This window comes from Amblyomma americanum, chromosome 5 (genome assembly GCF_052857255.1).
Source record: "Amblyomma americanum isolate KBUSLIRL-KWMA chromosome 5, ASM5285725v1, whole genome shotgun sequence".
Classification (NCBI taxonomy): Eukaryota; Metazoa; Arthropoda; class Arachnida; order Ixodida; family Ixodidae; genus Amblyomma; species Amblyomma americanum.
This window is the reverse complement of record NC_135501.1, coordinates 180,230,389-180,291,336: the sequence shown is the minus strand read 5'-3', so window position 1 is coordinate 180,291,336 and position 60,948 is coordinate 180,230,389. Positions and strand designations below refer to the sequence as shown.

General features: G+C 46.4%; 2 protein-coding genes and 3 pseudogenes across 4 annotated transcripts; all 5 read left to right on the top strand.

Annotated features, from left to right (window-relative positions):
• The first annotated feature begins 667 nt into the window (after nucleotides 1–667).
• Nucleotides 668–39,382, top strand: LOC144133107 (iris-like). 3 transcript variants are annotated; one of them, XM_077665963.1, is made up of 2 exons: nucleotides 668–1,069; nucleotides 28,733–30,054. In XM_077665963.1, the coding sequence occupies exon 2, from the start codon at nucleotides 28,745–28,747 to the stop codon at nucleotides 29,870–29,872; it is 1,128 nt and encodes a 375-aa protein (XP_077522089.1). In that variant the 5' UTR covers nucleotides 668–1,069; nucleotides 28,733–28,744; the 3' UTR covers nucleotides 29,873–30,054. The 3 variants fall into 3 exon arrangements, with proteins under 3 accessions (XP_077522089.1, XP_077522091.1, XP_077522088.1); XM_077665965.1 differs by lacking the exon at nucleotides 28,733–30,054 and adding an exon at nucleotides 22,708–23,936; XM_077665962.1 differs by lacking the exon at nucleotides 28,733–30,054 and adding an exon at nucleotides 37,759–39,382 and having other exon boundaries at nucleotides 675–1,069.
• On the top strand, nucleotides 8,130–13,271 carry LOC144133106 (iris-like). The gene is made up of 2 exons (XM_077665961.1): nucleotides 8,130–8,250; nucleotides 11,936–13,271. The coding sequence occupies exons 1-2, from the start codon at nucleotides 8,205–8,207 to the stop codon at nucleotides 13,123–13,125; spliced, it is 1,236 nt and encodes a 411-aa protein (XP_077522087.1). The 5' UTR covers nucleotides 8,130–8,204; the 3' UTR covers nucleotides 13,126–13,271.
• On the top strand, nucleotides 14,049–19,896 carry LOC144134418 (iris pseudogene; annotated as a pseudogene).
• LOC144133108 (iris pseudogene) lies at nucleotides 32,301–35,066 on the top strand (annotated as a pseudogene).
• A 7,263-nt stretch (nucleotides 39,383–46,645) lies between the features above and the next one.
• On the top strand, nucleotides 46,646–47,476 carry LOC144134417 (ipis-1 pseudogene; annotated as a pseudogene).
• Nucleotides 47,477–60,948: the final 13,472 nt, after the last annotated feature.

The window sequence follows — 60,948 nt, the reverse complement described above, 5'->3', positions numbered from 1 at the left end:
CCCGCGCTCAGGTCTTAGCACCCGTTTTGTCGCACTCCAAGCATTGCGCTCTCGGGAGCCTATACTGCATGCCTGGGACACAACACCGCGGCACCGCTCCTTGTTGTGCCACTTTGAAAGCGCTGGTTTGGTCCGGAATAAACCGGTGTCGTTTATGCCGAGTGGGGGTGCGTCAATCGTCGGGCGAGAAAATGGCTCGCGGACACCGTTCTCTTGAAGGCGAGACCTTCAATATGTTCTATAGTGTTTTACATGCTGGCACGAAAAAGAGGGCCCATTCACTCGGTGATCACATGTCGTAAAATATCAGATACAGACGGAAATAACGGAGGCCTCGTGATACAAAAGAGTGAGTCATGCTCACAATGCGCTTCCATGTCACATCCGGCGTATTTATGAAACTGCATAGCATATTTCGTGATGAAAGCACTCTTACCACCACCGATACATGTTCGAAAGACTTGATCCCACAGCGAATTACCCGACTCAACCTCGATCACAAGTATGTTACAGACACTCTTCAAAACTAGCGCCCCCGAAGAAGTCGCTAGGGAAATCCCGGACAACTGACGACATGCGAGCAATCAATACTCTCGCTAGGGAACTCCGGCGTCGGGGAGTCTCGGGGAGCGGACGTGGGTGCCTCCGCTCCCTAGGGGGCGTCACCCCGGCTCCAGCGGCTGTCTGCTGCTGGCGTGTCGCAAGCCCGAGCAACGTTCTGACCGCCGCGCCTCGCCGTCATTGTTGCGCGGTGCTTCCCAGTGTCCGTCCAGTCTTTCGACACAATCGTGAAGTGGTCGACGCCAATTTGTATCAGCGATTACTCACGCAGCCCTCGTTTTCACTCCACCGGTGCAACCTAAGTGGGAACTGGGCGGTTCCGTTCCCTGATCGGGCAAAGTGTGCAGTACGTTTAGAAGAGCGCCTGCTCCCTTCGCAGACGCACCGTAAACAGTGCAGCCGGCGCTTGTGACGACCTCGCAAAGAGCTACAACTCGCCCGGTTTCAAGTGCGTGCCGATCGTGGACGTAAAGAACTGACACCGCCGCTGGATACCTGTATTTGTCAGGTGCGTATTCGGCGTAAGCTCTCTTTAATTCTAGGCGTTCACCGCCCTTCGTTTCTCCGTGGAAGCGGAAGTGGTGAACGTCACGTAGGCATAACGGGTCTTGTTCGCCTTCGTCACTGAGCAGGCGTGCGGCAGCAGTTCCCTCATGTATTTGGGAAATGCACGTTGAAGAAGTATGAAAGGGGCAAAAGATTATTAGCATACAGCCATCGATTAATCCCCGAACATGAGTGCGAAGCGTAGTTTTTTTCGTAGTGTTTTTGCTAGACGTTTGTGTCCTTGATGCTTCCCGTGTTCGATACAGAAGTAAAATGAAAAAATGAACTTGGTAATTGGACGTGGCATGAATGTAGCATTTCGTATAATTAGAATTGTACACGCTACCAACAGAAAAACTGTCTTCAGGTTGCTTTTCTTCTAGGGTAAAGTAGTTTATTCTCTATATTCTTTCGAATAGAATTTACTTTCTGCATACTGTTGTTTTTTTTCGCCTGTCGATTGCGACGTAATCGCGTCTGAGCAGCTTAAACTTAAATGCCGTAACTTAGTCTTAATTGAACTAAATTACGAATATGGAATTTTTTTTATTTTGTATGCCCACCTGCTAAGGTGGGCATACAAGCATCACATTGAGCAAAAGGTAATCTTATTATAATAGCTTTGTAAAAGACAGCAATAACCTATAAAATTCGTACTGCAGAGAAAACTGAAAAAAGGAGTTACCAAATTTGCACCAGCAACTTTAAAAAAGACGCACACAAGTTCAAAAACGAAAACATGGGCGCAGCAGAACGCCTACGCGCCGTGAAATAGAAAAAAAGATGAAGAAAATTGTTTGTAACCACATCACTCGTAAACAAAACGCGGCGTCTGGAGTAAAATGTTTGAAAGACTGTGATGTGGATATTCGGTTAGGAGATATGCGTGCTGGTTCCTTAATGCTCGTTGCAATGGCAGTGAAACTTACTTAGGTGATTCGACCTTAAACCTGTTATTAAGGTGCTGATAGAGGAATTTTAGTCGCGAGAGCTTTGCCTTTGTTGGAAGTGTTTCGAGCCCGGAGATTACAGCTAGTTTTGCTGCTGAGTCCGTATCTGTTGTGAATGAGTTTCAGTTCTTTACGTTGTATTCTTTCATGTCGTGAAATATTAGTTACAAACTGAGGAAGCCAAACTTTCGTAGCATTTTCTAGTACAGGTCCAATAAACTTTTTTTACAAGCTAAAGGTTGAGATTCTGCTGGGGCAAGGCGAAAACACCTTTTAAGAAAAATGATTCCTTAATGGAGGCGAAAAGATGTCGATGTGTTTGCCCGATTAAGGTCTTTACTTAATGTAACATCAAAGAAGCTGAATTTTTTTTTTGGTTACTGCAACCGCTGCAGATTTCTTCTTGCTAATTTTCATCTGCCAGTCATTACATCAGTCAGCAGGTTTTTGTAGTTGTTAATTATGGCTTGACCTTCATGGATCCTGATTACTCTGAAAATTATAATATCGTCAGCATGAGCTTGATGTTACAGTGAACATCGCTGGTTATCTCATTAATAAAGATAAGAAACAACAAGGGCCCAAGGGCAGAGCCCTGAGAAACTCCGGATGTGACTGGTACCGTTTTTGATTGGATCTGATGACGCAAACCGAATAGTGAACTTTGCCGTAAGAAATCTTCTGCCCAAACCAAAAGTTCCCCGTCACCGATGAAACCCTGTTTTTTTTTTTATTTCCTTAGCCCACTTTTTAATTCTCAATTATAAGGAACCACTTATTCAAATGCTCAGTTAGACGAATTCTCGTGTGGGTTGCTCAGAAAACTGCAATAGTGCTTCCCACAAAATCATAATAAATGCACGCCTCACTGCGAAACAAGCAGTGAGTCATTTTTACTATTGTTCTCTCACGCCTATTGGTCAAATAAAGAAAAAGTACGCCAGGAACACCTGCTAAGTTCTTTTTAGACAAGGACAAAACGTTGAGTTGGAGGTGAAAAGACGTTAGTGACAGAAAGGAAAAAGAAAAAAATGCTTATCAGAAAACCCAAATGAAATAAATGCCAGCCCTGCTCTTCTTCTTGCTCATGAGAAGAACGTAAATGTCTACATAAAGTTTCTCGCCGTATTTATGCTTTGAAAGGTTATGCTTTGAAAGGCATCAAAAAGGGTGCCGGAAGGCATCAATTCAAATGCATGGTCTTAATTCCTTGCTTAAAATCTTGTTTGTTCTCCGTAGCTGAGTTTGTGTCATCAGGGGATTAAACAACCTTTGTCCGTAAAGTTCCGAGACTGAGCCCATTTAAAAAGATGCGTTTAACATTGGAATCATTTGTGCAGCACCCCTTCGAAATAGTCTCCCTTGCAGTCTATACAGAGCTTCCAACGCTTCTTGAGGTCTTGGAAACAGTTGGAAAACACTTATTTTGACAGGACTGTCAGCTCCCTTGTCGTGCCGCATTGAATGGCCTCCACGCTCCCCATCCAGCGACCTTTTAGGGCTCTCTTCACACGAGGAAAGAGGAAAAAATTGAGTGGGGAGAGGTCAGGCGAGTATGGCGGATGGGGAAGTACAGTAATGCTGTGCTTGGCGAGAATTTGTGTCATGCTAAGAAGAGTGTGCGGACTTGCGTTATCGTGGAGAAGGCTCCATTGTCTAGATGCCCACAAGTCAGGGCGACGGCGTCGCAGTGCATCACGCATGTGTTCGAGCACGCGGATATAAAACTCCTGATTCACCATCTGCCCTTGTGGGACGAACTCGTGGTGTGTGACACCTCTGGCATCGAAAAAAACTATCAGCATCGTCTTTGTTTCGGTCTTCTGCCGCCGCACCTTTCTAGACGCCGGAGAGCTTGTGTACCGCAATTTGGCGCTCTCCATTTTCGTTTGAGGATCATATTGAAAACACCATGTTTCGTCTTCAGCAATGATGCTCTCGATGAATGCAGCATCCTTCTTTGCCTCGGAGAGCAAATCAGCACAACTGATGTCCGCGTGTCTTTCTGGTCCTGTGTGAGGGAGTGCGGCACAAGTCTGGCATTCAGCTTTCGTTTCCCCAAGTTCTCACGCAAAACTTGGTGGCATGTTGTCTTACTAAGGTCGAGAGCATCTGATAGCATGCGGGCTGTAATTGTCCGTTCTCGCTATACGATTTCGCTGATCCGAGCCACGTTGTTTTCATTCCGTGACGTTTAAGGGCGCCCCGGCCTTGTGTCGTCTTCCACCGACGGTCTCCCCGAAACGATCCTCTTGTGCCACTCGAAAACTCGCGCCCGCGATAATAGACGTTTTTAGCATACCGGAGACATACTAGCGGAGACGTGTACCGGTTTACCGGACACCTCTTGCGCACGCGCAGTGGCTCCCCTTCACCTCAACGATGCCAGTGCGCATGCGCAAGAGGTGTCCGGTAAACCAGTACACGTCTCCGCTAGTACGTCTCCGGTATGCTAAAAACGTCTAATGTCCCGTTGCCGTAAGCGTTACGAAGGAACTCATACGTCTGTGTGGGTGCCTTGCCAAGCTTCTCACAGAATTTTATGTTTACACGCTCTTCGAGGTAAACGTCCATCTCTACACATACGCTCACAGTAGAATGCGCAGACGACTAGTGACAACGTACTTTTCTACATGTAGTGCCATCTAGCGGCTGCCACAGAAATTAACATAAATAGCTCAGGTTAGCCCGAAAAGATGGCCTTACACATACACACCATTATTTGTTTTGGGGAATCATTTCTAGAGAAGAAAATTAATCGGTCTCGAAACTTTACGGACAAAGGTTGTATCTACTTAACAAGAACTCCCGGTGACTCAGCGTTAAACGCTCCGACCAATATAATATGATTCTTTTCCTGCTATTTTTCATTCGTACCCCAAGTGGACTGGCCGATACTGGTTTTGATAGCGAAGCCATGGTGGGCGAAAAGAATAAAATTGGAATAGAATCCTTCGCAGGGCTCTTTCTAATCCTTCATACGACCGGTTATTGAATGGCCAGCCAGTGCTTTAGTTCGCGTATCATCGGCATGGGCACCTGCAAGTGCCAGTGACTATCCATGTTCATAGCTATCACCGAATTGGCTTTGGTGATAACACTTGTCTGCTTACGTCTCTTTCACGAGGGGAAGTTTTAAGACTAAAGATAGTCTCGGACACCATTGGCTGTGTTTCGCGTAGAATAGACAAATTGCAAGAAAAGAATTGCAGGATTAGGGTCAGCTTCCAACTAATTCGATTATTAGCGTAAAACGAAGGGAGTGGCGGGAAAATGCAGTCTAACTGAAGCTCGGGTGGTGTACGTTTATTCTGCTCCCGACTGTACGCACACAAACGCGCAGGACAACAAACCAGACGGCTTACATAAAAAAGACAATAAATTTACCAAACCTTTGCCAACAACCTTACTTCCGGCTCGTGCAACTACACAGTAGGATGACTCACAGCGTCATTTTTACTTCTTTTTTTTTAACGTGGAGTGCCTCAACCATCTGTAGAGCTGTCTGGCAGAGATTAGAGAAAACAATCACGGTTCGCTCAAACAATGGTTTCCAGTGACATGTGTCATAATAAATGGCTAGTTGTGATTGCGCTCTGCCCTTTAGTGATGAATGATGTTCTCTCAGATGAGTGTTAATGCATCTGCCCGTTTGACCAAAATATACACTTCCATAGTAAAGGCGAATACATAAACGATCTCTTCCTGGCACTGCTGGGCTGCTGTATATCTGTCGCTTTTGCGGTCATTTAACTTAAGAAACCACACAACCACTCCACTGCATTTGTCTTGGTTTTTTCGTTCGACTGAAGAAAATGGCTTAGCATTCATCAATGTCTCCACCGTGAGTTCGTCCGCAGCCTTGGCATACTACCTTGTATTTTTTATCTTCCAGTTTCGTCCTCCTTAACTGCCATATCTTACCGTGTATTTTCGTTCCATTTCTCAATTCGTTTTTTTCTTTTGTTTCATATTGTTTTCGTATGTTCACTCTTAATTTTATAGCCACGTACTTATGTATTGCCTACATAGTGCTAATTCTTGTACGTGAACCCGGCAAATGCGGACCGGAGTATTTCATTAAACGAACTGCTTTGGCGGGACAGCACACTGCGAGCAGCGTGGGTCTGTAATATAACGTCGAAGCCAAAATGTAGAAGCCTTATGTATAAACCCATTCTCTAAGGGCGCCACGTTCCGCAGATATATGCAAGATTTGCTATCCTGATTAGTCAACCCTGGCCAATCATAAGCGGACGTTGGGTGCGAAGACGCGTGCGAAGAACAAGTACTCCAGTACTCGCTTTTCTCCTCATCCTGTTGCGTCTACTAATGCTGTCTTTCTCTCTCGTTCATTCTCTCATCGTTTCATCCAACGAACGCGACGAGGCATTGCTGCTGTCGCGACGCTGTTGTTTTGCCCACGCCTCAGAGCACGCGCGCCACTACACGTCGAGACGAGAGTGTTCCTCTGATTCATCGCAATGTCGCGCGAGACGCCGTACAAGGCCGCGCGCTAGCCTTGGCACGCGATTTTAATCACGAGCCTCTGTCTTACACTTCCGCTCCCTCCTCTGGCAGCAGCAACGCTGTCACGAGTGCGCGTGCATGTACACACGATATATTAGCAGTGCGGAAAAAGCTACACCCGCCGCTGTGGCTCAGTGGTTAGGGCGCTCGACTACTGATCCGGAGTTCCCGAGTTCGAACCCGACCGCGGCGGCTGCGTTTTTATGGAGGAAAAACGCTAAGGCGCCCGTGTGCTCTGCGATGTCAGTGCACGTTAAAGATCCCCAGGTGGTCGAAATTATTTCGGAGCCCTCCACTACGGCACCTCTCTCTTCCTTTCTTCTTTCACTCCCTCTTTTATCCCTTCCCTTACGGCGCGGTTCAGGTGTCCAACGATATATGAGACAGATACTGCGTCATTTCCTTTCCCCCAAAACCAATTATTATTATTATTATTATTATTATTATTATTATTATTATTATTATTATTATTATTAAGAAGCTACTCTCTCTCTCTCTCTCTCTCTGATTAGCCTCACCAGCTTTCTCTTATTGTGTGTGGGAGAAACGCGGTAAGAAATCTTCAAAAACTAATTGGCACCTCCCAACTGACTAACTGTTGTACGAGGCCATATAGTCGCTGCTCTACAAGCATACTTTCCCGCAGGCCCGGAAGGGAAAGCGGCAAACGCGACATTCTTTAAAATGTGAGCGATTGCCTCCGGCGCATTTTCAGGCACGTGTGACCTACCACCAAAGCAAGTGGCCCTAATCCTGCTCTCCTCGTTTTATTAATGCATTACCGGTAGAAGGGTCTCTGCAAGCGGAAATGGCGACACCCGTCCATGACGCGTGAAGTGTGGCCAGCTCTGATATAACGAACTTTAGTGTTTTACATTGGGTATGACGAACCTAGGTATGCCACGTGCATCATATCACTGATATAACGAACTATCGTGCGTTACATCGGATGTAATGAACTAAACTATGCCACCTCGCATATAACGAACCTTCGTGTCTTCACCTCGCAGGTTACGAACTTAGTTGACCTCGCTTATAAAGAACCTAAGTGCACAACCTCAAATATAACCAACTTTAATGAGTCAGCCTCGGATATAAAGCACGCTTGGCTGCTAACGCTTTCAAACGATCTACAGAGGATCGCCTTTTTATTTACTTTTATCGTCCATCCTAACAAATGTTGTCGACTTCACATCCGTCTAAGCGTGGTATTGGTCCTCCCCTTCAGTCCACGCTAGAACAACAGGAGAACACAGGAGAACAACAGGAGAGAAGGCAAGGCATGCGCTAAGTTTCATCTGAAGGTTTACTCAAACAGTAAGGGAACAAGCACACGTTGAAATGAAGATGATAACGGGGCATGCTGGGAAAATTCCGTCTAATAGCGGGAACTCACGCTCCTGTAGTGAGATAGAAGGCGTACTTTTTTTTTCGAGAGTGCGAAGCCAGGAAAGGGCGAGGGACGGAGCGGGTAAGAGAGTGAGCGGAACGTGAGAGAAAGGGACTGCGCCGAGTGGAAGAGGGCGTTCCGAGTGAGCGGGTTTGTAGGGGGCGCCGCAGCAGGGAACGCTGACGTGTTCAGAGTCGGCGGACAGTACCAGTCTCGGCGAGGAGCTCATGGATGACCAACGCCGGGCCGAAGCTGGGGTCAAGGATGCTGCGTGTAAGCGAGGTGCCCGAGCTATTAAGCGTTAGGAGTCCGCAGCAGTTGTTTCTCTCGTCGCGTAATTGTTTAAGCATTTATCACATTAGGATTTTGGAAGAATCATTTCATCGCAGTTTCATTTCGTTGCTGCAGCATCTTTTTGTTCGGCCGCCGAAATTGCCTAATGGCTATGGTGCTCGGGTGCTGACCCATAGACGTGGTTTGATCCTGGCAGCGGCGGTCGAATTTCTATGGAGGCGAAATGCTAGAGGCCCGCTACTGTGCGATCTCGATGCGCGTTGAGAAGCCCAAGTGGTCGAAATAGTCCAGAGCCCCCCACAATGGCCTCCCTCATAGCCTGAGTAGCTTTGGAACGTTAAACTCCATAAGCCACCCAACTAACCATCTTTCTGTTCGCAACCGTTATCGCATGCCGGCTAGCGCTGATTTTTCCGCGCTACGAGTTGTGTAATTGTTACAGAATTGTTAGCGACGCTAAAACCTTCGATTTGTTCAGCGCCACCTGTATCTGTACATACGTGTTTGTGAAAGAGAGTGATGTTGAAAAGGGAAGCCGGGGCAACACGTTATTGGTACGAAGGCTTCACGGATCAAGTCCTTATGGACCTCCACACTTGTGAATATTGTTAAAAACCTAAAGGCTGCTGTTTTCTGTGCTATCGCGGACAAAAATCCACGGATCCCATGAGAGGCAACCTGAGTCAATGTGAGTGTTGTCGGTTGGTGGCTTGAGACCAAATTTGTGTGGTTTAAAGTTGTACTTACGTGCTCTAACCAGACTATATTTGTGGTAGTGAAAGGAAGAAAGAATGTTCTTGTGCGCCCAGATTGCTTTTTGCGTACCTCTTGAGACTTTCGAACTCGACTGAACAGGCTTGTCAAAAATATGCTTGGGAGGATTAAGGACTCAAGTTCCTCCCGCCTTCGTGAGATTAGGGTTCCTAAATATGCATGCAGAGCCTCTATTCAGGACTCATATGCAGACCTCTTGGGCTGTATACTTTTGACAAAGACTGTACATACCTGAGTGCGCGCGTGGAGGGAAGAACAGTGAAACCGACATTCTGTAAACTGTGAGCCATTTTCGTCCTAAGAGAAACCGACCTTCTCTCCGCTCTAGTTCAAGTGTCACCTGTACTGCTAAGCAGTTGCGGTGGGGTGGGGTGCAGCGAACTCTTTATAACAGCCGTATATAATTTTACAGGACATGCAAGTTTGTATGGTTGTAATAATTAACGAGTATTCATTCCGTGAAACGTAGCTGTTCAATTACGCCGTAATTTTCTAGCGATGCATCTGACACCTGGGCCTATTGGCTTAATTTTCGCTTTGGTTTTTGAGGGAGGGAAAGACGCAGTAACTGTTTTGACTTCTCGGTGGACACCTAAACCGCGACTTGAGGGAACGAATGAAGTGAAAGAAAGGAGAGAGAAATAAATGCTGTTGTGGAGGACTGAATAAATTTGGATCCCTTAAAGGGGCACTGATGAGAAATTGAAGTTGGCTTGTATCGATAGAATAGCAGCTCCTGATCACAAAAACGCCACTATTCCCAAGCAGCACAAGTAATTGGCCCAACATTGGAACTGTATTGGCAAAGCTGGCCCTACAAAGGACCAGGATGGACCCATCCTGTAGCAAAATTGGGCCGATGACCTGTGCTGCTTGGGTTACTGAAAACAAAGCTCTTTTAATGTAGAAAATAGCAAGAACCAACATACGGGTATCGCCGCCACAGGCCAATCTTGCAAGTACAAGCGTGATGACTTCCTAGGACAAGAGGCGCCACCTTGGAGGATTTTTCCTTACTTCATGGAAGCCACGAATCTCTGAGGCTGGCAAAAAAAGGTTGCATCGCACCGCTAGCCGTCAGAAATCACGGAGTCTGCGTTTACGACACGTTTCACGTCACTCTGTTCTGTGACGTCATAAGAGTTGCCGCGACGTCATAAGAGTTCCCTGAGTTTGAATCAGAGTGGCGGGAAAAACTTTTCCTACTTCGAATACAAATTTCTTTGAAATGAATGCATCTTTCGTGCCAGGACGAGCGGCAACAAAGGCATGAAATTCCGAACTATCAGATTTTGCTAACAAAAAAATATGATAGAGTTCTCCTCAGTGTCCCTTTAAGGCTCTTTAATCCGTTCGTCACCGCGGAAGCGAGGGTAGGAGAAAAAAAAAACAGGAAATAGAGAGGAAAGGATAAGGTATAGTATATCGCACAATATTCATATATATGTGAGGCTTCACTTCACAAATCTCTCAACAGCCAGGAATTATAGACCCTAAGCCACCGCCGAGGGTGACGGGGAACGAGATGAAATCCGTAGACTGACTTTGGTTTACCACCAATGTCCCTGCCGACGGGAACTGCCTACGAGATGTACTCTAGAGCCACGCACTAATTATTGGGGCAAGAGTGTGTCTGACACTCATGTGTTTGAGACTTTAATGTTGTAAACGCTTAACCCGTGGCGCTGTGGATGCCCCCGCATAAAGAAAGAAGTGGGATCGCTGTATACCACGCCTATACAGCCAAAATCTCTGTCTTCACATCATTTCACAGTGGTAGTTGTCAATTGCGTCAACGTGTCTGTCGTTGGTGATATTAGCCCTTTCAGGAGCTACTGGTACTTGGTCTTCAGAAAAATTTTCCACCTGAAAATTATGATTTCTTTTTCTTTGTCGTCTGGCTTCAACAGTGTAGAAAACCGTAGCAAACTAAAAATACACTAAGCACATTTTGGGCCATGACTTTTCACTCACAGGGAAATATCCTTTGCAAGGCCGAGGAAAGCCAATTAAGTATTCAACAAAAAGATCAACGGTTATTTGAAACCCATGTACCCAACTTTGTACAATGTGTCACAACTGCTGATAACTGGGGCACCGAAGCACGAGGATTTCTCACTTGAGTACTTGAGGAAACTCGGCACCATTCCTTATTTTCTAAGGTTCACATGACGCCAGAAACGTTGAAAAATTTATATTACGGGAAACAAAATCTTTCTACATGTGTATGTTGAAGAGCGGGATAGCAAGCTCATATATCGAGCGATCTTATTTACTGCTTTCGCTAGCGAACATGAACAACCACCCTGGTGGTGATGTGAAGAGTCCGAAACTCATCTGACCGCCAAAAAAAATCACTGCTAGGTCTGGTACTTCAGCAACCACCTAAATTCATAGTGTACACACTTGTATCTACACCGCCAGAAAGTGTTCAACGTCATAGCTTCGCGCCGCTACCATCGTACTGGTGAGTGTGTTATAGATTATGCGCTTGTCGATCAGCGCTTCTGCATTGTGTGCCAAAGACGACACTGCGATCACTACAGACCTCACACTTGTCGCCGGCCCATAGCATACCATATATCGTCTCTACATCACCGCTGGAAACCAATTTCTTGCGCGCCTCAAAGCCACCCATCAATTTGCGTTCCTCAGTACTGCCTAACAATGGCAAAACAAGGAACAACAGAAGGCTGCCTTAAGATAACGTCTGTTCTTCTCCACGTACCAGGACGCAAGCCATATTCGCGAATTATATTTCATTCCTTTAAGAATCCTTTCATGACGCAATTATTTCCGTTCGTTAGTATACGAGTGGCCATTGCGCCCAGCTGCTGCATGCGTCATGCGAAGAGAACGAAGATTCTGAAGATGTTTCCCTCCGCTGCAGGTGGCCACTACACGCCTGGGAAACATCAGCAACAGCACTTGACTACAACCATGGCATCCAACCCGCTCGGAGACTCTGTCCTGGATTTCTCCTTAGGCCTGTACAAGCAGCTTGCCTCGGAAAAAGGCCGCAAAGGAAATGTCTTCTATTCCCCGTTCAGCATATCCGCTGCACTTTCAATGGCACTCGCTGGTGCACGTGCCAATACTGCTAAGGAGCTGTCTACAGTTTTACGGGCAGACGCTGCCAAAATACATAGTCAATACAACGACTTTTTCTCCAAGCTTGCCTCCTACGCGGACGACGTCAAGCTCCACGTCGCCAACCGGATGTACTCAGAACAGACATTTCCTGTCCTGGAGAGCTACCTGTCCCTTCTTCGAGACAGTTACGGAGCCACGATCGAGTCCGTTGACTTCAAGAACGACTACGAGAGCGTTAGGCAGCAAATCAACGCCTGGGTCGAGAAAGTCACCGAATCAAAGATCAAGGACCTCTTGCCCATAGGGGGCGTTAATGACTGTACGTCTCTCATCCTGGTAAATGCAATCTACTTCAAAGGCTTCTGGAAATCACCCTTCGATGCATACGCGACACATCGCTCCGATTTCCATCTCGACTCGAAGAACAAGAAAGAAATCGACATGATGTACAAGAAAAAAGCTTACAAGATGTGCACCAACGACGAACTGGCTGTCGCTGCCGTCGAGATCCCTTACCAGGGTGACAAGAGTTCCATGGTAGTGCTGCTTCCCAACGACATAGAAGGGCTGTCCAAACTTGAGGACAATTTGACAGCCCCTAAACTGGTAGACTTGATGAAAAACCTTCGCAGCGGCGTCGACGTGGAGCTTTATCTCCCCAAGTTCAAGCTGGAACAGGCGATTGGCCTCAAGGCGACCTTGCAAGCTTTGGGGATCAAGGACTTCTTCACTTCAGAAGCTGACCTCTCTGCCATTACCGGGAAGAAAAATCTGGTGGCTTCCGATGTGATCCACAAGGCCTTTGTAGAAGTCGACGAGAAGGGTACAGAAGCCGCCGCCGCGACCGCTGTAATGATGGTGGCCTGCTGCATGTCGGCTTCTGTGCCCGTGACTTACAAATTTGTTGTGGATCGGCCCTTTTTGTTCCTAATTCGTAGTCACGACCCGGAAGTCGTGCTTTTCATGGGCTCCGTTCGCGAACTGTGAACTTCTCCAATGGTCTAGTTGTGCCATAATGATGTTGGCTTTCGCAGTGTGTGTGTGCTTTCTTTATCAATGTCCTCTGGTGCGCCTTTTCATTGTACTGTAACAGTATTTGTTGCGCTAGAATAAAGCTTGAACCAAAGTATTACGCATTTCGCAGTTGTCTGGGAAAAGCATCGCCACGAAAGGCCTTTGTTAGAAGGCCGCGTGAAGCTGCCACTTATCATGCTCTCGGTGGTCATCAAGCCTTGATTCTTCAATCCCCGCGTGCTTTCGGACTTTATGGTTGAACAATTGCATTTGTGTGTTCTTATGACTGCTCCTACTTCCTCAATAATCACTTTAGTCACATTTAATTTTTTCTGAGTTTTGCACAGTGGCCTCAAATGCCGTGACCATCCCTTGTGGTTGAGTCTGTAGTGAAATTGAGTGCATTTTCGATCACTTTAGTCGCTCCCAAGGTCGAAGTCGGGAATGAACTGTGAGTTAATTGCTTCCAGGGGTTAGTTCATAGCGATTGCGACGGAAGGCTTCGCTTGCATGTATGTATATGCATATATGGAAATATATATGCAGTATGGTGCATATATTTACAAATCAGATATGTCATGCGCCGGCTGAACTTATACACTGGGACCGCTCAGGTCATCCACGTCGTAATAGGCCGTTGCTTCAGCCAAAATTCGGATTTAACGGCGCCTTGGTGCGTTAAACCCCACAAACGACAGACCACAACCTCGGACTGCTGGGGCTGGTGACCGTGAGAACTCTGAATTTCCAAGACTATGGCCGCTACCCAGATGTCACCGCAACCACCCCTACACAGGGTATCTTTGAATGACTATTAAGTAATTCTGATTAAGTTTCACGTTACACAATTTATGGCGGCGTCATCTATAACCTTTACCCCCTTTTCTTACACAGTCATGGCTGCGGGCGACATTTTCCCCGGCATAAATGGCGCCTCTATGACCGTCGGCAGCACAGTGTGTAACAGCTGGAAACCATTGGCCAACCTTTGGCTAAGGCGAATATTATTCTGGTTGGCAGGATGACTGATGAACCTTGCAATGGTCATTTCGATTAAGTGACGAACAGTAACTGCAGGACTGCGAAGAGGGCTGGCAGTGAAGCTATAGAAGAGGAAGGAAAGAGGAGGGAAGAGGGTATATAGTCTGGAGAATTCTCTTTCCTTCCCTTTTCCTTCCCACAAAATCTGAATTAGCAAGCCTAACGTACAGTCGAGGACAAGTCCCTGACCATGTGCTTCGAATGCGAAGTCCATAACTCCATTTTTAGCCGCCGGCTGGAGACCACACTTGTGGCGATGAAATAACAGGAGTCTGACTTTCACCTCCACAAGTGTGGTCTCCGGCCGGTGGCTGATAATAAAGCAGTCGGCTTCGTTTACAGAGCACGCAGTCCGGAGACTTTTGTCCCCGACTGTAAATTGTTCCACCTGGCCTCCCCGACTTTCTTTCCTCGCAGCTCTCTCTTAAATTGTAGCTGCCCAGATGGCGCTACCTTTGCCTTACTATCGCTTCTTCCTACCTGCCATTTTCCCTGCTTCGTATTATTTCGTATTTTTCCTCTGCCTTTTTTATAGCGTCAACCATTTCACATCCGTTGAAGCTTCACGGTTTAGGTTCAGCGCCTATGCCCGCCTCCTTTAAGCATCACCCATAGCTTCTTCTTCGTCATCATCATTACGTTCACTGGAAGCTTCCACCTCTCCTCCTTGGACTTCAGTACAAGTGAAATGACATTGAAAAAGTCGAGATACGCGCTGCCGGGAACAGTTCATCTTTCCTTGTGGCTTAAGCGTGTCCTCGTTCCGAAGTGGACACGCTGCCTACGACACCGGAAGAACCTGTCTCCATGGCTCGACGTGCGTCATAGCAATTATCGCTGGAAAACACTTGTTTGCTCTGTTGAAAGCTGCTTCTCCGTCTGCCAGGTATCGCGTCGTGGGCGGCCTGTACAATTTATTGAAATCTTCGGTGTAAGCTGCTCATAAAGACTGAAGGCCACGACTAGAGGACCATGCTCCCTCTCTGCTGTGTCCACAGAGCCATATTCCATAGGCGTAGCGTGAGCTCGGCAGTTTGCGTCTGTATTTTCCGAAACCCAAGTACCGAATTCTCCTTATGCGGAAATTGCATGTGGACCGATATATAATTGTGCCGAATGGTCTTTGTAATGAGAAGCATCTACCAAGAATCACTATAGTGAGAATTGTTTCCTCGGCCAGGGTGTCACTATAGTGATTCTTGGTAGATGCTTCTCATTACAAAGAATTTTTTCCTCGGCAAGGGTGTCCGATATGTAAACACAAGGACATTGAAGCCGACATTCATCACTTACTGTGGGACTGCCCAGTTCTCAAGCCTACAAGGATCCGGCACCTGATGGTAGCAGGTCTTTCACCAAGCAACCCTGCTTCATACATTGCCTGGACGCAGGGACCGTACCATCGTTCTCCACTGGACTTCATCAAATCAGCTAACCTTTTTCCATTCATTTAATGTTTACTACATCATTCATCACACCTTCACCTATCATTGATGCCCAGGGGCAATAAATTTCGCTTAAAAAAAGAATCACTATAGCATGTAATCCTCTATCTAAAGGATCAAGGCCGCACCAGTGCTTACATATATAGCCATATATATGAACCCTCTCCACCCGTTGCCGCTATTTATTATGCCGTTTGACGTCTTACTTTATTTTGACCGCACATCATAGTTATCCTAAACTCAAGGCAGCTTTAACAATGTTGGCTCACTTTCTCGACTTACCAGCAGAGAAACTGATGGTGTAACCGATGACTGACCGTGCTGATTTATCCTTCATCACTGAGTGATCTACTAGTATTTCCTTGGTCCAGGAGGGAAAGCTGCATAGTCAGGTTCATAGAAGCAACGTGAAGGGAAGGCAAGTATTCTGATTTTTTTCCCCATCATTACCGACTTGGAGACTTTGTCCTCAGCTTCTCTTAAGACCTGTAGAAGCAACTCGTTGCACGAAATGGTCACAGTGAAAACGCCTTCTACTCGCCGCTTATCATTACCGCTGATCTTTCCGAGGCTCATGGGAACACTGCCATTGAATTGTCTGCTGTTCTGCACGTCAACAGTAACGAGATGCATAGCCAATTTTGAGCCGCCGCGGTGGCTCAGTAGTTATGGCGCTCGGCTGCTGACCCGAAAGAGACGGGTTCGATCCCGGCCGCGGTGGTCGAAATTCGATGGAGACGGAGTTCTAGAGGCCCGTGTACTGTGCGATGTCAGTGCACGTTAAAGAACCCCAGGTGGTAGAAATTTACGGGGCCCTTCACTACAGCGTCCCTCATAGCCTGAGCCGCTTTGGGAGGTTAAATCCCCATAAACAATAAGCCAAACTTAGCCAATATTGCGTGTTCATTTCAAATATTAGTTCTTCTACCGATAACTATAAACTTCACATCGCTAACCACATCTATGCCGAAGAGATGATTCCAGTCCTGAACAGCTGCCTGTCCCTACTTCAAGGCAGCTACGGAAATACGATCGAATCTGTCGACTTCAGGAAGGACTTCAAGAATGTTCCGCAGCGAATCAACGCCTGTATAGAACAAGTTACATGATCAAAGATAACTAGCCTTCTTTCAGGGGAAGCGAAAGCAACTTCACCGTCATAGTACTTGTAAATGATAACTGAAATACACCTGATTAATGGTACCTGAATGAAATATAAAGTCCGCATCACCACTTTTGCTTCTAGCTGTTTTTACTGTGGTAGCTGTGTAGGACGCTTTCTTTGCAGTGAACTGCTTTGTAGTGTTCTCTTATCCGAGAATTCCATTGCTAATCTTGTAGCAAAAGATAATGTGCCCCACATGATTTTGAGCTATGAGGTAATTCATGTGAAGCTCGTATTGGTTGACGTCTAAGAGTGCAATCAGTGGGCACGTAGTAATACATGTGGCTCCACCAGGGGACACACATGGTTTCACTATCCCTTCTTTGCATCGGTGGAAGACGCGAAGGTTGAGAGTTTTTCCATATTAGCCGATCATACTTTGATCGTGTTTTTGAGCAAAGTAATTCACCACCGTATGTTGTGCTGATCGCAGATCATGAGTTGTTATTTGCATTACTTCAGAGCATATGTATGCATCAATATTTTTTTCCCATATGCGGACTGCAGTCGACAAGATTTGTCCGCATTTTCCAAGGCCCGTGCACAACACAAAGACCTTGTTCTTACAGCTCCGTCGACCGCAAAGGGCCAACTTGGAATATTTTATTTAAACAAATTTAAACAACAGTTACCCAAAATCCCTGCGCCTGAAAAGTCACCGATCGGAAAGGCTAGCCCAGCACCTTCGCATGTATGGGCAGCAGATGTGGCCTGTCTCTGCCCTTTGCCCCTTTTCTACATGCTGCCACAGTGAGTTTCAGCTTACAAGCCTCCGGCCCCAGAATGTTTTGGTGAAAACCCTTGTCGTACTAACCCTGTAATACGCGTACGCTTATTATGTGACATGTCTGCTGAGCCTAATGATCCCCAGGATGTCGCTATTTTTGTCTTCCTTTTGTGCATTCAAATCTTTCCTCGCATGTCTGATTCGTCGGTGTGTGTGTGTGTGTGTGTGTGTGTGTGTGTGTGTGTGTGTGTGTGTGTGTGTGTGTGTGTGTGTGTGTGTGTGTGTGTGTGTGTGTGTGTGTGTGTGTGTGTGTGTGTGTGTGTGTGTGTGTGTGTGTGTGTGTGTGTGTGTGTGTGTGTGTGTGTGTGTGTGTGTGTGTGTGTGTGTGTGTGTGTGTGTGTGTGTGTGTGTGTGTGTGTGTGTGTGTGTGTGTGTGTGTGTGTGTGTGTGTGTGTGTGTGTGTGTGTGTGTGTGTGTGTGTGTGTGTGTGTGTGTGTGTGTGTGTGTGTGTGTGTGTGTGTGTGTGCGTGCGTGCGTGCGTGCGTGCGTGCGTGCGTGCGTGCGTGCGTGTCATAACGAAGGCAGTTCCCCTCATTGACACAATAAAGACTAATTATATGCCACTTCCAGAAGAAAACCGCAAGGCAATTGTCTTTGATGTGGTTTTATATCATAGGCATGCCAGCGAGCAACTAAACGTGTTTTATGGTTGCATGTAGTGAATACTTTCCTTAATTCAACAGTGAAATCCTCGGAGCCGAGTTTACACAAGAAGGTGAAACGAAGACAAAGATTTTTGACGAGTTTCCTTCGTTACAGGTACCGAATGAAACAATGGCCACCAACCCACTCGGAGACATGGTCCTTAGCTTCTGCCTAGACCTGTACAAGCAGCTGGTCTCGCAAAATGACCACAGTGGGAACATCTTTTACTCGCCGTTCAGCATTTCCGCAGCCCTTTCAATGACCCTGGCTGGAGCCCGAAACAACACCGCCAAGGAATTGTCCGCTGTTCTGCACGTCAACAGTGACGAAATACACAACCAGTTTTTGAAGGTTCTTGCAAATCTTCGTGCTTCGAGTGATAACGTGAAACTTCACATTGCTAACAGGATCTACGCTGAAGCAACGATCCCAGTCCTAGACAGTTACCAGTCTCTTATTCAAGGCAGCTACGGAACTACAATTGAGTCCATCGACTTTAGAAACGACTACGAGAATACTCGGCACAAAATCAACGCCTGGGTTGAGGAGGTCACGGAATCAAAGATAACGGGTCTTCTGCCCAGGGGAAGCTTAAGCGACTTCACTACAATGGTCCTTGTGAATGCCATATACATGAAAGGCTACTGGAAGTCGCCGTTTGACCCCAGCGAGACACATCTTTCACATTTCTACTTAAACTCGAAGAACAAGAAAGAAGTAGACATGATGTACAGGAGGCAAGCTTACAAGATGTGCGACGACGAAGAACTTGGAATCGCGGCTGTCGAGGTCCCTTACCGAGGCGACATTGCATCCATGGTCGTGCTTCTGCCCAACGACGTCGAGGGACTATCTAGGCTTGAGGAGCTTTTGACAGCTCCAAAGCTTGCGAACCTATTGAAAACTCTTCGAAGCAACATTGACGTTGAGCTGTATCTGCCTAAGTTTAAGCTGGAGCAGACAGTTGGACTCAATGGAACTTTACAAGCAATGGGGATTAAGGATCTGTTCACTTCGAAAGCTGACTTGTCTGCCGTCACAGACAGGAAGAGCTTGGCTGCTTCTGAGGTGATCCACAAGGCTCTTGTTGAAGTCGATGAAGAAGGCACAGAAGCTGCCGCTGCGACAGCTGTGACAGTGGTGGACGGCTGCATGCCACGTGCACCGCAAGTCACCTACAAATTTGTTGCGGATCGACCATTTATGTTTCTCATTCGCAGTCACGACCCGGAAGTCGTACTTTTTATGGGCTCTGTTCGCGAACTGTAAAAGAACCGAGAATGATTCTACTCTGTGCAGAGCTTATGTGTTTATTTTTTTCCGTGGGATATCTCCGGCGACGTCGGTACAGTATTTTGGTGCAAAACCACTACTTCACGAGGTCGAACCGGCTCGTGTGATGCTTGACCTTGAGGGTGACCTTGGGCAGACCATAAACAAATAAATAAATAAATCTACAGATGAATGTTTTTGACTACGTTCGAGTCAGTGCAAAAGAACGAATTTGTGCTACGTAGAAAACGACGATGAACCGGCAGTAGTGCGGCAGTGGGAGCGCTAGGCCAGCCTCTCGGACATATACGAGACGATTTTGCTAGGCTCAGAACATCTGGATTAGTGCTTTCACACTAATTAATATAGTCTATACTATCCTGTCTTTCTATCCCCTCTTACAACTCTCCTTCTATCTGCACGTGGTAGCGAGTGTGGCTCGGCTTGAGCCAGTGAGCAGGCCTGTGCACTTTCCTTTCTTTCTTCCTGGCAGCAACAGACAGACAGACAGACGTGCTTAGCAAAATGCTAATCCACCAACCATTTTCTTTTTCTAATACAATAGTAGTGTTTGTGGAAACAGAATAAAAAGCTCGAAGCAATAAAAATTAGCATTTACTGGCATGTTGAACTGCTGTGTGCAGCATAATCTGCAGAAACCGATCTCCAAGTCAGCGACTGTATTTGGACCTCCGGTACGGGTGCAGGCAACAAAACACGCGGAATGCTATCCATTCGACAGTCGGTTGGCACTCATTACGATACTGGTGTTTAGACTGGGCAGGGTTTGAATACATGCCGTCGTCTTCTTTACATCAGTACCGAAACACTCCAACGAATCTTTTAGATGTGGGGCGATCGGCAGAAAAAAGTCTTTCGATGTTTACTTTATTTCACCGCCCAGTCTTATAGTCCCTGCTGGAATGAGTGTAAAACAGGACGCTTGGCACAGTTCAGTTGGCATCGTAACACAGCTCCTTGTTGAGATGAGTGCCGTTACGAGTGGTATACCTGTGCGCTACTCGCCGTTGGGGAAGTCACACGTATTGAGTCGAAATATAGGAACTACTATGTTGCACTGAGCACGATGCTGAATCCACCGTTGACAGATGCCTTCGTAAACGGTGACAACAGGAGCAGTCTGCTTGGCTCGTTTGTTCACATGAATGAGCTTGCACAACCGGCAACATTGACGGAAACATCGAGAGGCCATGTACAATGTACAGGCAGCGCGACAAGTATTGTAACACAGAGGGACCTCGCGTATAGAACTGGAAAATTTCAAAGAAACTTTGTTCTATTCTGCATTAAGCTTTCTTAAATTATGCTCTGTTCTCGTGTTCTAGTCAGTTCTGTCTTCATCCTTTTGGTAAGAAAGTCGCTCACTAGAATGAAAACCACACTATAAAATTTATTACCGATTTGACTTCGTTACACGATATCTGCATCAAGGAATTCTCTGGTACGGTCGGGACACTTGACTGTCCAGGTGGTTCACTCGAGTCGACAGGAATTGCAGCAGTTGTCAGCCATCTGTCTGCCGCTAATCAAGTTTCTTTAAAATAATGTGTAACGGAACTAAACCAAACGTTTTGAAGGCTTCGTATAAGAGCGCCCCGGATAGTTTGCTGGAATTGTAATTAGCGCGCACCATGTCTGTAGCCTTTCCAGTTCATTGTTACTGCCACGTGTATTAAAATCTTGAAGGCACCTCTCTACCAATTTACTTTTTCGAGCCGCTGTTGCACGAATGACACTCATCGACAGCAACCCTGTTTCTTTGTGTGCATTTTCATCACCTTGAATGTGATCTGCACCAGCACAGGAGCTTCATTACTACAATTGTGCAGTGTTGAGGATGGAACACTGCTATAGCAAAGGGTGCACCGCGACACATTGTTAAAATAATTCAAACGTGCCTAATGCCTGCGGTTGGCAAAAACGGTATGCTCCTATGGCATGGACACAAAATGCGGGTCAGTCAACCACTACTCGCGCTTCTCCACAAGGCCTACAAAAACAAAGGCATTCAAAAATGAGTACACTGTAGTCGGATACGACACAAGAACAAAGCGGATTTTCTCTGTCAACCCCGCTTCCAGCCAATGCCGTCGGCTATTTTATCATGAGCCTACTAGCATGACAATGCAAGGAGCACCGTGACAATACAGAGAGGGGGCTATCTCCTACCATAGAAGGGGGAGGTTGTTCCCTTTCATCGGTCACTCCCTGCATTACCATGCTAGCTGGCTCATGATAATCGGCCGACGGCATTGGCTGGAATGGGGCCGCTTGACGAGGAAAAACCGCGTCGTTTTTTAGGTGGATCTGATTATAATAGTTTCCTCTTTGCATCCTCTTTAGGCTTGCAAACTTTTTTGTTTATAATGTCTCAACGGTAAAACCAGCATATAAACTTTCCCGAGGGAGTATGACGTCACCGTTCTCGTATGCTGTGACAAAGAGCTCCAGGCGGCCCTTTTAATATACCAAAGTAATCTTTGTTAACGCGGTAGACCATACGCCCAACTGCATAACAAGGCCTTAGTTTATAAAGGGACACGCAAATGAAGCTTGGCTTGAATCGATACATTACTGCATTAAAATAGCAATAAGACCACTCTCATCGAGAATGGTTTCTTATATGCTAAGGAAGGCCAGAAAACGAAACATAGGTGTCAGTATCACCGGCCTATTTCGCAAGTATTCTGCGTGCGTGGACAATGATTCCACTGCTTGGATTCCAGAGGGTATACAACACCACCACTCATTTCAAAACGGCGGCAACCAATCCTCCGTGCGGACCTCACGAGTTTGAGTCGAGGAGCGGAAAAAAATTTAATTTTCGCAGCCTTAAGCGTTTTTTTTTTGCATCCGCGCCATCGTTACATACCCGGAAAGCGCTAGGTAATCAATTTTTACTTACAACAACAATTGTATGTGATTGACCTCAATGTTCCTTTATATACATGTGAACGGGAGAATGGAAGCTCTTCAAGAAGCCCGTCCGTGCTTATTGAATTCAGGTGGGCTAGGGGAAGGCGCGAAACAGAATCGCTGCCACTTACCCACACTGTTATACGTGGATAAGTTTGAAGTGTTTCTATCTTCAAGAAAAATCTTCAAAATGTATCTCGTTAAACGTTCATACCATATTGTACCCTGTCCTCTTTCATGAGGTCATGCACCTTTTCTCGCAGATAACGGAAACCATGGCCGCCAACCCTCTCGGGGAATCGCTCCTCAGTTTCTCCATCGACCTCTACAAACAGCTCATCTCAGAGAGCAGCCGCAGTGGGAATGTCTTCTACTCCCCTTTCAGCATTTCTGCCGCGCTCTCCATGGCTCTAGCAGGTGCACGGAACACCACTGCCAAGCAACTCACCGAAGTCCTGCACGTCAACAGCGATGACATCCACAAGCACTTCTCTAGCTTCTTCTCCCAGCTGTCCGGGTTCTCCCCTGATGTCAAGCTCCACGTGGCCAATCGGATGTACGCTGACCGGGCATTCCCCGTCCTGGACACCTACCTCTCCCTTCTGCGGGACTCCTATGGCGCCACGATGGAGTCTGTTGACTTCCAGAGTAACTACGAGAAAGTCCGACAGGAGGTCAATGCCTGGGTAGAGAAGGTCACCGAATCAAAGATTAAAAATCTTCTTCCCGAAGGAACCTTAGACGCCTCAACCGTCCTAATCCTTGTGAATGCCATCTACTTCAAGGGCCTCTGGAGCTCTCAGTTCGATCCAGAGTCGACCCATCGTTCTCATTTTCATCTGGATTCGAAGAACAAGAAAGAAGTCGAGATGATGTACCAACAGAGTGACTACAAGATGAGTCGCAGTGATGATCTCGAGGTCACAGCTTTGGAGATACCGTACCGAGGGGGAAAAACCTCCATGGTTGTCATTCTGCCTGACAGCGTCGAGGGACTGTCCAAACTCGAGGATAGTTTGACCGCTTCTAACCTTTCCAACCTTCTGAAGAACTTCCGGAACGGCTCTGACATCGAACTGTACCTTCCAAAGTTCAAGCTTGAGCAGGCAATTTACCTGAAGGAAACATTGAAGGCCATGGGAATTAAGGACTTCTTCACAGCGGCGGCGGAGCTCAGGGGAATCAGCGACAGGAGAAATCTGGTGGTTTCCGAAGTTATCCACAAGGCCTTCGTGGAAGTCAACGAAGAAGGCACCGAAGCTGCGGCAGCCACTGCCGTTGTGATGTTTGATACACTTCTGATGACCACTCGATTTGTTGTCGATCGCCCATTCATGTTCCTCATTCGCAGTCTCGATCCTGAGCTCGTGCTTTTCATGGGGTCCGTTCGTCAGCTTTGAGCAGCGGAATGAAATAAAGTAGCAACATAGTGTCACATCGCTGCTTGCTTCAGTCTTTGTAGTAGTTTAGTAAAATGGCTTGACAAAGTGAATACGTGTACGTGTATTTATGCCTGAAAACAGGTTTTCGACTTCCACAGTTTAAACAAAAAAATGCGACATATTTTGGGTAGTTCTCTGGCTTCATGTCACCGAGTCATCTTGACCTAAATGTAGGCGTTTATTTCTGGTGCATTGAACGGTCTGTAAACAGAGGCGCTTATAATTATGCCTTGTTATCATATTATATAGTTATTTACTGGCAATGGATACGGTGGGATTTCTTTCTGCCTGACAGCATATTTCACCGCAGAGAATTCAATCTACGGACATCACTAAATATTGGTCACTGGAAGCATAAATCAACCTTATCACGAGAACTCTATCAATGCCATTTTATTCATAAAAGCATCTTTGCAAAGCCCCCGTGCGGACACAACATCTGAAAATTACAATCACACCTCAGAATCTTCTCTCAGTCCTCGGGACATGCGCTATTCTGCTCATGGAGGTCCATCCCAAAAGACTACCTCCTTTGCCTCAAGCAAAAACGCAGGAGTGTCAGAGTAGCTGCTTGGACGAGTTAGTTGGTCATGACGAAACTGATAGCGCCTGAAGAACTAGGACGCAGCAGTGTGGACAACACATGCACTGGCTTTTAGATTAGTTAGCGCTTATTTTGTCCAATTCGTTCCTCCCTTGTGTGACGACGCTACAAGTTGCATTTCGGCAAAGGGGTGCTCCATTCCACACATATCCTAAGCCTACCTACCTCCTATGAAAAGCCCACTTCTCTTCACTTAGCTGCAATATGAGTTTGCATTCATAGACGACCTTTTCACAAAGTGGAGCTGCTACAAACAATATGAATCCCTCTAATCTTTCCAAAACCTACTTTCTACACGTGATAGCGACTGTGGCTCAGCTTGAGCCAGCGGGCAGGCCTGTGCACTTTCCGTTCCATTTTTCGTGGCAACAACAGAAGAAGAAGAAAACCTCAACAGCTGCTTTGAAAAGCTTGCAGATCGGACTGGCCCACTGCCACACACACCTTAGGGAACTTCCCCGCCGACGTGACGCACGCCTTGGACAAAGACCGCCAGACGTACACTGTCTTCGGATTATTGGACTCATCTCAAAAAGGCACGCTAAGGAACGCCTGCTGTCGCCCTTGGCGTACGTGAGAGAAGAGAAGGTTCTTTGTGTTATCTCAAACGTTATGTTATCTGAAACCACACCCCGTCATATTAACAAACCAAAGTCATTCCAAATAAAATTTGATTTATCAGTCAGTGTTTCATAGCATTTTTAAGCAGCGTCTTTGCGACTTCGAGGCAAACGACGTACTTGAAACTATTGAGCTACAGATCCGGGAGTATTTTTCTGCTATCTTGCCCTCATAAGCACAAGCCGTTCTCGGCTGTATCTCGCGAATCACGGTGCGAATCAACGCGGTTCGTTACAAGTGACACCTGACGCCTTCTCTTGGTCTCAAACTGAACTTCCTACACCTATAGTTGTGCCCTATGGCCTGGTATGTCGTCAAAACGCTTACTAATTTTTCGACACATGTGGACGCTTCAAAATCTACGACTGCGTACATTGAGACCTCATCATAGCATTTGAGGTCTGGCACTTTCAAGCTTGGTGTATTCATTGCAACGTCTCTCTCTCCTTTTGTGTATTTCTTGTTTGGAATACGCATCGAAGAGGCCCGATTGCTTGCGAATTTGAGGTCATTGAGCTCACTTCGCAAATGTTCTAGCCTTCTCTGGTAAATTTACTGTCCTGTACGTGGCGTTGCGTATTTCTGTCCTGCATTTTTGGTGCCATTTCGCTTTGTTGTCATTTTTTTGAGCTGCACACAATTCGCGCCCTCGACAGAGATGAAAGGGTGTTAAAATGGCCACTTAATTGGCTGGGTCCTGTTCTCGCTTGGTGCAGAAAGAGTGACAATACTGCAATGAATAGATTACTGTAGAGAACAGACCTTAACACTAAAATCAATGATACAAAAGTATTCAGACTTTTGCATTAGGCACAAGAGCTGTTTTAAAAACGTAAGTTCGGGTATCATAGTCTGAAATTTCTATTTCCGCGAGATTAGAGCAACAGTGACGCGTGAGGAAAAGAGGGTGTAAAAAAAAACGCGTATAATAACATAACGGCTTTGTTCGTAAGACAGCAGAAATGAAAGACAAGATTGTAAGAGATGATAATAAAATCCCACATGTAGAGTAAAAATTAGCAGTGCGCTTAAGCTTCGCCTTAAGAGAAGACGCGACAGCACTTTCTACTTTTTGCTCTTTCCATTATTTTCTTCTCATTTCACGGCGATTACCAATCCACAATCAAATTCCCGATCGCGGGCATTGATTACAATCACCAATCACTATCTAGGTTGCACTGCACGACATACTACGCCACTATATACTCATAGGCATACACTACTTTTGCTTCAGTACAATGGAGCACCAAAACACCGTCTTTTCATTCTGCGCAATTTCTGACACCTAATTAGCAAATTTATATTTGCTTTTTAATTAATATAACATCAGTACACATCCCAAACACACATTACTAAGTCATACACAGCACAACGCGTTCAGCGGATGCCCTCTACTACGCTTGAACCAACGACCCTTTGTGGCCTACGCTTTGCGTACCCGCCTGGCATGCAAGGGCGAAAGTTCGAACCTCCATCCGGCTATTTTATTTTTGTATATTCCAATTTCAGGAATTCTAGCATCATTTTTGACTGACGACGGGCGACGCCGAGTTTTCAGCTGAACGTGCTCCTCAAGCTATCGCGTAATATAAATATAGAGTAGTCGTGCTTAAAATTGTGAGACGCTTTAGTTTAACTTAATTATTTCAGGATTTGCAACATAGATCAGCAGTATTTGACATTCAGTAGTTCACTTGCCATATTATAAAGACTATTATGAGGTTTGACACAAAAATATTTTAGTATATTCCCTCCTTCTTTGTTCTATCACACGCAAATAAATGTCATTTCACACCGGAACCTTTGCCCAACTCGTGCGTTCACTGTTCATGCCAAAACTCAGGAACGGTATCGGGTACCACAATCGAAACGTTGCACCGCATAAATAAGAATGGCCAATACTTAGGTGAACTATTCTAGACTGAGCAGTGCTTAAGTGATAGGTAAGCAGAGGTAAAATAAAATATACATTTCTTTCTAACAGGAACACAGATGGCTACACTCAACACTGAGCGTGGTTACTTCGTTTCGAAGCACCCATTAACTTAGATAATAGCTCTACTGGCCTCTTTTGAGTAGCTACTTCGATTCATTGCGCATAAAATCGCATTGGAGTGCCTCTGTGTTTCTTTGTGAAAGAATAGCTGCCAATATCCGGCGAAATGTATTTTTGTTGCAGACACTGCTAAACCATGGCCACCAACTCGCTTCAAGACACGCTCCTCAACTTCTCTCTCGACCTGTACAAGAAGCTGCTCGTTAAAGACGGTCAGCGTAGTAATGTTGTCTACTCTCCGTTAAGCACAGCTGCCGCTCTTTGAATGGTTCTCGCTGGAGCTCGCAACGATAGAGTCAAGCAACTGTCCACCGCCTTGCACGTCGATGTGACAGAGGACCGCTTGCATGACCTGCTTCGCGTTGCACTCGCCAGGATTCGCAATTGCGGCTTCCGAGTTGAGCTTCGCGTCGCGAGCCGTTTTTACACGGATACGTCGTTTCCTATTCTCGACAGCTACCTGAACTTTCTCAAGAGTCACTACGGCTCCGAGTTGAAATCGGTGGACTTTAAGAGTTAACACCGTGACAATGAAGAGAGGGGGCTATCTCCGACCATGGAAGGAGGAGGTTATACCCTTTCATTGGTCACTCCCTGCATTACCATGCTAGCAGGCTCATGATACTCGGCCGACGCCATTGGCTGGAAGGGGGCCACTTGACGAGGAAAAACCGCTTCGTTTTTTAGTTGGATCTGAGTATAATAGTTTCCTCTATGCGTCCTCTTTAGGCTTGCAAACTTTTTTGTTTATAATGTCTGAACGGTAAAACCAGCATAGAATCTTTCCCGCGGGAGTATGACTTCACCGTTCTCGTATGCTGTGACAAAGAGCTCCAGGCGGCCCTTTTAATATACCAAGGTAACCTTTGTTAACGCGGTAGACCATACGCCCAACTGCATAACAAGGCCTTAGTTTATAAAGGGACACGTAAATAGAGCTTGGTTTGAATTGATACATTACGGCATAAAAATGGCAAAAAGACCACTCTCATCGAGAACGGTTTCTTATATGCTAAGGAAGGCCAGAAAACGAAACATAGGTGTCAGTATCACTGGCCTATTTCGCAAGTATTCTGCGTGCGTGGACAATGATTTCACTGCTTGGATTCCAGAGGGTATACAACACCACCACTCATTTCAAAACGGCGGCAACGAATCCTCCGTGCGGACCTCACGAGTTTGAGTCGAGGAGCGGAAAAAATTTTAATTTTCACAGCCTTAAGTGTTTTTTTTTTGCATCCGCGCCATCGTTACATACCCGGAAAGCGCTAGGTAATCAGTTTTTACTTACAACAACAATTGTATGTGATTGACCTCAATGTTCCTTTATATACATGTGAACGGGAGAATGGGAGCTCTTCAAGAAGCCCGTCCGTGCTTACTGAATTCAGGTGGGCTAGGGGAAGGCGCGAGACAGAATCGCTGCCACTTACCCACATTGTTATACGTGGATAAGTTTGAAGTGTTTTTATCTTGAAGAAAAATCTTCAAAATGTATCTCGTTAAACGTTCATACAATATTGTACCCTGTCCTCTTTCATGAGGTCATGCACCTTTTCTCGCAGATAACGGAAACCATGGCCGCCAACCCTCTCGGGGAATCGCTCCTCAGCTTCTCCATCGACCTCTACAAACAGCTCATCTCAGAGAGCGGCAGCAGTGGGAATGTCTTCTGCTCCCCCTTCAGCATTTCTGCCGCGCTCTCCATGGCTCTAGCAGGTGCACGGAACACCACTGCCAAGCAACTCACCGAAGTCCTGCACGTCAACAGCGATGACATCCACAAGCACTTCTCTAGCTTCTTCTCCCAGCTGTCCGGGTTCTCCCCTGATGTCAAGCTCCACGTGGCCAATCGGATGTACGCTGACCGGGCATTCCCCGTCCTGGACACCTACCTCTCCCTTCTGCGGGACTCCTACGGCGCCACGATTGAGCCTGTTGACTTCCAGAGAAACTACGAGAAAGTCCGACAGGAGGTCAATGCCTGGGTAGAGAAGGTCACCGAATCAAAGATTAAAAATCATCTTCCCGAAGGAACCTTAGACGCCTCAACCGTCCTAATCCTTGTGAATGCCATCTACTTCAAGGGCCTCTGGAGCTCTCAGTTCGATCCAAAGTCGACCCATCGTTCTCATTTTCATCTGGATTCGAAGAACAAGAAAGAAGTCGAGATGATGTACCAACAGAGTGACTACAAGATGAGTCGCAGTGATGATCTCGAGGTCACAGCTTTGGAGATACCGTACCAAGGTGGAAAAACCTCCATGGTTGTCCTTCTGCCTGACAGCGTCGAGGGACTGTCCGAACTCGAGGATAGTTTGACCACTTCTAACCTTTCCGACCTTCTGAAGAACTTCCGGAACGGCTCTGACGTCGAACTGTACCTTCCAAAGTTCAAGCTAGAACAGGCAATTGACCTGAAGGAAACGATGAAGGCCATGGGAATTAAGGACTTCTTCACGGCGGCGGCGGACCTCAGGGGTATCAGCGACAAGAGAAATCTGGTGGCTTCGGAAGTTATCCACAAGGCCTTCGTGGAAGTCAACGAAGAAGGCACCGAAGCTGCGGCAGCCACTGCCGTTGTGATGATGTGTTACTCACTTCCGATGACCACTCGATTTGTTGTCGATCGCCCATTCATGTTCCTCATTCGCAGTCTCGATCCTGAGCTCGTGCTTTTTATGGGGTCCGTTCGTCAGCTTTGAGCAACGGAATGAAATAAAGTAGCTACATAGTTTTACATCGCTGCTTGCTGCAGTCTGTGTAGTACTGTAGTAAAATCGCTTGACAAAGTGAATACGTGTACGTGTATTGATGCCTGCAAAACGATTTATGACTTCCGTAGTTTAAACAAATAAATGCGATATTTTTTGGGTAGTTCTCTGGCTTCATGTCGCCAAGTCATCTTGCGGTGTACTTAAATGGATGCGTTTACTTCTGGTGCATTTAACGGTCGGTAAATAGAGGTGCTGATAATTAGGCCTTGTTATCATTATATATCATTATTTACTGGCAATGGATACGGTGGGATTTCTTTTTGTCTGACAGCATATTTCACCGCAGAGAATCCAATATAGGGACATGACTAACTATTGGTCACTGGAAACATACATCAACCTTATCACGAGAACTCTATCAATGCCATTTCATTCATAAAAGCAGCTTTGCAAAGCACCCTTGCGGACACAACATATGAAAATTACAATCACACCTCAGAATCTTCTCTCAGTCCTCGGGACATGCGCTATTCTGCTCATGGAGGTCCATCCCAAAAGACTACCTCCTTTGCCTCAAGCAAAAACGCAGGAGTGTCAGAGTAGCTGTTTGGACGAGTTAGTTGGTCATGACGAAACTGATAGCGCCTGAAGAACTAGGACGCAGCAGTGTGGACAACACATGCACTAGCTTTTAGATTAGTTAGCGCTTATTTTGTCCAATTCGTTCCTCCCTTGTGTGACGACGCTACAAGATGCATTTCGGCAAAGGGGTGCTCCATTCCACACATATCCTAAGCCTACCTACCTCCCATGAAAAGCCCACTTCTGTTCACTAAGCTGCAATATGAGTTTGCATTCATAGACGACCTTTTCACAAAGTGGAGCTGCTACAAACAATATGAATCCCTCTAATCTTTCCAAAACCTACTTTCTACACGTGATAGCGAATGTGGCTCAGCTTGAGCCAGCGGGCAGGCCTGTGCACTTTCCTTTTCATTTTTCCTGGCAACAACAAAAGAAGAAAACCTGAACAGCTGCTTTGAAAAGCTTGCAGATCGGACTGACCCACTGCCACACACATCTTAGGGAACTTCCCCGCCGACGTGACACACGCCTTGGACACAGACCGCCAGACGTACGTCTTCGGATTATTCGACTCATCTCAAAAAGGCAGGCTAAGGAACGCCTGCTGTCGTCCTTGGCGGACGTGAGAGAAGAGAAGATTCTTGGTTTTATCTCAAACGTTATTTTATCTGAAACCACTGTGATGACCGCCCATAATGCGCAGGTCACCACGGGACGGAGAGGCAAAGAGACACCGTATGGCTCAGTTTAAACAAACAGATATATTCAATAATTACACATGATTAAGATTATACATCAGAGGCTGGGGCGTCCGAGCTTACGTGCCGACGACTTCATGGGGACGATGGAGCGGCTCCGGAGTTGAGCTCGAACGGTTGCTGGCAGAAGCTGCACGCCGTCGGGCTTCGGCGCTGAAGGCCCCCTTGGCGAACGATGTCGTCCTGAGCGTCCTTCTTCCGTACTGCTTGTCGATTTTTATATCCTCTTCTCCCCACACTCCCTAGGGTGAGGACGCCCACGCCAGAAGGGGGGGGGGGGGGGGCTAGGGCTTTCACTTGGGCGCACGAACACACCGCCGCACTTATGGTCTCGCCCCCCTCACGTGTTGAGTCCGAGGGAAAGAAGGTTGTCTTCGAGGTAGCGCATAGCGTCGGCTGTGGTAAGGCGCGCTCTGGCCCGCTGTCGGTTCCCGCGGGTCACCGGCCTCCGTTCTCCATCAAATGACACTCGCCCCTCAAAGCCGGAACGCGAGGTCACTAAAAGGCCGGGAAAGTGGTCCCTTGTCATGGGATGTGCTCGGGAGGGTTGATTGATGATGCCCACCGTCTTGCCACGGGGCCAGGCCCGCCGAAACGAGGCCGCTCTGGAACGGCCGCGGCAATTGGGGAGGATAAAGCCCGTTTCACCGCGGCGGCGGCGGCGGCGGCGTTCGACTCGTGCCGACACTATGGAAAGGGGGTCCGGTTGTGCTTAAGCCCCTTCGTTCTGGTCGTCTCCGTGCGGTCCACGGCGGCAGGCCCGAAAGCAATCCCACTCTAGTTGCTTGCAGCCATATACAGTAGAAACATGAAAGGGGGTCCGGTTGTGCTTTCGCCGCCACTAGGGGCTCCGTCTACGCCGCCACTGGGGGCTCCGTCTACGCCGCGCCGTCGAACGCGGACGCTCGTAGCACACACAAGGAACGTCACACCACACCCCATCATATTAACAAACCAGAGTCATTCCAAATAAAATTTGATTTATCAGTCAGTCATTCATGGAATTATTAAGCAGCGTCTTTGCAACTTCGAGGCAAACGACGTACTTGAAACTATTGAGCTACAGATCAGGATTTGCAACATAGATCAGCAGTATTTGACATTCAATAGTTCACTTGCCATATTATAAACACTATTATGAGGTTTGACACAAAAAATATTTTAGTATATTCCCTCCTTCTCTGTTCTATCACACGCAAATAAATGTCATTTCACGCCGGAATCTTTGACCAACTCGTGTGTTCACTGTTCATGCCAAAACTCTGGAACGGTATCGGGCACCACAACCGAAATTTTCCACCGCATAAATAACAATGGCGAATACTTAGGTGTACTATTCTACACTGAGCAGTACTTAAGTCATAGGTAAGCAGAGGTAAAATCAAATACGCATTTCTTTCTAACAGGAACACAGATGGCTACACTCAACACTGAGCGTGGTTACTTCGTTTCGAAGCACCCATCAACTTAGATAATAGCTCTACTGGCCTCTTTTGAGTAGCTACTTCGATTCATTGCGAATAAAATCGCATTGGAGTGCCTCTGTGTTCCTTTGTGAAAGAATAGCTGCCAATATCCGGTGAAATGTATTTTTGTTGCAGACACTGCTTAACCATGGCCACCAACTCGCTTCAAGACACGCTCCTCAACTTCTCTCTCGACCTGTACAAGAAACTGCTCGTGAAAGACGGTCAGCGTAGTAATGTTGTCTACTCTCCGTTAAGCATAGCTGCCGCTCTTTGAATGGTTCTCGCTGGGGCTCGCAACGATAGAGTCAAGCAACTGTCCACCGCCTTGCACGTCGATGTGACAGAGGACCGCTTGCATGACCTGCTTCGCGTTGCACTCGCCAGGATTCGCGACTGCGGCTCCCGAGTTGAGCTTCGCGTCGCGAACCGTGTTTACACGGATACGTCGTTTCCTATTCTTGACAGCTACCTGAACTTTCTCAAGAGTCACTACGGCTCCGAGTTGAAATCGGTGGGCTTTAAGAGTCAACACGAGAAGATTCGCCTGGAGATCAGCTCCTGGGTTGAACAAGTCACTGCATTCAAGATAAAGGATTTGCTCGCCGAGGGAGGCGTTGATGGCTCGACTGTTCTGTCCCTCATTAACGCCGTATATTTCAAAGGGCTGTGGGAGACGCAGTTTCTCGCTGAGTTGACAGGGCCGTGCGACTTCAGAGTAGACCTCAAGACTACAATTCAGGTGGACATGATGCATCATGAAGGCGATTACAGAATGAGTCGTAGTGAGAAGCTTAAGGTCCGGGCTCTTGAGGCGCCCTACCAGGGCCGGAAGGCGTCCATGGTGGTCCTTATACCCGATGATATCGAAGGGTTGTCTTACCTTGAGGAACACTTGTCAGCCGACGCTTTGGCAGAGCTTCTGCAGGACCTTTCGGTCTCCTCAGAAATACAACTCTCACTGCCAAAGTTCAAAGTAGAACAGTCCACGAACCTCGAGGAATCGCTGAAGGCTCTGGGCGTCAAAGACCTGTTCACGTCCAGTGCGGACCTCAGTGGCATCAGCCCGAAGGCGGAGTTGCAGGTTTCTAAAGTTGTCCACAAGGCTTTCATCGAAGTGGACGAGAAAGGCACAAAAGCTGCGGCTGCTACCGAGGCCTCAATTTCTTGCGACTGCGCTTCTAAAAATGCCGAATTTGTGGTGGATCGATCATATATGTTTCTTATCCGCTGTCATGATCCAGACCTCATTCTGTTCACCGGATCAGTTAGACGCCCAAAAGGAGTGTCGCATCAAATATGACAGCTCCATGACTGTCTGAAAACGATGACAATGTATAGGTATCATGTATAATTGAAGTTTCTTTCGTTAGTTGTATATTTAAATACGGCAATCTTTGCGTAAGTAAAGTTTTTATCGGGATGTCATATGGGCAAGATGAAATTTGAGCGTTCATTTTCATCATTGTCTTTTCAACATCATGCCGAATGCTCAGTAGAAAGTTTGTCCAAAATCGACGTAGAAACTAGTCTGAAAGCTATCAGCCAGTTTTCCGGAGTTTGTGAGGTACTTATATCAGAACAAGTCAGCTTTACAATGTCTCAGGGAGAATTTAAAACCTGAACCACACTAAAGCAATCCAGTTCACTGCTTTAATATCTGAAATGACAATGATCTGTTGACGCGACCTAGAAAGTTCGCTTCTGTAGCCTTAATGGCGCGTGGGTGTTTTCGAATTGCTGTTTTTTTTAATGCTGCGAAGTTCTGAAGTGCAAGAAAATAGGTACCAAAATTTGTGTGTAATAAAGTTTCTTGCAAGATGCAATTCTCCTTTCTTATATACTGTTTCTTAATATGAAAGAGCATCCCAGAAGAAAACAGTTAATAGTGCGTGCAGACTTAATAAACAAAAAGGAGATCTGATGATCATAAAGAATGTAACAATAAAAGACATGTTACCTCCTTCACTCGGAAACCTTAATATGAAGACCAAACGCCACTCTTTTAGGAAAGGTTCAGGCAGGCCATTTTTGTCATTAACTGCACAACGTCCGCGAAACATTGCGCAGGCGTAATAGACAGCGCCTGACGATTGAAAGCGGCTCCGTTATCCAGTGTACGCAATGGCGACGGCAAGAAAGGAAGTGTTAGATGTTCAGGATTCCATATGTGCAAAACGAGCGCTTCATCCATCATGGGAATGCTTGGTAATGTCAAGCTCAGATCTGGATTGGCTATTGCTTGGCCGAAAGCGATAACTCGGCTCCTGAATAATAGTTTCTCTGTGATCAAGGTTTTAATATACGGGACACAATACTGACCCGAAAGCAACAACAAAAAACTTCATTCCCGCAATCAGAAACACTTAAATGTGTTCAGGAGTGCAAACTGCTGGGCTAGTTGGTTCATATTGCATAGAAAAGGAACCAGCGAAAATAGACGCAAGACAAGAACAAAGGAGGCGTTGTGGTGTGTGCCTCCTTTGTTCTTGTCTTGCGTCTATTTTCGCTGGTTCCTTTTCTATTAAATGTGTTCATTCTGGAGGTTTCTGAATATCATAGTAGCACGAGAACAATTTCCTGTTTTGTGCGGCGGCTGATATATTTTAAATGCTACTGCTTCACGTTTGACGTGTTTCACGAAAAGAAATTATTTGTATTTTGCGGAAAGGAGTTATTTGAAATCAGATGGATATTGAAGTATTCAAACCGTTGGGATTCAATTTTCTTGTGGAAAAACGGAATCCGCGTTTTCTGCTTATGACAGTACCCAAGGCTTATGTGACTGTTACATATCATGCCTTCATGTGGTTGGTGAACAGTCTCAGCGGAAAGTTAGCCTTCCTGATCACTCTACGAGCTCCACAGAGTTAAAGAGACTGCGAATTAAGCGAAAGCGGCGGCCGCAATTTCACGTATACTCCTCTACATTTTTGTTAACCGCGGTGACAGTCATTACTATACTCCTCTTTTCTTCGGAGTGAGTCCGAGACTTCGGATTGAATTCTCGGATTAAAGTCCGAGTCTGCGTCCGCGGTGTCATGCTCGTTTCCTTACCACTTGTCTCCTTCCTTTTGTGCAGTTTCTTACTTTTCAAGTTATTTAGCGTGTCCAGAAGCAACTCAAAGGTCAGAGTACTGGCACACCATGCTCAAACACAATGCAACTGTTCAGTGGCTTGGAAACTCATTCCTCACTCTAGATTAGGAACTGCCTGCACAACACAATTCATTTAAGAAATTGGCCCGCAGTGTGTTCGGCCATGATGATGAGGATATAGCGCACCTTGTATTGGAATGTCCAGCACACGACAGTTACAGGACTCGATTGAAGAGTGGCTTGATAAAAGGCTTATTAGTCTTCAAAAGCTATTAGGTCTTGGCCAAAGTGTGCCCTGCAAAAGCAAGCAATCATGGCGCTGCAGTCATTCCTCGAGGACAGTGGCATCCTTGAATATTACTGCTTGTTACTTTAACTGAGTTTCTAAATGTTAAAGTAACTACCTCTCTTCATCGGCATCTCTTGACTATATCCACTGTCTTTAGAGTGTTCGCTTTCTCGTTGAGATTATCAGTTTATGAGTGTTACTGTTGCCTGATAAGCAGTTTCAGAGTATAATTTTCATATGTCTGCGAATACGTTCATACGACTTTTTTTAGTTCTTTCGTTGTTACTTATCCCAACGCTCTTGTGTACTTGCTTATAATATTCTCTTATTTCCCTGCTTATTGTGCATTGCTCATTAATTGTGTTTATTGCTTATAATTTGCTAGAATATGCTCTCTCATTATTTAATTAATTAATTTATTTATTTATTTACAGGTACTGCCAGCCTTATTATCAGGCCTTGGGCAGGAGTGAACAACACAAATCAACAAATTCATTTCTGGCGTGTGCACTGCCTTGCTAAAGTTGTTTATTATGTACTGTGTCTATCGCAATTGTGTTTTGTTGAGCTTTATGTGGTCAGTACTGTACTTGTGGTCAGCTTTCTCTGGCACTGCACCATAGCCTAGCAGGAAAGGGAAGGAGAGTGATCTTTGTCCTTATGCCTTGGAGAGTGGCCACCTCAACCTTAGCGCCCTCACACCGCCTGTCTAACTCCCCCCTTCACCCTCCACAGCCCTAGCCCCATCAAGGAATAATCCACTTCCAACAGCACGCGACAAAGGCAATCTAACTTTATTTTCCTGCCTAGCCTCTGCTAGTGCAATAGAAAGTTATACGTGAGTATATTGATTTCTTCCTACGTGTGAAAAGGAGTAGGCGGCGCCGCTGCAGCGCACATCTCTATAAAAGCAAGGAGCAAAACAAAACACCTTGTTTGCATGAAGGCAGAGAACGTCCGGTGTTAACGAATCCAGTAAACGAAGAAAAAAGATGCAGAACAAGCTCGGAACAACAAGGATACAAACAGTATAACAAGCACCAGGCAAACGAGCGGACGTGAGCTTTAGACGAAAACTAAGAGAAAAAGAATGAAAGCGCGTACACATGTGAACGGCAGCCGAAATACCGCCATTTTCCATTCATCATGAAACACGGATAAGGAATTCTGAAATACGTTTAAACGTTCGAAGTGAGTAGTATATGAAAACTGCAATCTGTCAACAGCAGAGCATTTATTAAGAATAGACAAAGTTACCTAACAGCTACTTATAATGCGTACGAATAGTTATGTGACTAAGTAGACCGCCTCACAGAATGACGCCATGAATGAGTTTGTGAAGGAAAACAGAACATCTGCTTTTGGCTGCACAGACTTGGTAAATACGACAGGAAACATACAAGAACATTCATCTGCATCTAGGTGACAGAAGCGATGCTTATAAATCGACAACGTATCCTGAACCTTTGTGATACGATCATTGTTTTTCGATTATAATCAAGGTTCGTTTTCGGTTGCGTCAAAATAACCTTTGCTTCTGCAGTTCGTCTAAGGTGCTACGCAGTTCGAAAGGAAACTTGCTTTATCAAGCCATTCGCTGGCGCCTCTAGCGGCGTCAATGACACTTAATTTTTCATATATTGCCTCTCTCATACGGTCCTTTCAATCTTATCGCAGATGTCGGAAGCCATGGCAGCCAACCCTCTCGGGGATTCGCTCCTCAACTTCGCCATCGACCTGTACAAACAACTGGTCTTAGAGAGCGGCCGCAGTGGAAACGTCTTCTATTCCCCGTTCAGCATTTCCGCAGCACTTTCAATGGCTCTAGCAGGGGCACGGAACACCACTGCCACTCAGCTCACCGAAGTCCTGCACGTGAAAAGTAAAGACATCCACAAACACTTCTCGGGATTTCTTTCCAAGCTATCCGGGTTTGCCCCTGACGTGAAGCTTCACGTGGCCAATCGGATGTACTCTGAGCAGACCTTTCCTGTCCTCGAAAGCTACCTGTCCCTTCTCCGGGACTCTTACGGCGCCACCATTGAGTCTGTCGACTTCAAGGCCCAGTACGAAAAAGTCCGACAGCAGGTCAACGCCTGGGTAGAGGAGGCCACTGAATCAAAGATCAAGGACCTTCTTCCCCCGGGAAGCGTAGATTCCTTGACCAGCCTTATCCTCGTGAATGCCATCTACTTCAAGGGCCTCTGGAGTTCCCAGTTCGACCCCAAGTCGACGCATCGCTCTGATTTTCACCTGGACTCGAAGAACAAGAAGGTAGTCGACATGATGTACCAAAAGAACGACTACAAGATGAGTCGCAGTGAAGAGCTCGCGGTCACGGCCTTGGAGATACCGTACCGAGGTGGAAAAACATCTATGGTCATCCTTCTGCCAGACAACGTCGAGGGGCTATCGAAGCTTGAGGACTCTCTGACCGCTTCGAACGTTTCTGAGCTGCTGAAAAGCCTTTGGAATAGCTCCGACGTGAAGCTTTACCTTCCAAAGTTCAAGCTGGAGCAGGCAATTAACCTCAAGGAAACGCTGAAAGCAATGGGTATCAAAGACTTCTTCGCGCCGGCTGCTGACCTTACGGGGATCAGTGATAAGGGGAAGCTGCTTGCTTCGGAAGTGATCCACAAGGCCTTCGTGGAAGTCAACGAAGAAGGCACCGAAGCTGCCGCCGCTACAGGCATTGCAATGATGTTAATGTGCGCACGCTTTCCAGACACTCGATTTGTTGTCGATCGCCCCTTCATGTTCCTCATTCGCAGCCTTGATCCAGATGTCGTTCTTTTCATGGGATCCGTTCGTCAACTTTGAGCATATGAGTGGGATGGTCAGTAACGGAATGTTGCATGATGGCTTGCAGGATTTGTTCATGAAATTAGGTGCAGTTTCCTGACAAAGATCAGGTTATATTTGCTGTGCGTAAACAGATTTATCATCTTCCCTAAATAATATAATATGGCATGTCGCTTTCTTGTATGTTTTTTTCGGTCTTGTGTAGGCTAAGTGTTTGTTCATGGCACACACGGCGCTTTTGAGTAAAGCAACGCTTCGTTTTGTTGCGTTTTTATAAAGTATGCATAGTGACAATATATGCATATTTTTACATAATGGGAATACTGTGTTGCAGTCCTTTCTGGTTCACTGTAACTTGCATGGGTTTCTGTTGAAAAATGTAGCCGGTGACGGCGCTCGCTGTCGATGGCGGGCACTAGAGAGGACACTAAAGAAGAAAGTTGAGTGGTATTGGAAATATACCAATCGTTTCAATAAAAAAATGAAATTCTATTGCACTTCGTCATCATTTCACAGTGAGGACTGCAAAGTGATAGCCACAGCTGTCGCACATTGTCCAACCACTGCAGGGTGAGTTGCTTTGCTGCGAACAGAAGCATACCTTCGATAAATATAGAACAGAAAACAGCAGGCGTTAGTTTTAAGCCTGCTGACGCAGACATGGATTGAAGAGAGTGAAAGAAGAAACGAAGAAAGAGGTGCCGTAGTGGAGGGCTCTGGAATAATTTCGACACCTGGGGATTGTGCACTGACATCGCACAGCACACGGGCGCCTTTGCGTTCCGCCTCCGTTTCGATTGAGGCCAAACGGAAGAGGCACCTATGTGCTGTGCGATGTCAGTGCAAATTAAAGATCCCCAGGTGGTCGAAATTATTCCGGAGCCCTCCACTACGGCACCTCTTCCTTTTTTTTCTTCTTTCACTCCCTGCTTTTTCCCTTCCCTTACGACGTGGACCCGCCGCGGTGGCTCAGTGGTTAGGGCGCTCGACTACTGATCCGGAGTTCCCGGGTTCGAACCCGACCGCGGCGGCTGTGTTTTTATGGAGGAAAAACGCTAAGGCGCCCGTGTGCTGTGCGATGTCAGTGCACGTTAAAGATCCCCAGGTGGTCGAAATTATTCCGGAGCCCTCCACTACGGCACCTAATTCTTCTGGTTTTCTTCTGGCACCTAATTGGTTTTGGGGGAAAGGAAATGGCGCAGTATATGTCTCATATATCGTTGGACACCTGAACCGCGCCGTAAGGGAAGGGATAAGGGAGAGAGTGAAAGACAAAAGGAAGAAAGGGGTGCCGTAGTGGAGGGCTCCGGAATAATTTCGACCACCTGGGGATCTTTAACGTGCACTGACATCGTACAGCACACGAGCGCCTTAGCGTTTTTCCTCCATAAAAACGCAGCCGCCGCTGTCGGGTTCGAACCCGGGAACTCCGGATCAGTAGTCGAGCGCCCTAACCACTGAGCCGCCGCGGTGGGTAAAGTCTGTAACTTCAAAAAATGTATTTGCACTGCAGTGAAAAAGAACATCAATAAAGCATCACATTACTGAATCCATACGAAAATAATCTATTGTATATTTCACTGCGACTTGGCTACGGCATTTCTTGGCCAGCCTAACCTGGCCCAGAAAGGAACGGTGTTGAGCTAGATGATACATTTTGACGAAGATTGCAGCGTACAAAGACGGGAACAGGGAATTATGGAAGATCCCCAGGTGGTCGAAATTATTCCGGAGCCCTCCACTACGGCACCTCTTCTTCCTTTTTTCTTTCACGCCCTCCTTTATCCCTTCCCTTACGGCTCGGTTCAGGTGTCCAACGATATATGAGACAGATACTGTGCCATTTCCTTTCCCCAAAAACCAATTAAAAAATTTGAAAAAGGGGGATTTATAGAAAGCGCTGCGTCTGTTCCCTTCCTGTACCGTCTTACAATATCGCGCAAGCTGCCCAGTGCAACACCGAACGATGGGGTCACATACACGAGGTGAACGGCATAGGGGACCTGCAACCGATATTTGGAAAACGCCCGTCGAACACTTTGCGCAGCCGTTTTAACCGTAAATGAAGAAATCATCGATGATCTGAGTGAAGGCGTTAAACATGCTGAACATATTGGTGAAAAGTGACTGCACCACAGCGTTTAAGCATGCGCCTCGCCGTGTGCAATCACTGCTGAACGTTCCTTTATTGATCTTGCAGGCACACAATCGCTGCATGCGATTATTGACAGCCATTACAGGTGTTGCACTAAAACGTTACAATAATGTTCTTTCTTGCCTTGGTGAAACGTTAATTCATTGATTTCACATATTCTTTTTCTAACGTTTCTCGAACGTTACATATAAACGTTGGAATAACCTGCCCCTAACATCAATGATGCATTCTCTAATATAATAAAGTCACCCAACTAGAGCATGCAGACCCACCAGTTGCGAAGGTGCACAACTTGATCGACACCGTGGAAAGACAAACAATCAAAGCGACTCGCGAGCTCCATAATACAGCGCAATCAGTACATGGCAGCTCATATACACTGACTTCCGAGCGGATACCACGGAGTCAAGCTTATTAATTATTAAAGGGTGTCCATGAATGATTGTGGCGAATTGGTAATGTGCAAAGCAGATAACTTTGTTTGTCAATTGTTTAACGTTATAAGGGCATCTAAAACACATAGTTACAACATAGTTTCGTTTTGATATTAATCTTATGTTCATGATGCAACATATAACGTTATTTAGAAAATTTTAACGTTTAATGTTACAATGTGATATGTAGCGTTACTGCAGCTTCCATAACAATTTTATACCTTTTTAAACTTTAGTGTTACCTGGATACGCCTAGCTAAATTCATGACCCTGCCGAGTTAGGCTCTACGATGGGAACCGTGCACGATGGCTTGCATGCCACGTTACGGGCGCGCGCCATAACTGTTAACCGCGCGTGACTTTCACGGTACATCCGGAGCGGCTGGCTATAAACAGGTAACAAAAAGGCACATTTCCTCGCCAATGTGGCGGCTGTTTGAGGTTAGTGCAAGCATGACCTCATTCGGTGCTGACAGTAAGAGTTGTCGTGAGGGTACAAAGTACTACCACAGAATAGACAGGCAGGTATGACAAAAAATAATCTCGGCGCATGACTATGAACCTGCCTTTTCAGGCCGGGAGCATAGCACCGTAATGATTAGACTGCTGACACTAGGCTGCGTCAAACCAGCGATGCGCGACACGTCACGGTCGAGAACGTGGACAACGCAGCGACGTCCATCCTTGCTTCGTCTACTCGCTTGCCTGCGACATTGAGGAAACTTAGTAGGGGCAGTTGTCGACAGATGGCGCCACTTTTCCGTCGGTCCTAGAAACTTGGAAGCACAGCGCGCCAGCTTTTGGCTGCGAAAGTAGAGATCGGTTGCAAATTACTCTTCATATAAAATAATCCCGGTAGAGTGTACGTCACAGCTGCAAGAGCGAGCTTTATGGGAGAAGGAAGGTTGCCTTTTTCTGCAATGTTACTTACAGGAAGTGGCACTTTGTCTCCAATTCTCGGCGTTAATAAACCAACACTCCAATGAAAGGCGTAAAAAACATTAGCTCTACACGCTCAACGGATAACTTATGTCATCTCCAGGATCATTATATTATTCACTCAAGGCAACCCGGCATGTTGTTGATAAGACCCTGTATTAGCCGCTAGACCAGCGCTGAATATGAGTTAAATTCAATTGACTGAAATGTTTATTTTGCATTTTTACGCACGGAGCGGGAACAAAAGGCTGCTCTGAAGCAAGCTTGACTGGGTCCCCACCCCCTTTGCATGGCAGATTTTGCAACAACACTCTAAGAACAGTTCAATAAAAGCGCGAACGATTCGCAGCTTGTGCCATTTTCACGCAGAAGGTGGATATTTCATGCAACAATGTTACGAATACAAAAAACAAACACTTTCGTAACAATATTATTACAAATCTGAAAGATGACGTTGATAATGAACTCGCCAGAAGAGAAAAGAAAAAAGCAGCAAATTATAATCTGAACACAACAACAGTACTGTGTGTTGAAATTACGTATTACATACATCTCAATTGCTTTATTTATGAAGACAGGTGACAGTGTTAAGCGCCATGAAACTGGTTGATGAACTTAAGTTTCATATTAGATAGTTACTGTTTGTGGGTCAACCTCCTGGTGTATTAATTCGTTTTAAACCCGGAGGGTGGTTTTCGACTCTATCGATCCCATGTTTGATACTGGAGAATTGCACGTGTCATGTTCCTTCATTCCTTAATGAGTTCGCATTTTACTTGCTTTATCGGGAGGTTCAGTAACATCAGTTTTACTACTGGGTTTACACTGCTGCTTGTGAACCTAAAATGATGCTTAATCGAGGCGCTTAAGTCCCTGCATACACTCCAACACGCGCATTTCTCTCTCTCACCTACACATCTGTGGATCATCATAGCGCGTTAAATGTGCGTCAGGACATAGTGTTAATTCAAGGCATTATTTCGTGTCGTTTGGAAAATCATTTTTGGTTGTTCGTGTATAGTGATTAGAATAAGTTTATTTGACATTAACATAGGACAGGCGACGACTGAAGAGAAAAGGTATGAACAGTGCACATAACATATCTTTGAACAAGGAAATACACCACCTGTCGATATGAACCACTATTTACAGATAATGAGAATCGGACTACTAATGATGATTATATATGCAATGAAAAGCAGCGATGCACATTCAAGAATATACTATGAGGGCTGTTATGAAAGGTGGAAACATATATAAATATATAGAGCGATGCCGCCCACAATGTGTTGTGCATTATTCTGTGTATGAACATTCACAGGGTTAACAGCAGCATGGAAAATGCAAAAGCCCCTGCAAATCTTTTAGAACCTGTGCTCTAGTGACTGAGATGAACTATTAATTACCCGCATATTCAAACACTCACACAAAAATGTAAAACCGGTGCATACAAGCGGCAGTTCAAGCCTCGGCAATTTGGACGAACGGTTATAGTTTGCACGGATGTGATCACATGCCGCTTAGCTCTGAACGCTCAATATCAACGCGGGAGTTTTGAATGTTCGGTACATCCCATTGGTCTCGTATGGTCGTGGGAAATAGTTGTGTGAACGCAGGACGCAATTTACAAGCCATATTTTGGCGGCAGGGAGGAAAAGTCGGACGTGATAAGCCCTATGTTCGCGCAGAATTTCTCGATACTCGATATTTTTCTGGAAATTACTAGTTTTAAAATATCCCCAGTGAGTCACACGGTGTTCACTACTGGTGGCTCTAGTTTTTGACGTTCGGAAAACCTGGGCATGTTCATCAATAAAGCAAATTTGAAATACAAATCAACAAAGTCTTGCTTTATATTCTGTTTTCGCAGGCCTTCCAGTTTTCATTTCATTTTAACAATGACGCTATTGTGCATGGTGTTTAAAACTTCCTCTAAGTGTGTGAATATGTAGCGGGAATTTTTAAATTACGGTTGCCTATTGATTGTACACTATTTACGCTCACAAGACCATAAAGTATTGCGCAGGCGTTCAAAATATATTTACACAGGATATTCGACACCTCCAGCAAACATTTATTTTAGTCTACCAAGAATCTACGAACCTAAAACACTAAATAGAATGTCCATTGCGAGGTATGGTATGTACTATAGATACTACAGCTAGACACTTGCAAAATTTTTGGATTTCCAATACAGTGGAGACACGAGAAGTCCCCCTAGCCTATACACTTACTGGGAGAAAGGTGATCTACGTTACGTCAAAATATGAAATCATAAGTTCAAACACTTTAGTATTTGACATCGGAGGTGCGAAAACCATAGAGACCAGCAATAAAATTTGATGCACGATTTGTTTGGTAATATTTTAGTTGAATTTAAATTGTTGTTTGAATATAGAATCGTAAAAATTCCATCGTCATGCAATTTCAAGCATAACGTATTTCAGAGCACTGCAACTCTATCACACAAGCACTTCACCTATCTCTTCACTGACCCGACTCTAAGCGATCACGTTCACTTATGCTTGTATACCGGACAGAAAGGGTGTCGTCATGAGGGCTCGCTGCAGGCTGTTGTTATTTAACTTGATGTTGTGACTTATATTCATTCTGTGTGCTGTAAAGTCGAGTAGGCTCATCTACGGTGCTAAGGTTGTTGGAAACCACAGTTAAATGCCAAAAGACTTAAATAAGCTCTTGCAAGTGTAAAATCTCATGAATAGCCCTCCCCAATCAAATGTCTACCACCAGTGTAAACGTCCATGCGACGTACCTTATATTAACAGCGGTGCAAAGCATTCCTATTCTGGGCCCAACTTAACAAATCTCATCTTCGACCAACAGACAACGGCAATTGATAAAATTTGTTTGGACTGCTACTTTCGAGAGCTGTTTTTGTCCGGAACGTTAAGCAAGCGCATGATAAAAATCTAGGCTGAGGTCAGCGGGGTCGAACTGATTTAGTTCAAAAGTCATTCCCTTAAGATTAACGCTTGTGTCCTGAAAATGTGCTTGATGAAAGATGAGTAGCTGTGGGAGGTCTCACTTTCCTTGGAACTCACTGAATGATATCTATGGTGTAGATGCAACGTCATGGGTATGTTTTTAGTTGTTTTCTCAAGAAAGTTTGCCAAGATGGATGTCTAAAAGATTATGCCTATGGGCGTATATGTTTAGACTCAATCCAGACCAAAATTTGGGCTGGTGGTATGCTGGTCGCTCTGGTTGATACTGTTTTTTCAGTGTTTTAAAGAACCATGTAGACCTCCTACGACGCTTCGCTGCAGCTGTTGATTTTCCCATCTTATGTGTCGACAACCCTATCCACTGCAAACTATAATATTTGAAATATAGTAGGATACAACTATAAAGAAGAAATAATAGCACTTGGTAGCACTGGCCACAGTCCGCGACCTCCTGTATTAATTCACTTACCAATCACTACAGTGAACAAAATCAGCTTTTCAATGCTTGACTGCATCAAACAAGCCAGAGGCATCAAAATTTTAGTTTGTAATTTTGTATCTTGATTTCTTCTAGTTTAATTGGGGGAAATCACAATGGTCTGCTTTTTGTCATGGAGGGTCTGCTTTTTGTCATGGAGGAATTCTGTTCGGCGGTCTTGAATGTGGGCGGAGCTGCACTGCAGACTTCAGTTGTATCCGACAACAGCACTCCACACTAACCACATTATCAAGCTTCTCTATTTGCCAGAAGCGACACCAGCGCATTTTATCCGTGGTTTCCTGCACTGTTTCAGGAGTGCATAACACATATCCACCTGCTAGAAAGCACAGATCTATCAGATGAGTATGATGGCTCCCAATGTGAGCCAGCAAGACTAGAGGTATTTCCCACCTTCGCCGCGTTCGACGGTCGGCTCGTCAGCACGGTTTCTTGGTCGTTAAGGCTAGTCAATAGAGATATTTAGCATAGCGCGATCTGCGGCCGTTCCTTGGAGATATGCTGCGCATGCGCAGATCGCCCTGAGGGCGCCAGATGGCGCCAGGTGCCGCCCATCTGCGACCACGCCTGCCGCGTCGAGACCAATAAGCGCCTGCACACTGGCGGCGCGCGGAAGCGGATCGCGCTATGCTAAAACTCTCTAATACAATGTATATTTGTGAAGCGGAGTGAGAGGGCTCCTCTTTTTACAGGGCCAGTGATGTGTAGTACTGCGCGTAGTTGCAAAAATCTTTTCTCCCCTTCCTCTTTCCAGGCGTACCATACCATGATGGATGATCTTGGCACCTCACTCGTCAAATTCTCCGTGGACCTTTGCAAGCAGCTGCGCCTGAGAGCAGACGAGAGCGGCGAGAATGTCTTCTGTTCCCCGTTCAGCATCGCGGCGGCGCTCTCGATGGTACTCGCCGGGTCCCGCCGTCAAACAGCCAAGCAACTGTGCGACGCCCTCCACGTGACGGAAGAACAGTCCCACCGTCGACACTTCTCCAAGTTCCTCACAGAACAGCTTCCAGGTTACGCTCCTGACGTCATATTGCACGTCGCCAACCGGATGTACTGCGAGAGGGAGTTTCCGGTCCTGAAGGAGTTCCTGTATTTACTTGAGGAGTGCTACGCCACGTCCATCGAATCCGTCGACTTCAGGAACAATGCGGAGAAGGTGAGCCTCGAGATCAACGCTTGGGTCGAGCAGGTGACGGCATCCAAGATCAAAGATTTACTTCCTTCTGGAATCTTGACTTCCGCGACTATATTTGTGCTCGTCAATGCCATCTACTTCAAGGGCCTATGGCAGGACCCATTCAATACATTTTCAACCCACTCGCACGAGTTCTACGTACACTCCAAGAGCAAGAAGACTGTTGAGATGATGTTCCAGGAGAACGGCTACTGCCTGGCTAAAAGCGAAAAACTCAAGGCAACTGTCCTGGAGATCCCTTACAAAGGTCTGAAGACATTTATGGTGGTACTGCTGCCGGACGACATTGACGGGCTGTCTTTCTTAGAAGAGAACCTGACGGCGGACAGCTTATCCGCTGTCATTCGGGACTTGGTTCATCCGATTAATGTAAAGCTTTACCTGCCGAAGTTCAAGCTCTAGCAGTCGATAACTCTGAACGACACCTTGCAGTGTCTTGGCATCGGTGATATGTTCTCCGCGAACAGCGATCTCTCGGGAGTCTGCGAAACTGGCAAGCTGACCGTAACCGCTGTGCTACACAAAGCTTTCGTCGAAGTCAACGAGGAGGGCACAGAAGCAGCGGCAGCGACGGCAATAATTACTACAGAGTGCTGCATAATGCCTTTGGTGACTCATGAGTTCGTTGTGGATCATCCCTTTATGTTTTTGATTAGGTGCCACGATCCAGATCTGGTGCTCCTCATGGGGTCTGTTCGTTATCTCTAAGCACTGTGAGGAACTCGCGCGCACACAAAGACCGCGCAATATAGCGGATCATTTTCATGGTAGTGTGCTTGATTGCAGTTTATTGCATTGTTTAATTGCATCTTTATCAAGAAGACCTGTTCATCCTGTATGAGAGCCGTAGCGGTGGCTGAGTGGTTATGGCGCTCGGCTGCTGGCCCGAAAGACGCGGGTTCGATCCCGGCCGCGGTGGTCGAATTTCGATGGAGGCGAAATTCTAGAGGCCCGTGTACTGCGCGATGTCAGTGCACGTTAAAGAACCCCAGGTGGTCGGAATTTCCGGAGCCCTCCACTACGGCGTCCCTCATAGCCTGACTCGCTTTGGGACGTTAGATCCCCATAAACCAAACCAAACCATCCTGTATGATGTGTAAGTCCAGGGGGATGGCCTCGTCAGGAGGCGCTTGAGTCTCATTCTCTCACACGTCATGGATGTAACCTGTACTGCTTCCTCGTATGTCCGAAATATACTAAGCTGATATCAAACCACTTTGCTATAGTTTTTTTTCTTCTTTGGGAGTTTGTAGCTTTGTTGTGCTTTCTATTCCCGACGTGCACCCGGTCTTTTCTCTCGGTGTTGGCTAAAAGTGCGAGCAAGAGGCGTTTACCGCGTCCGCTAAAATTTCTGCATGATGCTCAGTTCAATGATAAACATAGCAAACTTGGCAAAAACTAATGTACATATGCACAAGGCGTTCAATGGGGTTAATTTTGCTCCTTTCAACGAAACCTTCGTTTCTTTATCCATATACTATTGCCTCCACTTCACAAGGCCGGCTATGAGCAAAATAACTCCACTGCCTGAAGTGCGCAATCAAGGCCTTTGTGTCACGCTTGGTGTGCCAAGGCTATTTTTGTGACTCAATTCAAACCGCTATTTCTAGAGATGAAATACTCAGACACGTTGCGTGATTCTCTCGGGTAGAATTTTCGCCCTAACCTTCTCTGCAAACCAAGAGGAAACCTTGTTTAATTTATAGAAAATGGTATTAATCTAGTGAGTGGGGAATGTAAAGCTCATCTTCAGAATGCTCAATTCGGATTGCATGTCAACAACCGGAATTACTCCAAGGAGGAGTTAGTGATTTTGAAGGAATGTCTCGCTTTTCTTGGGGAGAGCTACGCTACATCCATCGAATCCGTTGACTTCAGCAAAGCCGCTGAAAAGGTGAGGCTTTGAGATAAATGCTTGTGTCGAGCTGGTGGGGTTGTATAAGATCAAAGATCTGCTTGCTCCCGCTGACTTGAGTTCCACCCTTACAAAAATTTCTTTAGACAGTCTATAGACTGTCCGTAGATTTCTGTCTTTAAAGTCTATAGAGAACAGTATATAGGCAATACAAATCCTATAGACATTCTATAGACAATCTATAGTTATGGCCGCACAATGTTAGTAGAATTTTGTCTATAGACCGTCTAGAGTTTATGAATAGACAAAAAGAAATATATATAGGAAGGCAATAGAGTATATAAGAAGTCTGCAGACTGTCTATAGACCATTTTTGTAAGAGCGCAGCCTGAATTGAAATTCTTCCCCCGCCAGTAATTTATGTGCATGCAGAAAATATCCATAACGCAGGTTCAGCGGATGGTCAGACATATACTAAGAATATTTTCCCGCGTTAACTGCGATAGCGTAGCCAGAACTAAGGTCACTTGATGCTTCATAATTTGTCTCAACTTTTATATATATCTGTTGTGTCGGTGGACGCATGTTATTGCTGTGTGTGCGGGTAGTCATGAAGAAACAGAAGGCATAGGAACTTTCTCACTTTGGTGACATACCTGAACAATGCTTTTAAGGAAGGGAAGGCACAGGAACTGTCTCACTCTGGTTAAACCGCTGAATAACACCTTGAAGAAAGGGGTGAATAAGGAGTTGAAGGGAGAGATGGCGGAAGAATTGTGGGTGCAGCCGTGGATAAAAGCAAGAGCCCCCTGCCCTGTTTTCTGAAACTTGCCGCTCAGCATGCGGGCGCCACCTGACGAAACCCTTTTACTGTTGCATGCCAAGCATGCTTAGCATGATAAGTGAGATGATCGCAAGGTTTCGCTTTCATATTCTGGGACTACGGAGAAAGTATGCAGCCACTTGAGTGGAATACGAGCAGACTTCTAGAACTTCATTACTGCTACGCTTTCGCGGGACGACCAAGTAATATTTCTTGCTTGCTATTTAAAGTAACTGACTTGTAACACCCCACATGGATTCGCGGAAATTCGAGTTAGATTAATGTCCTCGATAAAGGTGAGAAAACGTTCTTAAGCTGCGATATGTAATCGGTGGATGAGACAGGGGCCGATTAGTGGATCGCTCTTGGAAGGTCTAGTAAGGAAATAAAAAGAAGGGGGGTTGGGGGACGCCATTTGAACCATTTATTTTGGGACGTTTTTCGAGTAAAGCATGGTTAACCTGCGTAAAATTATCTGCTCCTGACAACGGCTTAACCGATGGCCCTTTATGGTAACGGAGTTGGTTTCAAGAGAAGCCAGACGCAGCAGGGGATGGTAGCGAATCAGCCGGGCGGATGAGATTAGAACGCTGCTTGGTCTCGGAAGAGGCGCAAGGCGGGGATAACAGGAGATTAAAGGGAGAGCCCTTTGTCCTGCAGTGAGAATACCCTCGCTTTTTCTGCTGGTTAACTCGCTCAATTCCAGGGGTCATTGTTCTTTCCTCGTCAGTGAACAATACCACAGCAGCAGCAGCAGCAACAACAATGTCGGTGATCACAAATAATGGTGGCTGCGCAGGCGCTCGATCGGAGAACCTGAACAGCAAAAGCGGAGACTATGCGGACAATGAAACCGCGCGGCCGTCCACTCGAGGACGAGTGCTCCGCCAAGAAGGCGGAACAGTACGAGTGCACAGCCAGAAACGGTTTCGTGGCCACCGAAGGAGCACGTTGCCCTTAGGAAGCGCACTTTTCCTCGTTGCAGCCACTCGCTTCTGGGAGACCGCTCCGCAATTCAATGCCTCCACCTTCCAGCGAAGGTGTACCGTTAGTATCGCAAGCACGGAACAAAACGCTGCCGTTTCGGCCAACTCGGCCCGCGGCGGACAGGTAGAGGCGATAGATGCTGTGCGTCCTGCCTTACGTTCTTAATGGGTCGCCTTGTGCCGAGGCGAGGCCTGATGCGGAGGCCAGTGGGCTCCTGGACTTTGAGGAGCCCTCCCAGGGTGCAAGAGGAATTATTTGTATATACAAATATACAAAGTTTATTCCTTCCTTCCTTTTCTTCTCTTTTTCCTAACCACATTTGTCTTGTGGCTAAAAAATGTTCATGTAACCAGCACCTCGGTTCTCCGTAGGCCATTACAACGAAATAATACTTGAGCGAGCTTTTCACTTAGAAGTAACTTTGCGAAGTCGTCCACCGAAGCCCTATTAATGCACTTCAACGCTCGGTTGAATGGACATCTTTATAAGCAATAACGTACTTGTGGCAGGAAATGCGAACGGACCACGGAAGTGGAATCAAAATTTTGTTTATATGAATCTGGCGTAAGAATAACGGTTTGCTCTGTTGGTAGATCTAAGCACGCTGGACCACGCTCGTTGAGCTCGTCATTTGATAACTGTAGTGTCAAATTAGCTATAGTTTCGCTTTCGTAGTCCATTTACTTTTTACTGCCTGCAATATACCTTTCCGATCACAGTGCATAATTTCGGCAGACGTGCAACCATTTTCGTCGTGGAGACTTCGGACGCTGTGCTTCCGAATCTGAACAGCTTGCTAACTTTTGAATTCCACGTATTTTTAGGTTGGTATGACTCCATAGGTGGACTCTGGCTTGAGCAGCATGTTGGCGAGCGTGCTTGCCCAAGAAGTCAAGCAAGAATGCGTTCACAAGAAAATGCAACGGGAGAAGAAATAATGTGCCTACAAAAGCTGAAAGTGTTTGCCACCCAGCAGGAATCGTAAGCAAGAAATGCATAGAAAATTTGCCCACCTTGTTAAGGAAGGTTAATAATATTAATAATTGGTTTTGAGCGGAAAGGAAATGGCGCAGTATCTGTCTCATATATCATTGGACACCTGAACCGCGCCGTAAGGGAAGGGTAAAGGAGGGAGTGAAAGAAGAAAGGAAGAGAGAGGTGCCGTAGTGGAGGGCTCCGGAACAATTTCGACCACCTGGGGATCTTTAACGTCCACTGACATCGCACAGCACACGGGCGCCTTAGCGTTTGATGTCAGTGCACGTTAAAGATCCCCAGGTGGTCGAAATTATTCCGGAGCCCTCCACTACTGCACCTCTCTCTTCCTTTCTTCTTTCTTAATAAGATATTTTAACAGAAGATTACCGTGTTTTATCAAGACTGACGAATCTGCAATGCATGCATGATGTTTTCAGCGTTGTGAAATAAATGTTTTTACGGACCATTGGAATGACTTAAATGTCTTTTATGAAGTGGCTGGCGCGCTAATTTCACTTAAGGGAACTTGCACCTAAGAGAACTTCCTCAAGGTCTCCTCAAATTCATTCAAGTGGTATTTCCCTTTACCTGCTTTCACGCTTTTAATACGCACTTAACACTTCTCACTGAGCTTTCTTCTGTCTTCATGGGACAGCATATGTATACCCCGATCTCAGTTTACGTCTTTCCACGCTGTTTATCTATTTGCTTTGTTTTATTTTTGTACTTATTTAACTTCCTGCATGGCTTCCTTGGGAATTATAGCCAATGGCAAGCAAACGAACCAGAAGAAGAGCCTCACTGGCACATGCAAGCACAAAATCAATCAAACAACAACTGGCCGCAGAAAATTTCACACCCGTATTGACTGAACCAAAATAACTGCGGCTCGAGAGCAGGCGACGCAAAAACCTATAACTTTTCTGAGACTATAACAGTTGTAGCGCACCTGAAAACTCGACAGACCGCAACTCCGCAAACCCAACGTGTACATTTACCCCGACCTGTTATATTACATCAACTATATTCCGCGCTATGTGGAACAAAGCCCAGTCGCTCGCAGCCCTGCCAGCTGCGGAAACACGACGACTCTGAATTACAGCCCGGCCCATTTTCCCGCGTTCTTTTCCAGCCAGCGGCCGCCTCCAATAGAAGCGCCGTGCCGAGAACGTCGAGACAAGCTCGTCATAGAACGACTCCTGTGAAGAGCGTTCAGCTGGACAGCTGTAGAGTGAGTATTAAACGCAGCCGCCAAATTTCGTGTCGGTTAGACCCTATCTCTTGTTACCACTGTAGTCCATACCTTCTTTCTCTCGTTACCACGGCGACCACTGTATCAAGCACGTTCTGCCGGGTAAAAAGAGTCCCCGTCATCGTATACGGCGTAACCAGGAACTCTCGGGTCCACCTGCTGTCTAGTTTGAACGTTATCCAGTTAGGACGTGCAACGGGCGTTATCGAGAAAGCGCCCTCTGTGGTCACGGGGCCGTAGCGTGCATGGCCTACATCATTGTCGGCTCTCCGCTCCTCAGAAGGGTAACACGTATGAGGTGTTTCTTAGCTGTTTCATGTCTGTAATGTCTGAAAACTAAAGTTTGAAGCCATGGAGGGAGCAGGTTATCCAGTTTTCTGATTAAGACATTTTTTGGTGCCCCTGTGTTTTCAGTACGCTGTTCTTCGTTAGCAAAGGACTCCGGAACATGTACACGTCTTTATCACACTTTAGTACTTCTTTTGATAAGTCTTCAAGACTATACCCTAGTACATCTTTACAACACTGTAACGCTGCATTATCTTCCGCTGGGTCGACAAGCACGCCCCTCTCCACCCAAAGCCAACGCAGACAACTGCTCCCGGCATTGACGTCACGCCTCGCTGATCGCAGGGGTATAAATACGTACACGCTTGAACGTACGCGCCTTCCTGCATGGCGGCGCTGTCTGCGTTCGCGTTCTTTGTTTTCAGAGCGTAGCTGCCGGTACTGAAACCAAAAGGAAGACAGGAGAGAGAGAGAGAACTAAAAGAAAAGCGAAGGTAAGGGCAACTGGCGAACGGGGGACTCACGCGAGCCGACCACGCATTGTGAAGTTGACCTGGATAGTGCGCCACACCGATAGAAGGACCTCCAAAATAAACGCTTCCGCAGAGTAGGGCGAATGAACGCGAAGAGGGAGGTTCCGAGGAAGGGTTGCGTGTGAACTGGGAGCTGCTCAGTTTGAACGCCACGCTTCGAGACAGGTGTGGCCCTGTTTGTACGTTATTCGTTCCCCTTCTGGAACTGCATCTGTCGACGGCCGCTGTATCCGGCCGCCAGCGAGCGACAAGAATGCGACGCAATATTTTATGCGAAGCCACGTCTCTTGTGCATGGTTGACAACGCCCGCATATCTGACATCAGGTAGCAAAACAAACACTTAGACCTGTGACGTAGTGACTATAGTCAGCCATGGTTCCTTTAGCGCAGTCCTGTCCTGGACCACGCACCCGAGACAATATGGTCCGACCACTGCTAATCCCGTACAATAATTCTGGACAAAAGCATTTTGGAACGGGAAAGAGTTTACGAGCGCAATTTTCTCATGTAATGTGAGGTTTCACTGTAACAATGAATATATCCGCAGACCTCCTGTCGGCCGGCTTGCATTTTCTTGCTATTAACGTGTTTGCTGTCAAAAGCATTCCCCACTTGTTTTCTATTTCAGTGTTATCTATACTCGATGCGAGCGATAGGAAAACTTTAAAAGAAATATTTTGCTGCACATTGGAAGCATGGTAAATTACCTTCAATATTTCCCCAACAGTACCTTACAACTTTCCAATATTCAAAATTTTTGCCTAAGAATGCTGGGCGTGTTTACTGGAAACGGATGGTTCGGCTATTTGTTCCTTTGCAGTTGTGATCGGACGAATCTGTTCTTGTGGAACGCGGCAATACTTAAAGCTTCAAAAAACAAAAAAAGCAGAGGTCATGAACCTTTGGTGCCTTTTCAGGGCTCTAATCAATCGCACATATTTCGGAAGGCATACGCAACGACGTTTGCAGAACGCTATCTTTTAGCATGCCTGTGTCGGAGGTGAATTTATACGACGCTATAGGAACTGCACTTGAGTCGTCTGACCTGTTCAGTGAACGATTTCTAACACGAGTAAAACAACAAACGATATTAAAGCCTGGTCCATATGCCAAAAACTATACTAAGTCCCGTGTACAAGAAAATATTCCTATTACAGCTAACGTGGAAAAGCTGAAATATAAAACGTCAATTTTGTTTTCCTCAGCTCATAGTACATTCGGTCCAGATGGCACTGTAGCGGCTGCAGTTAAAGCCGTAGGTTTTGTTATTATTATTATTATTATTATTATTATTATTATTATTATTATTATTATTATTATTATTATTATTATTATTATTATTATTATTATTATTATTATTAGCCTATGTTGGTTTCACTCTAGCATGCGTAACTTCATTCTCTGCTATGAGTTGTTTTTCTAAGTAACTAAAATTTATCGGGGTAAGGATAATTCAAAAACTTTCGGCTAAAGAGAATTCCACTAACTACAACTTTGCTCACTGCGTTTTTCTGCTGAAGAAATAGACCTGGTAATATGCGAGCATATTCTGGGATATTTAGATAACTGGAAAGCAGTAATAGAACGAAGGCCTAAATTTAAGACAAACGTCTCTACCTACATGCGCAGTGCGTATTCTTCAACGTTATTCGCCGGAAAAGGTTTCAGTGTATTGCTTAAATCCGCTAGACATGTATAGCAACCAGGCATCACACGCTGACATCTGTATGAGAGATATCCCTTCCAAAGCCGCTTGAGTACGTACACAGTCCATTTTAGCCGGTCTGCTTATATCTGAAGATGAATTACTGAGAAAAGTGGCGAAATTTTGTGTTTACGCAACGCCCCTAGACAACTTTGTTGTAAGATATTGATATGCTTGCGCACTGAGGAGGGCAGTATGCCGCAATGTGCTTCTTGTTGTGCGGACTCTGCACGTGATTTTGTTCGATACAAAGATCAATGCTGCTGCACAAATTTACATTTTGAACTCTCCCTTTTTGTCACTCACAAAGGCGATCCGACCTAAGGCAACATCCACGGATGATGCCATGACTCTTAGATTTTGCACGAAAAGGGCGTGCATCGTGATGCATCTGGCGGCTTGAGAAATTCATTTGAAGAAGTCAGTTATGCATGGCCCGTTAGAGCACACCCGCGCGCAGCTACAGCGGCTCAGTTTATGGGCGCACAGTTTACGTGCGGGCCAGTAATTCTTATTCATATTTCTAGATCGCAAGCGCCCATGAGACAAGGAACACGGACGGCAGGTTCCCACTCAGCTCTGCCCTGTTCTTGCATTACCCCCCCATGCGTCGAGTACTCCGTGAGACCAAACGTTAAATTTCTATTAGTGCCCAGAAGGAAACGACCAATGGCACGAACCACATCCGCTACTGGCTTGAGTTGAATAAAACGCAAAGAACGCCTGTACCTGAAATTAAGCTGCAGGAATAGAGGAAAGGGAGATAAGGAAGCGGATAAACGAATGCAAGCTCATTATGCATTGCGCATATCACGCGTCCCAGTTTTTTTTTATTTTATATATCATCGTTGTTGATCGTTTGCAAGTTAGCCACCGACTAACCCAGACTTTCCCTTTACGTGATTACTCCTGTCACGGAAGTCTACGCCGGTGCGTTCACGTGGGGAGGCATTCACCCCTTGGGAACGGCGGAAAGCAGAGTTGTTCGGAGCACGGCTTCCTTGGCGCACTGTGCTGATGCAACATTCCCGTACAACCCGCACGCGAAGGGTACGTGCATACGATTACAGCAAGCGGCCCAACTTGAGGTCAACATCAAGAAGAGCCAACTCAAGATTGCGCAGCACATCCACAGCCATAACTACGGGAACAAGAGTTCAGACTGTCTAAACGAGCTGAGACGAAAGTGGCAGACGATGGGAAAGAAAACGGCACGCAAGCCGCAAGAGCTGCAAAGCGTACGACGTCGAGGCAGAATACGGCCGGGGCAGAAATAGCCAGTGGCACCATTCCAGACGAAACGAAGCTCACCTGTGCATGGGAGACAACGGCACGTGCCAGTACGGCGAGGAAGTGAGATGAGGAACAGGTTACCGACACGTGCGAGCGAGTAAATGTACAAAACCAAAGCTACCACCTGCCGCGGGCCTGTTTAGTGGTCATGGCGTTCACTGTCGGTGGTTGGCATAGAGGTTTATAGATGCTTATAAATTTTCATAGCGCAAGTGCAACTGTGGCCAAATAGCACCATGGCACAAGGTGTTCTGTTTACGTTTTATGGTTTATGGGGGTTTAACGTCCCAAAGCGACTCAGGCCTATGAGAGATGCCATAGTGAAGGGCTCCGGAAATTTCGACCGCTTGGGGTTCTTTAAACGTGCACTGACATCGCACAGTACACGGGCCTCTAGAATTTCGCCTACATCGAAATTCGACCGCCGCAGCCGGGATCGAACCCGTGTCCTTTCGGGTCAGCAGACGAGCGCCATGACCGATGAGCCACCGCGGCAGCCACAAGGTGTTTTGTGTACACAAGATGGGGTCAAAGACCCGTTTTCCAAGCGGACACACAGATTGGCTGGGCACCAGGCGGAGAAAGCATGTACCCATTGGAAACTGGTGGGTACCCGGAGGCTCTCAGATCGAACCCAGCGGATGATCAACCCAGCTGACCACCGCTCCGGTCCATAGTGGTTTAGTAAATGTTCATAATAACCAGAATGAAGAATGATGAAAGATGTTCTGCGGGCCGCGCAAACTGCGGCTTGCTTCTTGGACTCATCATCTGCAACCGCAGGAAATAAAATTGGTAGCGAGGGTTACAAATAGGGTGAAATGAATAGTGGAGTAGGAGCAACAAATAATACCGGACAGAAATCATGCTATAATACGGATAAGTACAAGGATCGCATTTACAAAATCATGCGCAGAAATAGGATGAAATTGAGGGTAACTACTCACGCAAAAGGTGTCCCGTCAGTTCCAGTTTTTACACGGCGTTCGTTGTACGTAGTTATGTCCATATATGCGCAGGCGTGAGCTTAAGTGGAAATACCACGTGAACGGTGGTCAGCAACGCATGGCTTGCACTCGACAGCACCAATTTCCACGCGCCCCATGCTGCAGAGTAGAAGCCATATTGTCTAGTTTCTCATGCCGAGCTGAGTCTCCTGGCAAATTCGCCGCCGAAAGAACGACAAATCGTTGAGGTCAGCTTGCTAGAAGGATGGTACACAGAGCAAAATTTGAAGTCACAGTGGCTGTTCACGAAAATGCGACCAGACGGACTTTTCGCTCAGACAACATACTGAACCCACGGGCAAAGTCGTGCCACTATAGTCGCTTGCGATTCCCTATTGAAAACAATGTGTACCAGGTGGTTTGAATAGGAGACAAATAGGATTATGGCACATTTCGTTCAACATTATATGATGAAGCTTCCAAAGTGATTCAGCCTTTGAGTGACTCCTTAGTGGAGGGCTCCGTATAACTGCCATTACCCGTAGTTAAATACCGTGCACTAACATCACACAGTGCATGCAAGTCGTGGGTTTGAACCCGCCCACTACGGTAGCACTTCGATGGGGGAAAAATGTGAAAATTCCGTGTACTGTGCATTGTTAGTGCCCGTTAAGAACCACAGGTGGTCTAAATTATCCGGAGCCCTCCACTACGGCGTCCCTCATAGACTGAGCCACTTTGGGGCGTCCATCCTATAAAGGCAAACCAAATGTTCCATAATCCTATTTGCTGACCCGTTCAAACCTATATACATTTTTCAGTGGGGTGGAGATTTACTCATAAAGCGACTCGCGCGCGCTAACTCGCTCGTCGGGAAAGCGTGGCGGTGCGGAAAATAATAGTAGTCCTTTGCGGTTTTTCTGTCGAAAAATTAGGGAGGGCAATAAAATATTAGGGAGGGCAAGTAAAGCGGTAAGTTGAGCTAGTGGCCCATCTTTGAAAACAAAACAGGCACTGCGATAGGGGGACGAAGAAGGGAGGGCAAGTGGTAATTAACAGCTGAGAGTTTATTGGAAAAGTCGTCGATAATACACACTCTCAGTCTACAACCAGTAATGCACTCTGTATATTTGGGGCGGGGGGGGGGGGGGGCGCATACGCTCCTTGGTTGTAGATTGAGAGTTTATATTATCCACGTCTTTTCCAATAAACTTGCAGTTCTTATTAAGGGCTTGTCCTCCCTTCTTCGTCACCTGTCTCAGCGGCGTTTTAGTATTGAAATTAGGGAGGGCGCACTGCGCATGTCTGCGCAACAGGCAGGCGCCCTGAACTAGCGCTGGCAAGCAGTTCTGCCACCGTTCCCGTGGTCTCTCCACTTTTGCTCACGCCTGTACATCATTCGTGCGCGAGTCAAGTCCGACCGCAATGAACAGGCAGTGGCGCACTGCTCTGTAGCATTCGGGGTGGCCAATGCCGCGCGATCAAAACGCGGCCACGGAGGCATTTTGACGAAGGCGAGGTGCAAAAACACCCCTATGCTGAGCAATATGTGCGCAACGCCAAGCAGCACCAGTTGTAGTGGGGAATCAAATCAGAGCCCTTCACTGCAGCGTCTCTGTTAGTCAATGCGCAGTTTCGAGATTTACCCCACATACCACGCCAGAGAGGAGAGAGACGAGGTCAGAAAGCTTTCATTGGACGTCAGCGAGTACGTGCGTAATGCTAGGGTGAGGAAAAATACTCCGTATTTTCGACAGTGCCGCGCAGTCAGAGACTGTAGGTATCATAGCACTACCAGCAGGAGCACTTCATTTAACCCGCAGAAATAAATGTGTTACTAATGCCAACAGCTTACACAAGATGCACGTCCTGTTCTGTGTGCACAAACCAAAAGGGCGTCTCATGATAGCTGAGAAAGTTATGGAAACGGTAGTATTGAGACGTTATTTATAAGGTATACAGAAGCATTTAGAGACGAAGGAATGCTTTGTTTTCACAAACAGGAAGGAGGGTGCAAACATCGCGGCGAGCACTTCGTCTCATCGCCATCTCGCACAAGCGTCATGAATCGCTTCAGGACATCAAAAACTGAGCTGCGCCGAAGGTACAATTCAAACAAAAAAAAAAGTGGGAAAAACCAGTCCCCTCCACTCCGGCGTTGCGAAGACGCTCCGCTATGGCGACGGCCTGAAAGAGCCCCATCCAGGGACGGGCCGCGCTCTCCACACGGCCAGGTCAGCGACCTTGCCAAGTCTGCCGGCGATTCGCGGCCGACTGCGCTCGGTCAACCGGGTGACCGGAGCACGCGCTGACGGACGCCGAGCCAGAGAGGGAACGAGAGCGGCCGACGCCTTTCCACCGTCGGCCCAACGTCGGCCGCCATTCTGTTGCCCGACTTCGGGTGTAGCGCTCCGATCCGGAGGCTTTCCCGTCTTCTTGTTTTGGAGGAAGCGCCGAGACAAAATCGTTAAGCCGCTTCCCTCCGACGCCCGCTGGCGAAACCTCTCCGCTTCCTTCCTCGCCTCGTGTCGCGAGTCTTCGGGGCGCAGGCGGGTTAGGATAGTAAAGAAAAAAATGGACTGAACGAAGTAAGGAAAGCGTCTGCTATTTTTGTCGTGTGGGTCGTCGTTCCCAACGGCGAAAACTACGCTTCACTATTTCAGTACATTGTGTTGATCTCCCTAGTGTTTGTTTCTTTTTATTTATTAGAAGGAACGCGATTGACTGAAGGAAGCAGCTAACCGACTATAAAAAAGCTGATTCAATTAAATTAGTAAACTCGTGCTGTTTTGGTCATCCGGGTCAGGTCGACATTTTCCTTTTGCTGGAACTGTAGTTCTGTAGTTAAAAGTGACGCCCCCCCCCCCCCCTCCCCCCCCTCCCCCCAGAAGTGCTCCCAGGGAATGTGATAAGAACTTCCTACTCGACACGAAGCTAAGACTAAGACTCTGTTTAGGCGGTACTGGAACCCGCGAAGCACATTAGTCTCTTAGTTTGAATTTATAAATGGTAACAACTGCGAAGTTTGCTTTTCTGGTCGTTAGGTTTGAATTCAGTTGCTCTTTTTCTTTTCTTCGTGCGCAAGTATTAGGTCAGCTTTTTACTGCTTGCCATTTTTGTGATCTCGTCTGAGTGTATTTTTTTTTCCTTGTCTTTTACTGCTGTAATGCATTTCCAGTACATATTATTCACTAACCAACGTCAATGTCTCA

What these genes read in the sequence shown, in the direction of transcription:
- LOC144133106 (XM_077665961.1), top strand. Translation starts at nt 8,205, where the DNA reads ATGGATGACCAACGCCGGGCCGAAGCTGGGGTCAAGGATGCTGCGT. An exon ending in TGGGGTCAAGGATGCTGCGT is followed by an intron (nt 8,251 to 11,935) that starts GTAAGCGAGGTG and finishes CCTCCGCTGCAG; the next exon opens with GTGGCCACTACACGCCTGGG.
- LOC144133107 (XM_077665962.1), top strand. Translation starts at nt 37,759, where the DNA reads ATGTCGGAAGCCATGGCAGCCAACCCTCTCGGGGATTCGCTCCTCAAC.